Genomic DNA, 72089 nt, shown 5'->3' on the forward strand with positions numbered 1-72089 from the left:
AACCAGCAGCCCCAGTTACCCAACCTCCTAGACCTAGCTCAGCAAGTGGGAGCAAGGCCAAGATGACTGACTATATGAAGTTGGGTGCTCCCCAGTATGAAAAAGGGGATGACCCGTTTGTGTATCTGGAGAGGGTCAAAGTGATCGCAGATGAGATTGGGGCTGATGATAGTAGAGCCATTCAAATGGCTGGGTTCACACTTAAGTGCAAGAAGGCACGAGAGTGGTTCAAGAATTATGTGAACCCGAGGGTGGACAGCATGTCTTGGGAAGAATTTGCAAACGAGTTTGCAGGATGGGCTTTCCCAGATAGTTCAAGGGAGCTGAAGATGATTGAGTTTGTAATACCCGGCTCGAGTCCGGCATCGGCATTCCTGTCGTCCGGTGGAATCTCGGGTGTCGGAACCCTCGAGACGGGTAATGCATATGTTTTCCAAGGTTTTTTCCCTTGTTTTCATGTTTTGAAGTGTTAACAGACTTGAGTTTTGAAAGAAAAGCAACAAGGGAGAAATGCAAAGGTTCGGCCGCCGAAGGTCACTTTCGGCCGCCGAACATTGCATGGTTGCGGCTTCACGTTCGGCTGCCGAAGGTGGTCTGGCCAGCCACCTATAAAAGGGCCAAGGGTCGGTGGAAGGAGGTTATTTCTCCTCCACTTGCAGCCAGAGGTGAGTTTCAGCCTCTCCCACTTTGACTTTCATGTTTTCCATGATTTTCATCAAATCTTTCAAGAGTTTTAAGAGTTTTGGTGACTTATGAAGGTTTTGAGCAAAAGAACCAAGTTTTGAAGCTTGGAGCTTTGGAAGAGCTTTTCTTCATATCTCCACGTTAGGATCCTTCATCCTCAAGTTGTGTACGAGGTAAGTGAAGATCCTGAGCTTCTTTGATGATTTTGAAAGGTTTTATGAAGTTTGTCTGGGTAGTATGCATGTTTAGGTTTAGGTGAGGTTTTTGATGATTTGTGGTGTTCCAGCATGTTTCAGTGTTATGTGCTATGTTTGTTTGGGGTTTTAGAGTAGTTTTAGACCCCTTTGTGCAGATATATGTGTATATGCTAGTTGGGAGTCGTTGATATGCATGTTTGTAGGTTTTTGGGCAAAGTTTGCATGAAACAGAGCAGGGTTCTGTCCTTCGGGCAAAACCAGGTTCGGCCGCCGAAGGAAGGTTCGGCCGCCGAACCCCTTGTGGAGGCAGTTCGGCTGCCAAAGGTTGCCCCCGAAAGCTAGGCTTTCGGTTTAGAAAGAGACTTTCGGCCGCCGAAAGAGGGAATTCGGCCGCCGAAAGTGTGAGAGTTTCGTCTCTGGACGAGACCTTCGGCCGCCGAAGGTGCCGCCGAACATGCATGAGTTTCGTCTCTGGAGTGGGGTTTCGGCCGCCGAACCTGCCGCCGAAAGTGCCCTGTCCAGCTTTCTTTTGCATGGTTTATGTGATGGTTTTAGGATCGTTTAGAGGGGTTTTGGGGAGTTTCTTCGAGATGTTCTTGAGTGAGTTTAGTCCCTCATTTGAGTCCACCTGTGTAGGTACGGACCAGAGGAATCAGGGAAATCAGCAGTGAGTCCAGTGTCAGAACCTGCAGAGTCAGTTCAGAGATAACCAGAGGTGAGTGGAATTTAACTTAATGTTTTAATATGAGAACTGAATATTTTATCATGCTTCATGCATCATGAATATGCTATAGGGTGAGTGCATTAGTGTACACAAAGATGATGCATTGCATTTATCCTTGTACTTGGCATGGCTCCTTGTACATTGCTTATGTGAGACGGCACGGACTTCGTGAGGATTCATTAGCCCTCAGAGGAAAGACCTGGAACAGCCTTACGAGGACCAGGCACAAAGACCTGGAACAGCCCTACGGGGACCAGGCACATGGTACTTAGGTACCCCAGATGAGATAGAGGGAGTTTTGATCTGTCCGGCCGAGGTGATGTGATTATGTGTTGCATTCCAAGAGAGCATGTTTTATCACCTGTTATTTATTACTATTCTACTCACTGGGCTATAGTAGCTCATCCCTCTCCCCTAACTCCAGTTGTGCAGGTTCAGAGGTCAGAGAGAACTCAGCAGGGTACAGGAAGAATACAGAGTGATGTAATAGCTAGTGTGGACATGTAAATGTAAAGAGATAAGGTTATGTATAGTGTATAGAATGGTGCTTGACTATAAGAGTTGTAATCCCTTGTTCTTTTCACATGATCAGTTTATGTTTACATATATTGTTGTATGTTTATGAGCAAAACCAGGCTTAACATTATGAGTTTGATCCGCCTAGAGCCATGAGGAGCTCTAGTAGGGATTAGTAGAGCACAGAGAGAGTGCATGCACAGGTTAAGCCTTGGAATGAAGAAAAGTTTTATGTTTTTACAGAAATGTGTGATCATGTATGGGATTTCACAGGTATACAGACAGGATAGCAGGCTTACTACGGGTCCCGGCGACCTTAAGTCGATCTGGATCCTAGTGCCGGTGGCAGTTCGGTTTCCGGGCTGTTACAGAGTTTGAGCAATTGAGGCAGACTGATGAAATGGGTGTAGAGGAGTTCACAGACAGGTTCTTGGAGTTGTTGCCGTTTGCAGGGCAAAACCTTGATTCATATCAGAAAAGGTCAAGGAGGTATATCATGAAACTCCACTCCAGATATTCCTCCTTGATCCAGTCAGCAGATAGGGAGAGCTTCCATGCAATAGTAGATATGGCTCGGAAAATGGAGGCCAGTGCCATCGTTCAGGGGACAGTTAAACAGTCAGTGGCACAGCCTTCTGGTTCTAAGACCCCAGGCTCTTCTTCAATGAGTGCAGCAACTTCAGGTAGCAAGAAGTGGGACAGAGGTCCCAGGAAGTCTAAGAAGAACAAGTTTTGGAACAAGGTTAAGTCCAGTCTGGGACTAGGGAGTGGCCCAAGCTCTGGTGCTGATAATGCAGTTTGTGCAAGGTGTGGTAAGCCACACAGAGGAGTATGTCGGTTTGGGACGACGGCCTGTTACAGATGTGGTCAGGAGGGGCATATGTCTCGAGAATGTCCAAGAGCAGCCCCGATGGCACAGTCCCAGCAGACAGCTTCAGGTAGTGTAGCGCAACCAGCAGCTCCAGCCATGACTCAGGCCAGTGGCAGAGGCAGAGGGAGAGGGGCAGCCTCTTCTTCAGCGGGTTTCAGAGGTGAAGGTCCATCAGCTCCAGCACGGATCTTCACGATGACTCAGCAGGAGGCAGATACATCTAACACCGTGGTGGCAGGTAACTTAGTCAATGGTTGTTCAGATGTGTATGCCTTGATGGACCCTGGTGCATCTCATTCTTTTGTTACACCGAGAGCCGTCCAGAGGTTAGGGTTGATGATCTCTGAGTTAGAGTGTCCTCTCTGGGTCAGTGGACCCAAGTGTGATCCATCAGTGGCAGAGTCAGTCTGCCAGTGTAGTCCTGTGTTTGTTGAGGGAAGATGCTTGTCCACCGACCTTGTAGTTCTAGACTTGACAGATTTTGACGTCATTCTAGGGATGGACTGGTTATCTACCCATGGTGCTACCTTAGACTGCAGGGACAAGGTAGTCAGGTTCAGAGGTCAGGATGGGTCAGAGGTTGTCTTCAGAGGAGACAGGAGGGGTACACCTAGAGGTCTGATATCAGCTCTTCAGGCTCGTAGGTTGCTTAGGAGGGGATGTCAGGGGTATTTGGCTCATGTGAGAGAGCTTAGCAGTCAGGTTAGAAAGCCCGCCTCGGTGCCAGTGGTTAGAGAGTTTCTAGACGTCTTCCCAGACGAGTTGCCAGGTTTACCACCTGCTAGGGAGATAGAGTTCGAGATAGAATTGATGCCTGGAACCCGACCGATCTCTATCCCTCCCTACAGGATGGCTCCAGCCGAGTTGAAGGAATTGAAAGAACAGTTACAAGAGCTGGTAGACAAGGGCTTCATCCGACCGAGTACCTCACCCTGGGGTGCTCCAATTTTGTTTGTAAGAAAGAATGATGGATCCCTTAGACTTTGTATCGACTACAGACAGTTGAACAAAGTCACTACCAAGAACAAGTACCCTTTGCCAAGGATCGACGATCTATTCGACCAGCTAGCAGGAGCGGGTTGTTTCTCCAAAATAGATATGAGATCTGGGTACCATCAGCTGAGGATCAAAGATGAGGATGTGCCAAAGACGGCTTTCAGGACCAGATATGGGCATTTTGAGTTCCTTGTAATGCCGTTCGGGTTAACTAACGCCCCTGCAGCATTCATGGATCTCATGAACAGAGTGTTTAGCCAGTACCTGGATCACTTTGTTATTATCTTCATAGATGATATCTTGGTGTATTCCAGGAATGCAGAGGAGCATGCCCATCATCTGCGGTTGGTTTTGCAGACCTTGAGGGAACATGGCTTGTATGCCAAGTTCTCTAAGTGTGAGTTCTGGCTGAGGAGCATTTCGTTCTTGGGGCATGTAGTGTCAGAGAATGGGATAGAGGTGGACCCCAAGAAGACAGAAACTGTGGCTAACTGGCCTAGACCCACTTCAGTGACGGAGATCAGGAGTTTCTTGGGTTTGGCAGGTTACTACAGGAGGTTCGTTCAGGACTTCTCGAAAATAGCAGCTCCTCTGACCAGACTAACCAGGAAGAATCAAAAGTTTCTGTGGACCGACCAGTGCGAAGAGAGTTTTGAAGAGCTTAAGAAGAGGTTGACTTCAGCACCAGTTTTAGCTCTGCCATCTAGTGATGAGGACTTTACAGTCTTTTGTGATGCGTCCCTTGTGGGACTGGGTTGTGTGTTGATGCAGAATGAGAGGGTGATTGCTTATGCTTCTAGGCAGCTAAAGAAGCATGAGTTGAATTACCCCACACATGACCTTGAGATGGCAGCAGTAATCTTTGCACTCAAGATGTGGAGGCACTATCTCTATGGGGTAAAATGTGAGATCTTCACAGATCATAAAAGCCTGCAGTACATCCTGAGTCAAAGAGATTTGAACTTGAGACAGAGGAGATGGGTGGAACTGCTGAGTGACTATGATTGCAAGATTCAGTATCATCCGGGTAAGGCAAATGTCGTGGCAGACGCCCTAAGCCGGAAGTCACTAGGCAGTCTATCCCACATCACGGCAGAGAGGAGACCAGTGGTGAAGGAGTTTTACAAGCTCATTGATGAAGGTCTACAGTTGGAGTTGTCTGGTACCGGTGCTTTAGTGGCTCAGATGAGAGTGAAACCTGTGTTTCTGGAGCAAGTGGCTCAGAAACAGCATGAGGACCCAGAGTTAGTGAAGATTGCCAGGACTGTTCAGTCAGGCAAGGATAGTGAGTTCAGATTTAACAGTAAGGGGATCCTCCGCTATGGGAGTCGATTGTGTGTACCAGATGACATAGGGCTAAAAGGAGACATTATGAGGGAGGCTCATAATGCAAGATACAGCGTTCACCTCGGAGCCACCAAGATGTATCAAGATTTGAAGAAAGTTTATTGGTGGCCGGCGATGAAGAAAGAAATGGCACAGTTTGTGTCAGCCTGCGAAGTGTGTCAGAGGGTGAAGCTGGAACATCAGAAGCCGGCTGGAATGCTTAACCCGCTACCTATTCCAGAGTGGAAATGGAAGAATATAGCTATGGACTTCGTAGTGGGGTTACCGGCAGCGTCCAACAGATTGGACTCCATATGGGTGATTGTGGACAGACTCACCAAATCTGCTCACTTCATCCCTGTCAGGAGTGGCTACTCTGTGGACAAGTTGGCACAGATATATGTGGATGAGATCGTCAGGCTGCATGGGGTTCCGGTTTCGTTAGTGTCGGATAGAGGGCCCCAGTTCACCTCCAGGTTTTGGCGGAGTCTGTAGAATGCCATGGGTACTAGATTGGATTTCAGTACTGCCTTCCACCCCCAGACGGACGGACAGTCCGAAAGGACCATCCAGACTATCGAGGATATGCTTAGAATGTGTGTGCTGGACTTTGGCGGTTCTTGGAGGCAGCATCTACCTTTGGTGGAATTTGCCTACAATAACAGCCATCATGCTAGCATCGGGATGGCTCCATATGAAGCTTTATATGGGAGGAAGTGCAGGTCACCTGTTTGCTGGGAGGAAGTTGGAGAAAAGGCCTTGGCAGGGCCTGAGCTAGTAGAGATCACCAGCAGGGTGGTACCCATAATCAGAGAGAGAATTAAGACTGCTGCAAGCAGACAGAAGAGTTATGCAGACATCCGCAGAAGACAGGTAGAGTTTCAGGAGGGGGATCTGGTATTGCTCAAGGTGTCTCCAATGAAAGGAGTGGTTCGCTTTGGGAAGAAAGGTAAACTAGCCCCACGATACATCGGACCCTTTGAAATCTTGCAGAAGATTGGGAATGTGTCGTACAAGCTAGATTTGCCTGCTTCAATGGCAAGAATCCATCCGGTTTTCCATGTTTCAATGTTGAGAAAGTTTGTGTCAGATCCGGGCAAGGTTCTTAGTGAGCCTGATGTGGAGATCCAAGAGGATCTCACCTATGTTGAGCAACCAGTGCGGATCATAGACACCCAGATCAGAAAGCTGAGAAACAAGGAAATACCGATGGTGAAAGTCCTATGGAACCACCACAACATGGAAGAGTGCACCTGGGAGACACGGGAGTCCATGCTCCAGCAATACCCTTATCTTTTCTGAGGTTAGTTCCCTGTGAGTTTTATGTGCTTTACATGTATGTTATGTGTATGCCATGCTATGTGTTAGTTGAGGAACATTCGGGCACGAATGTTCTTAAGGGGGGGAGAATGTAATACCCGGCTAGACTCCGGTATCGGAATTCCTACCGTTCGGTGGAATCTCGGATGTCGGAGACCTCTAGAAGGGTAAAATCATGTTTTCACAAATGTTTTCATGTTTTAATGATTTTTAAGTAAGAATGAATTTGAGTTTTTAAATGAAAAAGACCATGGAACCTTTACCAGGTTCGGCCGCCGAAAGTCATGTTCGGCTGCCGAACGTGGATAGGTTTTGGGAGCACTTTTGGCCTCCGAAAGTTTTGTTTGAAAGAAACCAGGTTCGGCCGCCGAACCTTATGTTCGGCCGCCGAACATGCATGAGATGTGGGGGCACGTTCGGTCCCCGAACGTGAACTGGCCAGCCCCTATATAAGAGCTCCATGGCCGAAACGGGTGAGTTTTCTCTCCATTTTCGACCACGGTGAGTTCTTGCTCCTCCATGGTTCATTTTTGATGATTTTCCTTCAATCTTTCATGTTTTAACAAGGTTTATGTCGTTTTGAAGAGATTTGAGCAAGTTTTGGAGCTTTGAGGTTCAAGAACTCAAAATCTCCCACCTCCGAGTTTAGGACGTCTCCCTCTCGATCTTCAAGAGGTAAGAGCCGATCTTAAGCTCATTTTATGTTTAAAGTAAGTTTTATGCAAGATCTATGGGATAGAATGCATGTTTAGCTCATAGTTAGGTTTTTGAGTTAATGTTATGTTTTGAGCAATGTGGCTTGGATTGTGTTGTTGTTGTGTGTTGTAGTTGGGGTTTTAGGTAGTTTGAAACCCCTAGGAGCCAATGTATGTATATTTGCATGATTTGGTGAGTTATATGCATGTTGGATTGGATGGGAGAAGATTTTGTGCAAAGGGAGCCAAATTTCTGCCCTTTGGCAGAAACCAGGTTCGGCAGCCGAAGGAACTTTCGGCCGCCGAACATGGCTTGGGAGGCAGGCCTTTCGGCTGCCGAAGTTGCCCCCGAAAAGAGACTTTCGTCTCTGTCTGGGACTTTCGGCCGCCGAACCTGCCCTGTCCAGCCTTCCTTTGCATGTTCTTGCATGGATGTTTTGTGATGTTTTAGGGGGGTTTTGGGGGATGTTTTAGAGTTATGTTCTAGTATGTTGGTCCCTCATTTGAGTCCGGCTGTGTAGGTTCGGACCCGAGGAACCGAGGACCCCAGCAGTGAGTCAGCTGCTTCAGTCAGTGTCAGAGCTAGCCAGAGGTGAGTGGAATGACTCTTATGTTTTTAAATAAATAAATCATTTTTGAGCATGTTCATGCATCACGGATGCCATGTGATATTCTAGGATGCTTGCATTAGAAATCACGAATATGTTGCATTGCATAATATGTTGTTGATGTGGATGAATGTTGAATGATCCATTAGCCCTCATATGTTATGACATGATGATATGATATGGAAGTCCAGGTGTGGCCTGCACTACGCCCCTGGCACTATGTAAGAGAAAGACCGGATGTGGCCTGCACTATGCCCCCGGCATCATGGATTATGTATGTTATGATATGTTATGTATAAGAGAAAGACCAGGTGTGGCCTGCACTACGCCCCTGGCATGATTGGATTATGTAGAGGGCTAAATGGTGACAAGTTCATCCTTGATATGATTAGTTGTGATGTGATGCATTTCATATTTTCATATGTTTTAAATGCTTTACTATTCTGCTCACTGGGCTCTAGTAGCTCACCCCTCTCCCAAACTCCCTAGGTTTGCAGGCACGGGTTAGACAGAGAAGTCAAGAAGAATAATGAAGTCACATGTATGTAATAGTTAGAATGTGGACATGACAGATTGTATTATGATGTATAGATATGTAATGTAACGATATTGAGGTTAGAAGTGTGCTTGACCATAGATTAATGTAATCCCTTTTTGAAACATGATCTTAATGTTATTAATGTCTATGTCTAGCCAACTCAACATGCATATCGCCCATTGGGGGCATTGATGAGATCCCACAGAAGGGTCAAGTTTATGATTATGTATATGTTCAGTGCATGCACAGGTTGAGTTTGGTATATGATAGAATGTATGAAAGAAAAGTTTTAAATTTTTATGTATGTTGTTGATCATGTATGGGATTAAACAGGTTTACAGGTAACATGTCAGGCTTGCTACGGGTCCCGGCGGCCTTAAGCCGATCTGGATCCTAGCGCCGGTAGCGGTCCGATTTTCGGGTCGTTACAGCCTCCTTCGGCCGCCGAACCTCAACCTTCGGCCCCCGAACCTTCAGACCAGAACCGAAAGTCCAGCCTCCGAAACTCAACTTAGGCAGCCGAAAATGAGCTCTATTGCACTCTTTCCTTGTTCAAGAAGCCATATCCCAAGTTGCCATATTTGAGGAGCCAAATAAGGGAAATATCTTGAGATCCAAATCTTCAAGATTTACATTCAAATATTGGATTTCAAGATCAAGCTTATTAAGGAAGCCAAATCCAAAGATCACATGTTTCCCACTTCATTCAAGTTTCCAAAGAAGGCTCCACCTTCCTCATTAGTGCATGGGCAATCTCTTGGACTTAATGTACAACATCTTGAGGATCTTGGACAGCTATGAAAAGACCAAAGTGCCCTCACTTGCCTTCTATCACATGTGACTCGTTTTTGCCTTCACTCATGCACAAACAAGGCACATGCAACACCAAGGACACTTTGGACAGCCTCTAAAAGTCTCCTGGACTTCCATGAAACCCTAGGCAGCCTCTCAAGACATATTTAAAGGCTTCAAGAAGACAAGAAGACAGATTTTGATCCACCTCTTCTCTCCCAAATTTCGGCAAGGCTCCAAGCCCCTCTCTCCACCTTAGTTCTTCTTCTTTTGCTTTCTTTTCTTTTATTTTCTGTTTGGTTCAGCCATGAGTGGCTGAAACCTTCTTTCTAGTTGAAGTTTGGTTGAAACTAAGGTTGTTTAAAGGGTTGTGAGATCTGAACAGAAACTTTTGTCTTTGATTTTATTCAATATTCATGCAATTGTGCTTTGATTCCAAGATTGCTTTGTTGTTTTGATCAAATTGGCCACTTGATTCTTAATTGCAAAGATAATTAATTGTTGATTAGGATATTTGTTAGTCCGTAATTGCTGGAAATATTCTGATCTAAGAACACTTGGTGTAAAAATCCAAGGAATTGTATGATCTAGCAACATCTCATGCGTTTGAGTAGCTAGGGTTTGGATCTTTCTTGTTCTTCATGCAATTGGCAATTGTTTTGATGCCTATGGCCCAAGGACGTTCCTTGGCAATTTGTTGATTAGTAATTGGTTAGAGGACGTTCCCTAATCAGTTTGTTCATAAGGAAAGACATGGTGGTGAGAAGCGTCTTCCACCCCCATAACCAATTTCGGCCGCCGAACTTAGCCCACTTTCGGCCGCCGAACACCACTGCCATTCAGACACCACCTTCTGTCGCACCACTTGAGCAAGACATTGCGCAGAAAGAAGACATTCGTCGGCCGCCGAACATCTTTCGGCCACCGAACCTCACTGACTTGCGGAAGCCGAATCCATCGCCAAAGCTCATTCCGCAAATTGAAGAACTTCGGCCGCCGAACCCAGCACCTTTTCGGCCGCCGAATCTCCCCCAGCAGAATCCACCGCAAGCATGCCTTCCTGAATCTGAAGAAACCAAGGAAGACCTCCTTGAACAAATCTTCCTTGCTCAGTCCAATGAGCCATGGTACGCCGATATGGTAAACTACTTGGCCACAGGTAACTTACCTTCTGATATGCCCAAGCACACTAAAGATAAAATAAAAAAGGATGCCAAATACTATGTTTGGGATGAGCCATATTTGTGGAAACATTGTGCTGACCAAATGATAAGAAGATGCATTCCTGATCAAGAAATAGCCTCTGTACTTACTTTTTGTCATTCATATAGTTGTGGAGGACACTTTGGTCCAAGGAAAACTGCTCACAAGATACTTGAAAGTGGCCTATTTTGGCCCACCATGTTTCGAGATGCTTTTCTGTTTTGCAGGACATGTGCTAGGTGTCAACAAACTGGAAATTTGAGCAAAAGAAATCAAATGCCACAAAACCCCATCATGGTCTGCGAGGTATTTGATGTTTGGGGCATAGACTTCATGGGACCATTCCCACCATCCTTTGGATACACTTATATCATCCTTGCAGTGGATTATGTATCCAAGTGGGTGGAGGCTAGAGCAACTAAGACTGATGATGCCAAGGCAGTGGTGGACTTTGTAAAGACCCACATCTTTGCTAGACATGGAGTACCAAAAGCAATCATCAGTGATAGAGGGACCCATTTTTGCAATAGGGTAGTGGAAAGCCTTCTCAGAAAACACAATGTCATCCACAGAACATCCACAGCCTACCACCCTCAGACGAATGGACAAGCTGAAGTGTCCAATAAAGAAATCAAAGCTATCCTTGAAAAGACAGTTTCTCCCAACCGAAAGGATTGGAGCTTAAGATTAGAGGATGCCTTATGGGCCTACAGAACAGCCTACAAGACCCCCATAGGTATGTCTCCTTATAGACTTGTCTATGGGAAAGCTTGTCACCTCCCAGTTGAGCTTGTGCACAAGGCATATTGGGCTGTAAAGAATTGCAACATGGACCTCAAAGAAGCCGGACACCATCGCAAGTTACAACTGCAAGAACTTGAGGAAATAAGACGAGATGCATATGAGAACTCTTGGAACTACAAAACAAAGACCAAAGCCTCCCATGACAGTTATCTTTCAAGAAAACAATTTGAGGTTGGTGATAAAGTCTTACTCTTTGACTCTCGTCTGAAACTGTTCCCAGGGAAGCTACGATCTAGGTGGATTGGACCATTCACTGTAGAACATGCATACCCACATGGAGCTGTAGACATCCGAAGCATAGAAACTGGAAAAATCTTCAAGGTGAATGGACATCGTCTGAAACCATACTTTGAAGGGTTCGCAGTACAAATGGTGGGAGAAATTCCACTACAACATCCTTCTGCCTAGAGGATCATGTCATGCACACCACACCCCAGGGAAGTACTCAGTTTCTTTTGTTCTCTTCTCTCTTCTTCTCTTCTCCTCTTCTCTCTTCTTTTACATTGAGGACAATGCATGATTTAAATGTGGGGTGCATATCTCTTCTCCTTTCTTCTTCTTCTCCCTTTTCCTTCTTCTTCTCCCCTTCTTTTCTGCGATTTCTCATGCTTTCAGATTGCAAAATTTTTTCTTTTTCCTTTCAGTCTTAAGTTAATTAGCCACAGTTAAATTTTAATTTGTTTATACTTTCAATAAAACACACACAACCACAATCTTCTTCTTCTTCTTTTTGTTTTGCTCTACTCAAACTAATGAACTATGTTGAATAAGTCTTTCTTTCCATGACCCCATTAATGTGAAAACTCTTTAAACTTGTGTTGAATCAATTGCAGTGAGTTGTATTCATGTTTGAGAATTGCCTTTTGAATTGAATCTTTGAGTTTGCCATGGTGAAAAATATATTGATGACCCTCAATTGATTGAGAATAAATTAAAATTGTGTGAATGAACTTAATGTGACTTGATTTAGCAATTGGTGTTGATTTGCCCAAATCATTGAGAGAAAGAAGATTCAGCAAAGGCAAAGACCTCAAAAGCACAAATTGAAAATTGTTCCAATGGTCAAAAGACTATGAACAAGGGTAGTAGCCACTTGGATAGGTGACCCACTGAAAAACATAAACCTTCAAATCAAAAATAGGTTGGTGACCTTTCCAAGCAAGATCTAAAGTGCAAAAGCCTGAATAAAGTACTTCAAGGTAAGGGCAAGTCAATCCAAAAGCTAGAAAAAGTCTTAACAAATTAATGTGCATGTCTCTCTTGAGGAAAACAAATCCTAGCCATGGTAAGCAAAGGGAAACAAGGAAAGGAGGTAAGTAATCTTCATGCATATATTCTTCACTGCAATGATTCAAAATAGGTGTCTTGAGTATGAGCTTAAGTGGAAATAAGGATCTAAAGCAAGGGAAGCTTATTTGACTATGTTTGTTTGTTTGAGGACAAGCAAAAGCTTAAGTGTGGGGGTATTTGATAGAGCATAAATTAGCCCATATTATCATGATATTCTTGATGTCTATTTACATCTTTTCTACCTAATTTTGTGGTTTTAATCATGTTTTGCAGATATTAGGTGAAAAGGGACATTCAAGAGAAAATGCTCTTAAAAACGCTCAAAAGTGCAAAATCTGGAAAAGCCACCTTCGGCAGCATCTTCGGCGGCCGAAAGCCCAATCCAGAGACGAAACTGCCCCACCTTCGGCGGCACCTTTGGCCGCCGAACATTGGCTCCAGAGACGAAAGTCGGCCTCCTTCGGCCGCCGAACCTCAACCTTCGGCCCCCGAACCTTCAGACCAGAACCGAAAGTCCAGCCTCCGAAACTCAACTTAGGCAGCCGAAAATGCGCTCTATTGCACTCTTTCCTTGTTCAAGAAGCCATATCCCAAGTTGCCATATTTGAGGAGCCAAGTAAGGGAAATATCTTGAGATCCAAATCTTCAAGATTCACATTCAAATATTGGATTTCAAGATCAAGCTTATTAAGGAAGCCAAATCCAAAGATCACATGTTTTCCACTTCGTTCAAGTTTCCAAAGAAGGCTCCACCTTTCTCATTAGTGCATGGGCAATCTCTTGGACTTAATGTACAACATCTTGAGGATCTTGAACAGCTATGAAAAGACCAAAGTGCCCTCACTTGCCTTCTATCACATGTGACTCGTTTTTGCCTTCACTCATGCACAAACAAGGCACATGCAACACCAAGGACACTTTGGACAGCCTCTAAAAGTCTCCTGGACTTCCATGAAACCCTAGGCAGCCTCTCAAGATATATTTAAAGGCTTCAAGAAGACAAGAAGACAGATTTTGATCCACCTCTTCTCTCCCAAATTTCAGCAAGGCTCCAAGCCCCTCTCTCTACCTTAGTTCTTCTTCTTTTGCTTTCTTTTCTTTTATTTTCTGTTTGGTTCAGCCATGAGTGGCTGAAACCTTCTTTCTAGTTGAAGTTTGGTTGAAGCTAAGGTTGTTTAAAGGGTTGTGAGATCTGAACAGAAACTTTTGTCTTTGATTTTATTCAATATTCATGCAATTGTGCTTTGATTCCAAGATTGCTTTGTTGTTTTGATCAAATTGGCCACTTGATTCTTAATTGCAAAGATAATTAATTGTTGATTAGGATATTTGTTAGTCCGTAATTGCTGGAAATATTCTGATCTAAGAACACTTGGTGTAAAAACCCAAGGAATTGTATGATATAGCAACATCTCATGCGTTTGAGTAGCTAGGATTTGGATATTTCTTGTTCTTCATGCAATTGGCAATTGTTTTGATGCCTATGGCCCAAGGACGTTCCTTGGCAATTTGTTGATTAGTAATTGGTTAGAGGACGTTCCCTAATCAGTTTGTTCATAAGGAAAGACATGGTGGTGAGAAGCGTCTTCCACCCCCATAACCAACTTATTGAATCAATCAAGATAACCATGTTTCAATGATCAACCCAAACAACCAAAGTGGATCCATATCTTCAACTAGACTTTTCTCTTATTGATTTCTCTCTTATTTTAATTACTTGCTGTTTTAATTGCTTTCAATAGTTATTAATCAAATCATCTCAAAACCCCCCTTTTACTTTCCTTGCACTTTACTTCTTGTTCTGTTTGCAATTACTCGCTTTCTATTGTGTTTTCAATTGGTTTTATTGGTCTTGATTGAGATAAATAAATAGGTAATCAATTCTCTGTGGATACGATCCTTCACCACTATCTGCAGTTGTAATTGTAGGTGACCTAGAAGGTTATTTTTGATCGGTTTCGACAACCGCTCCTGTCAAGTACTCAAGTTGAACCTTCCAAAAGAAAACCTACCAAGGTCAGACTTTCCAAGAAGAAGACCACCAAGATCAGACCTCTCAAAAGAAAAATTATTAAGATATAAAATTTATTCTCTTTGTTTGGTCTATGTTAAGTTGACCAATTCAATTGATCGTACTTTCTTTCGAAATTCAGAAGTGTCTACTAAACGAACAGGTGGCACTGAATTACAGATCGGGTTTCCTTCTCCGATGGTCATAAATAATCTTCGGAGAAGTGAAAGGGCAATTAATAATATATAAAAAATAGGACCCATTAAGATCATGACATGTGTAAACGTGATTCAAAATGGGCATGCAAACCTTTCCATCTAGTAGGGTCGGGTAGTAGGAAGCCCCAGCCTATTGAGTATAAAAAATCAGACCACCGACACCACTAAGTTTACCAAAGCTCGGAGCAGACAGACCGACCACCTCAAAGCTCGGAGAGGACGAGCATACCTCTTCAAAGCTTGGACTACAATGAGGCTTTGAACATAGACATGGCCGACCTCAGTGGTCGGAAGGAACTAATCTCTATATGGGTCGGATGAACTACGCGTGACCTAACGAAGTCAGGATAAGGATGCTGACCTCCCATGCACTAGTCGTCTCCTTAGTATATCATAGGGATCATCAATGCACGTGTAGAAGGTAGGAATTAGCCAGCTCCACATTTGTTATCCTATCGCCCATCATTAATGTGTCGCCTAACACACCTGCACAAAAGTATCCCTGCCCAATATGATGGGAATACAACACTAGGAGCGTCAGTAATTAGAGGTGTATATATCACCAAATTAGTCCAAAAGAGGGGGCTTCTTCTTCTTCTCCAAGGGAAAAACCCTCTCTCTCTCTCTCTCCCTCTCAGCGTCACACAGAGGGAAACATAAAAACCCATCCTCCCTCTCTCGGGCATGGGCTATTCTCTTCTCCTTTCTGTCTTATTTCTCTTGACAACACTAAGTTTTTAGATCTGACTTGAGCGTAAGAGGTCTTCACCAGGACACTCCCGGTGGATCCCTGACTTTTTCCATATTTTGCAGGTCATTTCTTCAAAATCAGCAATAAAGAAATCCATATGAGATCTCCCATGCATCCACCCCTCATCGATCTAGTCATAGGTCAATGAATGACCCATTGAATTGAGTCTCTGTCCAAGTGTCCGTATTTGAACATCCAGCTGGATCTCGCCTCATCAATTGATAGCTACTGCAAATAGCTAATAATTGATAGCAAGTGTTTGGTAAATTATATGTAGTTTGCAACATGACTAATAAAGATATATCAATTTATTATATTCATGATATAAATATAAAAGTATTAATTTATCACGCAATATATAAAATAATTTAGAACAAGATTTTAAAATATGTTATTTTTATACATATACATAATTATTATAATATATTGATAGATATTATAAGTTTGTTTAAAAACATGTTATAACTAATTTAATTATCATTTATTATATTTTTAAATAATTCTTTGATATATTTTAATTTAAAATTATAATTAATAAATTTAAAAATATAATATAGTCTAAATAAAAAATAAAATCAAAATAGTTAACCGATGGGAAACAACACTAATCGTAGAGTTGATCCGCAAAGCAAGAAATAAGCTTTATATTAATAGCTTATGAGCTATCAGTTAGCTTTTATTTTTTTTTTTTAAATTAACCAAACACCTCATAATAAAAATACTAAAAAAAATTGATTTCTATTATTCAGAAAATTAACTATTCATTATTAGTTATATTTAACATTAAACTAAATACCTATAGTTTATTTTTCAATTGAGTTTACTAATATTTTCTATGATTAGATAAATAGTAAAAATTACTAAATATTTAACCATATTCAAAAGGCATTCAACACAATAATATATGATCCTTAGTATTTTATAAAACTTATAACTTAATCTATAATTTTTAAATACTAAATAATCTATATTTATAGCAGTCTTATATTAAATCGTTTTCTTTATTATTTAAATTTTTAAACACTAAAATTTTTTAATTTTTAATTTATACCAAAATATTTATAGTAATTTTGTATTAACTATTTTTTCCATTATATAAATCTGAATCTTTAACCTGTAAATTTATTAATTTTCAGTTTATATCAAAATATTTTATTGTAATTTTGTATTAATTTTTTTAAAAATCTTTTAAGGTAAGAAATTATTTTTATAAAATTTATATACTTTTAAAAATATATTACAACCAGTAGATGTATAAAATAAAAAAATAAAATACAAATATTTAAATTAAATTATCTATATATATTAATATGATAGAAAAAATATTAATGCAATATTGCTATAATATGTGAAATAATTTAATTTTTAAAATTTTACTAAAATTTTATTTATCAAAATTCATTGTTGGGCTATAATAATTTATTTATTTGAATTTCATTTTTTTTTAACAATTTAGTCATAATATTTTTTAAAAAATTATATATATTTTATAACAATAATTTTTCACCTTAATAGAGTCAGAAAAATATTTAATATAAAACTGCAATAAAATATTTTGATATAAATTGAAAAATAATAAAATTAAAGATTAAAGGTTTGGATCTATACAGTAAATAAAATATTTAATAAAAAATTATTATAAGTATCTTGATATAAATTAGAAATTAGAAAATGTAGAGTTTAAAGATTTAAAGATTTAAAGATTTATATAGTAGAGAAAATATTTAATATAAAATTGCTGTAAAATTTTTTGATATATATTAAAAATTAAAAAAATGGAATTAAGGATTCAGAGTTTACTTAATTTTTCATGAGTAAAAGTAAATTTAAGCAAATAAATATTTTATTAATTAAATAAAATTTGAAAAACTAAATTATTTATTATTAAAAAAAAAATTTAAATTGATTTGGCCTTAAAAAAGTTTAAATCAAGAATTGCGCTGTTCCAAATAAATACTAAAATCTAAAACCATCGCATTTAATATTATATATATATATATATACATATACTTTTTTAATTTAATTTTTTTTCACATACTATATTTTATAAATGTGGTATATATTTTTTATTTTTTAAAAAAAATTTATTATATTTTATAAGTACCATAAACTTTACCGCTTTCATAAACTTTAAATTTACTGTTTGATATGGTAAATAATTCTTTTCATATTAGAATTTAGAAATTTTTTTTACACTTATCGAACAAAAGGCCAAATAAAATATTTAGTTCAAGATCAATATAAATTTCTTATTTTGACAAAATATATCATTTTAACAATAAAAATTAATAATTGAAATAAAAGCAATTAAAGTAATTGAAGAAAACTCTAATCGGTTATTATCCTTGAAGAAGTCCTTCCCTTGATTTCCACACTACAGCACTAGACCCTACGAATTTGCTAAACGATTCCCAACTGCGATCAAAATAGACATAAAAGGAACTGCAAAAGCGTTCGAATATTTTTAATCTTTTTATATAAAAGTTTGACTAAAATGGAAAAAGGGAAATTAAAATTAAAATTAAATTTAAAATTGACAAAAGAATCAAAATTTAATTAAATTTATATTTTTTTAGAAATTCCAAAATAAAATAATATGGTCTACGACGTCGTCCACCTTCAGGATACTTTCACAGGGAAAGTATCTCCAAACAGCTTTCAATTACATAATTACTGAATTTTTCTGTTTACTTTTTAAACAATTTCCTTCTCCTAATCCCAGTCGGAATTGGACAAGAAACCACAGTCCCACTGCTCCTCGGAGACTCCTGTATAAATACTTCCCCCTCAAAGTTTTCTGGATTCACCAATCTGAAGCCTCACCTCATCAGGGGGACAATTTCAGGACGCGCAGATTCTGAAACTCGTTCCCTCAAGGCAGAATCAATCCCTTCAGGCGTCTCTGCAACCGATCATTGGAATTCAGATCAGTAGCCATGGATAAATATCTGAGAGCTGCTTTTTTCTCTTGTGTTCTGCTAATCTCCTTGTGGGTTCCATCATCTTTGGCTCAAACTTGCGGAGGCCATACGTTCTCTAGCAATCAAGTATTCAGCACTTGCAGTGATCTTCCTGTTTTGAGTTCTTTCATCTACTGGAATTACCATCCATCAAATCTCACAGCTGATATTGCGTATCGCAAAACTGGAGCTTCCACCGGCAATTGGTATGTGTGGTCTCTTAATCCAAGCGGCCAACAGATGGTTGGGTCACAGGCTCTTCTGGCTTTTCATAACTCCAGTGGTGTCCCTGTTGCTTATACGACCAAAATAGACAGCTTGTCCCCGTCGATGCAACAGGGCGACTTGGATTTTCAGGTCTCCAACATCAAAGCAGAGTATTCAAACGGCGATATGATAATATTTGCTACTCTGCACCTTACGAGTAGCTTGTTATCCAACAATCAAGTGTGGCAGGAAGGTACCGTGAGTGGAACTTCTTTCAATCCCCATTCCATGGATTCAGCTAACAAAGCTTCAGTAGGGACTATAAACTTTGAGACTGGAGCAACAGTTGCCGGAACAGCCAGAACAAGCAGCAAGAAGAATGTAAGTGATTCACACAATTTCACTATAAATAGATAGTCAAGCAATAAACAACTGAAGAATGGATTTTAACGGTGATTCTTTTATTGAATTTTTCAGGTTCATGGGGTATTGAATGCACTGAGCTGGGGAGTTTTGATGCCTGTGGGAATCATGATTGCTAGGTATTTGAAGGTGTTCAAAGTTGCAAACCCAGCTTGGTTTTACCTACACGTTGCTTGCCAATCCTCTGCCTATATCATTGGAGTTGCCGGATGGGGAACTGGTCTTAAACTCGGCAGCGATTCTCCTGGAGTCAAGTACTCCAAGCACAGGAATATCGGGATAACCCTTTTCTGCTTTGCAACCCTTCAGGTAATTCAATATTCTTTTTTTCCTTCCATTTGGAAAATTTTCTCAGCAATTCATCCCACCCTTTCTTTCTTTTTCATCGAAGAGCCATCTAAATTTCTTGTTTTGCCTCAAAAGTCAATCTTCATGTCCAATTCAGTGCTGTTGTACCTTCATTAGTTATCGGCTGCATTCTTTTCAAAGAAGCAGCCTTCCTGGGAAGGTCCCCAGCATGTTAAAAATTACATAAATTAGTCTTTATTATTTCTTAGCTAAATTCCAACTGTTTTTTACCTTGAAGTTTAATGAAAAAATTGAAATGCTGTGTAGGTATTTGCCTTGTTGTTGAGGCCAAAGCCAGATCACAAGTACAGATTGTATTGGAACATATACCACCATTCTATTGGATATGCAACCATTGCTTTGAGCATCGTCAACATCTACGAAGGTTTTGATATTTTGGATCCTGAAAAGAAATGGAAGAGGATTTATACTGGAATTATCATATTCTTGGGCGCCCTCGCAACTATTCTAGAAATTTTTACATGGATCATAGTTATCAAAAGAAAGAAAACTACGAGTTTTGATAAACCCGCCAATGGAACAAATGGGGTTAATGGATATAGTGCTTAGAGCACAACAAACAGATGTTACGTATGACCTATTTATCACTTTAGGCTCCTTTCTTTCTTTTTTTTTTCTTTTTTTTTGGAGTATTTTATAATACAGTAGCATTTTGTATATGAGATTAATATTACATTTCAATTTTTTAACCTTTATTTCTATTGATTTGCACTTGTTTTTTAAATAATGAGGCTTTTGATTAAATTGTCTGCTACTCTATTAAATGGAGATTAATAATAAGGTGCCTTTTAATAAGGCTTTTGCTGTGTATTCTGCTACAATGAATTGAGACCTTTTGAAATTCATGTGTAAGTCTATGAATTGCTGCAACTGTTGCATTGATTTCCCATAAAGTCACAGATTTTGAGTCTGTAATTGCTTTAGTGAGCGTGCTGGAATCAGATTCTATTTCAATGGAAAGGGCACCAATATATTGTCTGCAGCCTCACCTGCTACCTGAACAAGCTTTGCAAGTCCATCAATAATATAATCCCTGTGCTTTTGAGCAATAACAGCAATAGTTGCTTTGTTTAAACTCTCAATCCAATTTGTATCACAATTGAGCTTTATTGTGCTTTCTTGAGGTGGGCACCATGACATCTGGGTATGGTCCTAAAACTTCTTTCCCTTTCCAAAAGGAGCCTCCAACTCCTGAAAACTAATACATATGCGTTCTGCAGTAACAACCTTATTTATGGTTTTCCATAACTGGCAGCATATGATAGAAATAATAGACAGAGCTTTCCAGTCTTTTTTGAAAATATTGATCTCATTTTTGAAAATAAGAGTCTATCTCATTTTTTATCGCTGGTTCATTCTCTACCCAGCATCCACTACTTCAAATGCATTTCCTGACGACTGTTCAGCTCCTGGATTCGATTCAAGTTTAGCTTACCATGCACTTCGTTGTTCTCCTCACAAGTATTGTTACACAGCTCCTCAAGCTGCTGTTTCAAGTCTAGAATTTCAGTATATGGTTCATTACATGAGTGATTCCAAGCTGCTGACATCACAGAAGAGAAATCCCTATGTTGAACCCATTTTGCTTCAAATTTGGAGAGAAAATTCTTTCCAGGATTATGCATTTCCGGCAGTAGGATCAGTTGTCTCTTTATGATCAGAACCCAAAAGTGCTTCAGAAATCACACGAGCTTTTGGAATAGATAAACCTTTTTGTTGTTTCCCACTAAACACCTGCTTACCAATATGTTCTGTTGGTTACCTGATTTATTATAATATCAATGTTTGTGAATTATGAGAATTGCAATTTTAGTATTTTATTATTTTCCGTTAAATTAAGCTTGAAAAAAAGATATTTAAGTGTGATATTGTAAAAGGTAGGGCTTATTTAAAATTTTTACTTACGAATGAATTTACTTACGAATGAATTGTTGCAAACGAATGGCAAAGGGACCAATATCTATATATATATATATATATATATATAAAGCTGGGTCTAAAACAGAATATAGAAATATTGATAAGTGGCATACTTAAATTCATGCACTTATGCCAAGTGACACATTTAAAATAGAATTTGGAGAGATTCTTTCAAAGACTACCTTATTTCTTGTTTTCCATGATTGTCAGCACGTGCTAGAAATAAGAGACAGATGAATGAAACCCTGTAGTATTTGGTCTGTAATCAACCAAGATTACACATGAATAGCAAATGTTCTGTGGTTTCAGGTTCAGTCTCACAGATTTGGCATATAGAGCTGGTTGGAATTCATTTCTTCCGCACATTTTCTCTAGTGGGAAGAATATTTTTGATAGCGCTCCATAGAAAGAACTTTAATTTTCTATTGTATAGGCAAATTCCAAAGCATTTTCCATCCTTTCAGAGATATTGCAGGAAGACTGAGGAGAGAAATTTTCTTGTGCAAAAATTTCCTGCACTAGTAATCTGTAACCAGAGTTGACAGAATAATTGCCAGTTTTGACTGAGGAGAGAACGGATTTTATTATGACTTCCCTTCAGCTTGAGATAGTAGAGCTTGTTTCCAGTAGGATTCATCTCTTGCATAGAAAAGATGTCTAGAGTTGCCTTTTTAAGAGAGGGAGCAATGTAGTTGCTAAATCTGATGCTGAATTTGTTGAAATTAACCCTTTGCCCCATAGCTCTTGAATAATTTAAAATAGCAGAGAGAATTGCTTGAGCTTCAAATTTGGTAGCCTTTCCAAGGAGAAGAGTGTCATCCGCAAATAAAATACTGGTAATGACTAAGGAAGTTCGAGCCATTTTCATTCCCACAATTATGCCAGCTTCCTTCTCTTTATCAATAATACTTGAGAGTGAAATCCTCCAAGAAAAACAAGTTAGAAGAATTATTGAAGAAGGGGTGTATTTGGGAGAGCATTAGCCCCTGTGGAATCATTGTCTTATTAGTTCCAAAGAAAGATGGAACTTGGAGGATGTGCATGAATAGCAGGGCCATCAACAAAATTATAGTTCAATATCGATTTCCTATTCCGCAGCTGGATGACATGTTGGATCAGCTATTAGGATCTAAAGTCTTTTCTAAAATCGTCCTTAAAAGCGGCTATCACCAAGTTCAGATTAAGGAGGGAGATAAATGGAAGACAGCCTTCAAGACTAAGGAAGGCTTGTACGAGTGGTTGGTTATACCCTTTGGTTTGACGAATGCACCTAGCACATCCATGCAACTTATGAACCAGGTTTGCGTCCTTTCTTATGTAAATTTGTGGTTATTTATTTTGATGATATCTTGATTTTTAATTGCAGTAAAGAATAACATTTACAGCACATTCGTCAAGTCATGACAGCCTTGAAAGAAAGTGAGCTGATTATTAATCTAAAAAAGTGCATCTATATGACAGAGTGCGTTCTGTTCCTAGAATTTGTTGTTATTGCAGAAGGAATATATGTTGATGAGAAGAAGGTAGAGCAATACGGAATTGGCTCATTCTCAAAACTATTTCTAAAGTTCGCAGCTTTCATGGCCTTGTTACTTTCTATCGACGGTTTATCAGAAATTTCAGCAACATCGTTGCCCCTATCACATATTGTTTGAAGAAAGAGAGAGTGTAGAAATTTATTTTGACTGACATTGCCAACAAGAGCTTTGAAGAGATTAAAAATAAGTTTACTTCTGCCCCTATTCTTAATCTACCCGATTTTGATAAACTGTTTGAGGTTGAATGTGATGCTTATAGAGTTGAGATTGGCGGAGTGTTGTCACAGTCTAAAAGGCATATTACCTTTTTTAGTGAGAAATTGAATGAAGTTAGGAAGAAGTGGTGTACTTATGAGCAGGGGTTATATGCAGTATTCCGGACTTTTAAAACTTGGGAGCAATATCTGATGGGGCGAGAGTTTATTATTCATACAGATCATCAATCTTTGATTCACTTTAAAACTCAAAAACATATGAATAAGATGCATGCTCGATGGACAGCCTATTTTGGAACCTTTCATTATGTCATAAAACATAAGGCTGGCCATAATAATAAGGTGGCAGACGCTTTGAGTAAGATGGCTGTTTTGTTGATTACAGTTAATAAGGAGGTTGTGGTTTTTGAATTTCTGAAGGATTTGTATACTACAAATGATGATTTTACTAATATATAGGCTAAAGTCTAGGCTCACCAATCTGCTGATGGATTCTTGATACATGATGACTTTCTTTTTAATGAGAATAGGTTATGTATTCCTCGATCTTCTCTACGAAAAAAACTAATTCGAAAGGTTAATGGAGGAGGTTTGAGTGGTTATTTGGGGCATGATAAGACTATTGTTGAGTTAGAGGAGCGTTTTTACTGGCCACAATTGAAAAGAGATACATGCTGGATGGTCCAGAAGTGCCCAATTTGTCAAACTCAAAAGGGTCATTCGTAGAATATAACTTATACACTCCTCTGCCTATTCCAGAATATCCTTGGGAGGACTTGTCTATGGATTTTGTTTTTAGTCTTCCACATACTCAATGTGGATCTGATTCCATTTTTATTGTTATTGACAGGTTCTCCAAAATGGCGCATTTCATTCTTTGTAAGAAAACTAATGATACTTCTCATGTTGTAAAACTGTTTTTTTAGGAGGTTGTTCGCTTACATGGCATTCCTAAAACCATTACTTCTGACAGAGATGTGAAGTTTCTAGCTCACTTTTGGGTGATTTTTATGGAATGTTTTGGAACTGACCTTCGATACAGCAGTGTTGCCCATCCCCAAACTGATGGTCAAACTGAAGTGGTGAACCGCACTCTTGGCAATCTTCTACGCTGCATCTGCAGTAATAAGAAAACTGCTTGGGATGTTACTCTTGTCCAAGTAGAATTTGCTTACAACAGTATTGTCTACAGTTCCACAAAGATATCACCCTTTGCAGTTGTGTACAGAAAAATCCCAGCGCATCACAACACATACAATTCACATCACGGATGGACTTGTCACCAATAACCCTCTACATCCAATGTGCCCGGCCCTCGACGGAGCTCCGCAGGACTTCCTCTTAATCATCACACAATGCCAAGACGCGTGGACATGGGCAGCCCTGGACTTCATTAATCATCATATCATACATAACAAATGCCAGGACGCGTGGACATGGGCAGCCTTGGACTTTCATTAATCATCATATCATATTAGGGCTAATGGATCATCCAACATCCATCCACATCAACAACATAGAATGCAATGCATCATATTCATGAGATTCTAATGCAACAACCTAAAATATATCATGGCATTCATGATGCATAAACATGCTCAAAACTTTATTATTTTAAAACATAGTTCAGTTCTACTCACCTCTGGCTGACTCTGATCTAACTCTGAAGCAACTAATACTGAGGGCCTCATCGGTTTCTTGGGTCCAATCCTACATAGGTGGACTCGAATGAGGTGTCAAACAAACTCAACATAACTATAAACATCTACCCCAAAAGCCCCCTAAAACATCACAAAACATTCATAGAAAAACATGCAAAGGAAGGCTGAATATGGCACTTTCGGCGGCAGGTTCGGCGGCCAAAAGTCCCTCCAGAGCCGAAAGTCATGCACCTTCAGCGGCACCTTCGGCGGCCGAAGGTCCTTCCAGATCTGAAACTCATGCATGTTCGGCGGCACCTTCAGCGGCCGAAACTGCCCTCCAGAGCCGAAAGTTCAAACTTTCGGGGGCAAGCTTAGGCGGCCAAACATGCCACCACAGGCAGGTTCGGCGGCTGAAAGTGCCTTCGGCTGCCGAACCTGAGTTCTTCCAAAGTGGCAGAACTCAGCCTCCTCATGCACATTTTTCCTCCCAAACTTTCCAAACATGCATTTAGCTATTCTACAACATGCACACACATGCAAACAAGCATATAGGGGTCTCAAACTATCCTAAACCCCAACAACACAAAGCATAAACACATTTTACATATTTTCAACATTATACCAACCTAACCCTACATTTTTACAACTAACTTAAACTTGCATTCCTACCCTATAACCCTTCATAAAACTTGTTTAAAACATAGAATAAGCTGAAGATCTACCCTTACCTCTTGAAGATCGAGAGGGGAGGCGACCTAAACTTGGAGAAGTGGAGGAAGAGAGCTCTGGGGTCTCCAAGCTTCAAATCTTGATCTTAGCTCCAAAAACCTTCAATACAAGGTTAAAACTAGTTAAAAACTTGAAGGGATTGAAGGAAACCTCAAAACCAACCATGGAAGGGCATGAACTCACCTTTGCCCGAAAATGGGGAGAAAACTCGCCCATTTTCGGACATGTGGCCTCTTATAGGTGGCTGACCAGACCACCTTCAGAAGCCAAAGGTGACTCCAAAACTCCACCAAGTTCGGCGGCCGAACATGAGGTTCAGTGGTCGAACATGAGGTTCGGCGGCCGAACCTGCATTTTTCTTCCTTGGTGTTTTTCTTTCAAAACTCAATTCTTTTGTTCATTAAATCATAAAAACATGTGAAAATATTTTAGAAAAACATATTCTTACCCTTCTAGAGCGTCCCGACATCCGAGATTCAGCCGGACGATAGGAATTCTGATGCCGAAGTCTAGCCGGGTATTACATTCTTCCCCCCTTAAGAACATTCGTCCCCGAATGTTCAACAAACAAACAAACATAAGCAAGGCATAACATACATAACATCAAGGAAGCACAAAACAGAGCACTAACCTCAAAAGAGATAAGGGTATTGCTGGAGCATGGACTCCCGTGTCTCCCAGGTACATTCTTCTATGTTGTGGTGATTCCAAAGGACTTTCACCATCGGGATTTTTCCTTGTTTCTCAACCTTCTGATCTGCGTGTCAAGGATCTGCACTGGCTGCTCAACATAGGTGAGATCTCCTAGGATCTCTACATCAGGCTCACTAAGAACCTTGCCCGGATCTGACACGAACTTTCGTAATATGAAAACATGGAAAAACAGATGGATTCTTTCCATAGATGCAGGCAAGTCTAACTTGTACGATACATTCCCAATATTTTGCAAGATCTCAAAGGGTCTGATGTACCGTGGAGCTAGCTTACCTTTCTTCCCAAAACGAACCACCCCTTTCATAGGAGACACCTTGAGCAACACCATATCTCCCTCCTGGAACTCTAATGCCTCCTACGGACATCTGCATAGCTTTTCTGCCGACTCATAGCAGTTCTGATTCTCTCTCTAATTATGGGCACCACCCTGCTGGTGATTTCTACTAACTCAGGCTCTGCTAAGGCCCTCTCTCCCACTTCTTCCCAGCATACAGGTGACCTGCACTTCCTTCCATACAAAGCTTCATATGGAGCCATCCTTATGCTAGCATGATAGCTGTTATTGTAGGCAAACTCCACTAAGGGTAGATGCTGCCTCTAAGAACCGCCAAAATCTAGCACACACATTCTGAGCATATCCTCTATTGTCTGGATGGTCCTCTCTGACTGTTCGTCCGTCTGAGGATGGAAAGCAGTGCTGAAGTCTAGCCTAGTACCCATCGCATTTTGCAGACTCCGCCAAAACCTGAAGGTGAACTAGGGTCCCCTATCTGACACAATTGATACTGGAGCCCCATGCAGCCTTACTACCTCTTCCACATACACTTGTGCCAATTTATCCACAGAATAGTTGCTTCTGACAGGGATGAAGTGAGCAGATTTGGTGAGTCTATCCACAATCACCCATGTGGAGTCTAGTCTGTTGGACGCTGTCGGTAACCCCACCACGAAGTCCATAGCTATATTCTCCCATTTCCACTCTGGAATCTGCAGTGGGTTAAGTATTCCAGCCGGCTTCTGATGTTCCAGCTTCACCCTCTGACATACCTCACAGGCGAACACGAACTGTGCCATCTCTCTTTTCATAACTGGCCACCAATAGACTCTTTTTAGATCTTGGTACATTTTAGTGGTTCCAGGGTGAACACTGTACCTGACATTATAAGCTTCCCTCATAATGTCTCCCTTCAAACTCATGTCGTCTGGCACACACAACCTGTTCCTATAGCGGAGGATCCCTTTGCTGTCAAATCTGAATTCTTCATTCTTGCCTGCCTGAACTGTTCTTGCTATTTTTATCAACTCTGGGTCCTCATGCTATTTCTGGGCCACTTGTTCCAGAAACACGAGTGTCACCTTCATCTAAGCTATCAAAGCACCTGTACCAGACAACTCCAGCTGCAACCCTTCATTAATAAGCTTGTAGAACTCTCTCACCACCGGTCTCCTCTCTACTGTAATATGGGACAAACTGCCAAGTGATTTTCGGCTTAGGGCATCTGCCACAATATTTGCCTTACCCGGATGGTACTGGATTTTGCAATCATAGTCACTAAGCAGTTCTACCCACCTTCTCTGCCTCAGATTCAACTCTCTCTAACTCAAGATGTATTGCAGGCTTTTATGATCTATGAAGATCTCACATTTAACACCATATAGGTAATGCCTCCACATCTTAAGTGCAAAGATCACTGCTGCCATCTCTAGGTCATGTGTAGGATAATTCAACTCATGCTTCTTCAACTGCCTAGAAGCATAAGCAATTACCCTATCGTTCTGCATCAACACACAACCTAGTCCCACACGGGACGCATCACAGAACGCTGTGAAGTCTTCATCACTCGTCGGCAGAGCTAACACCGGTGCTGACGTTAACCTTTTCTTCAGCTCTTCAAAACTCTCTTCACACTGATTCGACCACACGAACCTCTAGTTCTTCTTGGTCAATCTGGTCATAGGAGCGGCAATTCTAGAGAAGTTCTGAACGAACCTCCTGTAGTAACCCGCCAAACCTAGAAAGCTTTTTATCTCTGTTACTGTAGTGGGTCTAGGCCAGTTTGCTACAGCTTCTACCTTCTTGGGGTCCACTTCTATTCCCTGTTCCGACACAATATGCCCTAAGAATGAGATGCTCCTCAACCAGAACTCATACTTGGAGAACTTGGCATACAAGCCATGTTCCCTCAGGGTCTATAAGACAATCCTCAGATGATGGGCATGCTCCTCTGCGTTTCTGGAATACACCAAGATATCATCAATGAAGACAATAACAAAGTGATCCAAATACTGATTGAAAACTCTGTTCATGAGGTCTATGAATGCTGCAGGGGCATTGGTTAGCCCGAACGGCATTACAAGGAACTCATAGTGCCCATATCTGGTCCTAAACGCCGTCTTCGACACATCCTTTTCTCTTATTCTCAGCTGATGGTACCCAGATCTCAGATCTATCTTGGAGAAATAACCTGCTCCTGCTAGCTGGTCAAATAGATCATCGATCCTGGGCAACAGATACTTGTTCTTGGTAGTGACCTTGTTCAACTGCCTGTAGTTGATACAAAGTCTCAAGGATCCATCCTTCTTCCTCACAAAAAGCACTGGAGCACCCCAAGGTGAGGTACTCGATCGGATGAAACCCTTATCTACCAACTCTTGCAACTGCTTTTTAAGCTCCTTCAACTCGGCTGGTGCCATCCTGTAGGGAGGGATAGAGATTGGTCTGGTTCCAGGCATCAATTCTATTTCAAACTCTATCTCCCTAGCAGGTGGTAGTCCTGAAAGCTCGTCTGGGAAGACATCTGGAAATTCTCTGACAATGGGCACTGAGGCAGGCTCCCTAACCTGACTGCTAAGCTCTCTCACATGAGCCAAATACCCCTGACATCCCCTCCTGAGCAACCTACGAGCCTGTAGGGCTAAGATCAGACCTCTAAACGTACCCTTCCTATCTCCTCTGAAGACGACCTCTGACCCATCCTGACCTCTGAACCTGACTACCTTGTCTCTGCAGTCCAAGGTAGCACCATGGGTAGATAGCCAATCCATCCCTAGAATGACGTCAAAATCTGTCAAATCTAGAACCACAAGGTCGGCTGGAAGACATCTATCCTCAACAAACACTGGACTAAACCGGCAGACTGACTCTGCCACTGATGGATCACACTTGGGTCCACTAACCCAGAGGGGACACTCTAACCCAGAGACCATCAAACCCAACCTCTCAACTGCTCTCGGAGCAACAAAAGAATGAGATGCACCAGGGTCCATTAATGCATACACATCAGAACAACCAATGATGAGATTACCTGACACCATGGTGTTGGACGTGTTTTCCTCCTGCTGTGTCACTGTGAAGATCCGTGCTGGAGCTGATGGACCTTCACCCTGGGAACCTGCTGAAGAAGAGGCTGCCCCTCTCCCTCTGCCTCTGCCACCGCCCTGAGTCGTGGCTGGAGCTACTGCTTGGGCCACACTACCAGAACCCGTCTGCTGGGACTGTGCCATAAAAGCTGCTCTAGGACACTCCCGAGCCATGTGCCCCTCTTGCCCACATCTGAAACATGTAGTCATCCCAGCCCGGCAGATTCCTTTGTGTGGCTTACCACACTTCATACAAGCAGGACCGTCCGAGCCAGAGCTTGAGCCACCTCTCATTCCCAGACTGAACTTTATCTTGTTCCAGAACTTGCTCTTCTTGGACTTGGATCTATCCATCTTTACACTGCTTGGTGCCTTAGAAGTTGAAGTCTGAGCCATTGACTGTTTAACCTTCCCTTCAATGATTGCACTAGCCTCCATTTTCCGAGCCATATCCACTATGGCATGGAAGCTCTCCCTTTCTGCTGATTGGATCAAAGAGGAATACCTGCAATGAAGTTTCATGATATACCTCCTAGCCTTCTTCCGGTCGGTATCATAGGCTTGCCCTGCAAACGGCAACAGCTCCAGGAATCTATCAGTGTACTCATCTACACTCATCTCCTCCGTCTGCCTTAATTGCTCGAACTCAATCATCTTCAACTCCCTGGAGCTTTCAGGAAAAGCCCATCCTGCAAATTCATTTGCAAACTCCTCCTAGGATAGACCATCCAACCTCGGATCCACATAGTTCTTGAACCAATCTTTGGCTTTCTTACATTTCAGCGTGAAACCCGCCATCTGAATGGCCCTACTATCACTTGCTCCCAACTCATCAGTTATCATTTTTACCGTTTTGAGGTACTCAAACGGATCATCACCAGTCTCATATTTGGGAGCACCCAGCTTAAGGTAATAAGTCATCTTCACCTTGTCCTCCCCAGATGAGCTAGGTTTGGGTATTTGGACATTTTGGGTAGCTGGCTCTGCTGGTGGAGGAGGAGGTGCAACATTCCCTGAGGTAGGGTTTGCTGGATTTGGATAGAAGGGTGGGGCTGGATACATAGGGTACTGAGGGTATGGTGGGTAAAAGGGAGGGTATGGCATGTAGGAAGGGTATGGGTTAAAGCTAGAGAAATCTGATGTACCCCCCATCGGATATCCTGAGCCCTGAGGAAAGGGTGGATATTGGGGTGGATAACCAAACCCCGAGGCCTGAGCGCCTCCTTGTGACTCCCCTGAACCTTTCTCAGACATGCTTACACCCAAGCTTCCATCTCTCCTCTGATCAATATCCATATCTTCCCTCACATCAGCTGAACTCCCACCCTGATCTGTACCCCTTCTACTAGCATCAAAAGACCTTCTAAGGTCCCTTGCTGTTCTCTCTCTACCAGATCTGCATAACATTGCCCTTGGCAATGCAGAAAGACGGGCATCCATGCCCTCGTTCTCTGGTGGTACTCCAGTCAATCGTGCAGATCGACGAGTACCTCTCATTCTGATTCTGAAAGCAACACAACATACACATAAACATTAGCATCAAGTGGTTCATGTGGAAACACATGAACCCACACATACATACCATATCATTAATGCACATGTATGAACACATGGCATTTCATATCATCATCAAGACAGGACTCTACATCCTATCCTAGTGGACATGATTTTTCCTATTGTGCTTGCCCTTCTATAATCTCTATGAGCCCGACACTTTCTAGGTCCGACCATATGAACCTAGGGCTGTAATACCAATCTGTAACGACCCGAAAACCGGACCGCTACTGGCGCTAGGATCCAGATCGACATAAGGTCGCCGGGACCCGTAGCAAGCCTAACATACAACCTGTGTACCTGATAACATCCCATACATGATCATACATTTTCATAAAAATTTAAAACTTTCCTTTTACCAAGCTTGACCTGTGCATGCACTAACACCATATACATAAAACCCCTACTAGAGCCCTCATCAAATGTTCTAGTGGGTCAACATAACATATGTCAAGCTAGGTTCATATCTCATAAAAACATCATTAAACCATTTCATTAAAAGGATCATATACAAAAGGGATAACCATACATTAGGGCCAAGCACAATTCTAAACCTCAATACATTACTTTGCATTACATAACATCCTTAAACTATTTTTACAATACATGTCCACTACTAACACTATTACATAGGCATAACATACTTCAACCTTGAAGACTCGGTCTATCCTGAACCTGCAAGCCTGGGGGTTAAGAGAAAGGGGGTGAGCTAAAAAGCCCAGTGAGCAGAACAATAAAACATTATCATAATTCATGCTTTCATGAAATGCATCACAACACATACAATTCACATCACGGATGGACTTGTCACCAATAACCCTCTACATCCAATGTGCCCGGCCCTCGACGGAGCACCGTAGGACTTCCTCTTAATCATCAAACAATGCCAAGACGCGTGGACATAGGCAGCCCTGGACTTTATTAATCATCATATCATACATAACAAATGCCAGAATGCGTGGACATAGGCAGCCTTGGACTTTCATTAATCATCATATCATATTGAGGGCTAATGGATCATCCAACATCCATCATCCAACATCCATCATCCATCCACACCAACAACATAGAATGCAATGCATCATATTCGTGAGATTCTAATGCAACAACCTAAAATATATCATGGCATTCATAATGCATGAACATGCTCAAAACTTTATTATTTTAAAACATAGTTCAGTTCTACTCACCTCTGGCTGACTCTGATCTAACTCTGAAGCAACTAACACTGAGAGCCTCCTCGGTTTCTCGGGTCCAATCCTACACAGGTGGACTCGAATGAGGTGCCAAAAAAACTCAACATAACTCTAAACATCTACCCCAAAAGCCCCCTAAAACATCACAAAATATTCATAGAAAAACATGCAAAGGAAGGCTGAATAGGGCACTTTCAGCGGTAGGTTCGGCGGCCGAAAGTCCCTTCAGAGCCGAAAGTCATGCACCTTCGGCGACCGAAGGTCCTTCCAGATCCGAAACTCATGCATGTTTGGCGGTACCTTCGGCGGCCGAAACTGCCCTCCAGAGCCGAAAGTTCAAACTTTCGGGGGCAAGCTTAGGCGGCCAAACATGCCACCACAGGCAGGTTCGGCGGCTGAAAGTGCCTTCGGCTGCCGAACTTGAGTTCTTCCAAAGTGGCAGAACTCAGCCTCCTCATGCACATTTTTCCTCCCAAACTTTCCAAACATGCATTTAGCTATTCTACAACATGCACACACATGCAAACAAGCATATAGGGGTCTCAAACTATTCTAAACCCCAACAACACAAAGCATAAATACATTTTACATATTTTCAACAATATACCAACCTAACCCTACATTTTTACAACTAACTTAAACTTGCATTCCTACCCCATAACCCTTCATAAAACTTGTTTAAAACATAGAATAAGCTGAAGATCTACCCTTACCTCTTGAAGATCGAGAGGGGAGGCGACCTAAACTTGGAGAAGTGGAGGAAGAGAGCTTCGGGGTCTTCAAGCTTCAAATCTTGATCTTAGCTCCAAAAACCTTCAATACAAGGTTAAAACTAGTTAAGAACTTGAAAGGATTGAAGGAAAACCTCAAAACCAACCATGGAAGGGCATGAACTCACCTTTGCCCGAAAATGGGGAGAAAACTCGCCCATTTTCGGACATGGGGCCTCTTATAGGTGGCTGGCCAGACCACCTTCGGAAGCCAAAGGTGACTCCAAAACTCCACCAAGTTCGGCGGCCGAACTTGGATTTTTCTTCCTTCGTGTTTTTCTTTCAAAACTCAATTCTTTTGTTCATTAAACCATAAAAACATGTGAAAATATTTTAGAAAAACATATTCTTACCCTTCTAGAGCGTCCCGACATCCGAGATTCCACCGGACGGTAGGAATTCCGATGCCGGAGTCTAGTCGGGTATTATATTGACAACTCGAGGTCGAGTTCTTTACACGTGGAAGGGAATGTTACAAAGCAATTAGTCTTAGCCTTTACAGCAGATTTGGGTCGGCCCTAACTTTTACTGCCGACGTTTGATGGAGACCCACGATAACTTTTCAAAAAGGAAATTTGAGACGCACGACTTTCAAAATGTGAAAAAAGCCAAAAGTCTGTCACAACATTCGATGTGAAAATTCTACCGTTTGAATAGTCAATTTTGCATTTTAATTATTTTTTTAGATATTTTTATAATTTTGCATATTAAGATTTTTTCTATTATAAATAGTCTTTCCTTTGCTATTTGAGACACTTTTCAATTTTTTAAAAATTTTAATAAGATTTTTCGGCTTCTAGTCTATCGTTTCTATTATTTTGTTTTAGTCAAACGTTATTGGTTAAAAATCTTACCGAAGTCTAATCAGTTCTATATCATTAAATTTCACCTTTTAGCCAATTTTATAGTATGTGGCATAATTACATAGTATTTTTATTAATGACATAACATAAAATTATTGGATTTTTTAATGATTCAGTGTAATTGATGAAAATTTTAAAAGTACAGGATTAAATTATTTACTTTTAAAGTATCGGATAGAATTATAAAAGATTGTAAAATATATGATTTTTTTAGCAATTATTTTATATTATATTGTGATGATGTGATGAAAATTTGATGGTGACATAGTAATAATGTGAAATTTTTATTGGTGGATTAACAAAAATTTGAACGGTTAGATACAAGTTTTGAAAAGTCGAAAGTATAGATTTAAACTGATTATTTTTGAATTATGGAGTAGAATTGTAAAAAATTATAAAATATAAGACTTTTTTTACAATTAATCCTAATTTTTATGCTTAAACGTTATCATATAAGTTATGTGTATGGGTCCCATAGGGAACATTAGGTATTATATTTCAAAAGTTTCATATTTTATACTAAAATTCAGTATATTTATGTTTACCCTCAAGATTCTACCAGTTAAATTCATGAACTATGGTTAACTTAGGCTTGCTATAGGTACTAGAGATCTTAAAACTACTCTATTTCTTAAGGCGGATAGAGATTTCGTTCTAGAACCGTAATAATCATTTCATTATTATAAAAATAAGTCTAAAATAACAGTTATAAATTATTATTTTATATATTTTAATTGTAATCATAGGTTAATAGTAATGGTTTGATAATCGTTATATTTATCTCCGCAACTAAGTATATGTCAATGTTTTAATTATTTTTTCACAGCAAAAATTATAATTTTATTAAATAAAAAATATGTCTTTTATTAAAATATATTATTATATATATAATAAAAAATAAATTTTTTTATACATATTTAAACTGCCATTAAAATGTTGATTTAATAGTATTAAGATAATAATTTTATGGCTGTTATTATAATATCGTTATCAATTGCTATCCAGGTTACTTCTCATCCAAAGATAATATATTTGTGACTTGATGGCTAAATCAAACATGTCGTCATGGGATGACATATCTATTTGTGCCTGCATAAAAGAAACTACATCTTCATGTTGGTGAACTAATAGCTGATGCAGAGATAGAATTTCTTTTCAACCTTTTACACCATATAGGGAAATTACCATCCTGAATATAGTTTCGTGAAAATACCTTACCTAATAAAATTTTTCATTATTTTATTTCTCACTTATCTTCTTTTATCACATTTTTACAGTGTTTTGAAATAATAAACAATATATTGACCACGTAAAAGTTTTGTCCTTTCTAACCGATGTCCAAGGACCGAATACCATAATTACTAAACGATGTTTCTAGGACAAGGCACAACGTTATCCGTAAACCTTTGACAATGCAACCTATCCTGGTTCGAAATGAGAGGAAGATAAGGCTAATCTACTGTCCCCGAGTTAAGAGATAGCGTTGTTTATATCTTTAATTTTGTGTATCATTATCTACTGGCCCACGTTGACAGCAAGACAAAAAGCCTTCTCTATTAGACATATGAAAGAAAGAAGACCAGACTTCTGGGTCTTAATCAATCTTCAAAGCCTATCTAAAATAGCCTCGGCTAATATTGAAATGATCTGAGAAATTTCATCAAGTATTATCCAGAAATTATAATTTCCTTTTGTAGGTTTTGAAGAAGCAAAGTTGAGTTGCAAAGAAACGTTGTAAAAGTAATTAATTTTTATTGATTTTCTGTTAAGGATGTTATCCAATTTTAAATATATTTTATTAAATTTTTCTGAAACTAAAAAATTTATAAATAATTTTATAAAATTATTAATAGTTTAAATTTTCATAATACTCCCAATAACTTAAAATAACCTTTACTAATTATCTTTCTCATTCACCTCAAATTGCTAATCTATCACTATGTTAAGTATTTAAAATTAAAATTTTCTAATTTTAAAAATAATTTAACAGACGTGTTATTTTAATTTTTAATAAAATATACATTAAAATATATTAAAAATTAAATTAACCATATTAATAATATACTTTTTATCTAAACCATATAATATTCAAATTTACAAATTATATTAATTCGAATTCATATTAAATAAATTCATTAAAAAATAAAATACTTCTTATTAAATTTTCAAAAATACTTGATACCAAGTATTTAAATTCGAGATAAAGAAAAAAATATCTGTCATTCCATTTCATCTACCGAAAATACATTAATAATATATTTTTTAAAAAAATAATTATTTATTCTCACAAATTTAATGAAATTTATTAGTTAATCCATTAATTAAAAAAATTCATTAAAATGTTTCTAAAATATTAAAAAATCTACTAATTAATCTTTTATTAATTTTAGATATTAAATATTCTACTATTTAATATCTATAATATAAATAAAATTTATTAATTAATCTCTTAATTTTATAAAAATTAAACTAATTAGTCTTTCTTTTAAAACTTTTCAGGACACTTAATTGTTAAAATTATCAGAGACATTAATTACTAAATTTTTAATACTTCATAAATATTTTAATATATTTTTTAAAATTAAAAAAATTAACTAGTAAATTTTAAAAAAATTAAATAATAATTTTTTATTTTTAATTTAGAAAAGAAAACTTTTAAAAATATTTTGACTAAATAGTGATTATTGATACATTGAAGAAGAGAATCATAAAAAAAATAAGTATAGATTAGATTGTATATATGGATGGCACTCACCACCACCACTAGTGCTCTAAATATGATAAGCTTTACAAATAAAGATGGAGAAATTGACTCTATTTTTTTTTAATGTCCCACTAAATATGGACATCAACCCAACCACATCTCATTTCTTCTTTTCTAAGCCTCATTCTTTCATTTCAACGTTCCAACCATTGCATTACAAATAGATTCCCTTCATCATTATACCAATAACACTCATTAATATTTGTTTTTCAAGTTGTTGCAATATCCATTTTATTAAATTAATATTTAATTACTTCTTATGTATCAAATATCACTATTCCTATAATTTTTATTATTTATTATTAATAATTATTTATATTATTATTGATAACTTCTAAGTTCACCTCACCCCAGTCTAGGGCCAAACCCAAGAAAATAGCCCATTACTTAAAGATTCTCAAGCCACTCACGCCAATTGGGTCCAGTCCGCTCATCCTCACGATCGGGTTTCATCTGGCTTTCTCCACCAGGCCGGCCTCGTCTTCATTACACTTCGGACCGATCCCATTTGGGCCCTGCTTTGTTCCTATTCTCCGGTCCAGCCCGGAACCCGAAGGAGGATTCATCCATCCGCCTTGCAGACCCGCCTACCCGCGCACAGAGAGAATCAGAGACCGTTGCGCATGGGACAGAGATCTGATTCCCTCGTACGTCCGTATCAGCGTAGCAGGAACATGTGGTCTAATGATACTCGTTCTGTTGGCACGTCACTAGCAGACAAAAGGAAACCTATAAAAGGAGAAATACTCGCCTCTAGGTTTAAGCTTTTTCTAAGTTTTACAGAGCCCATTGTAAAAACCCTATTTCTCTGGATCTCAGATCATCAATTGGCGCCGTCTGTGGGAAAAAACATAACCTGGTCCTCATGAGTACGGTGCGCTGAGCGAGCACGCTCAGACCTGTATGGGGGAGAAAGAACCCTACACAGGTGGATCATAGGTATCCCACATCGGAAAGAAGTTGAAAAGGAGAAGGTCTTATAAGTTTCTGCCCTTGAAACCCCAGTGGACGCGTTTTAAGCAAAACCGTGCGGCCTTGAGCCAAAGCGGACAATATTCACTGGTGTGAACTCAGGACCCAGATGACTCAACGTTATCAATTATTATATATTAATCGATATAATTGTAAAATTAATATTGCTGTAAAATTTTTTACTATTAATTTTAATGTTTATTATAGGATATTAATGCATGTCTTTTTATCACTTATCATATACTTCCTGTCATAGAATGAATATATAATTTGGTACACCTTTTGGCTAGTAAAGTAGAGGCTAGTAAGCTGTATCATATGGAATTTATTCCCATATCTTGAGGGGAAAAAAAGGTTTTGCCAAAGAATCATGCTTTTCCTTTGAAAAAAAATATTACTTGCATTTATAAACCCAAACAGTTAAAATTCAGAAAATCATATTTGGTAATGAATCCTAATGTATTTTGTAATAAAATTATTATTATTTTAGTGATATGTTTATTATTATTATTAGATAAGATAAGAATCAATATTTTTTTTAACGATAATAACAAAATAAAAGTGTTAAAGTAAGATGAGTTTAAAATTTAAATTACTTTATATTATATTTTTAAGAATAGAATGTTGTATAATAATTTTTTTAATGTGATTAATTTTAATTTAAACTCGAGATTTTTTAATTTTAAAAATAATTTTAATATTAATGAGTTAAAGTTTAATGATAAATTATTTTATTTTTATTTTCTTTTAATCTGTAACTTTACCGTAATAGGACCTTTCTCCTCATTCTGATAAATTGTTCTCCACTAGTTTTTGTCTTTTTATTTTGGTCTTATATGATTTCTGCCTGTCTTACATCAGTCAGGAATAGAAAGTTGACGAGATTTATATTCAGAAATTATTGAATAATTTGAGATAATTATTTAAAAAAACCTTAAATTACAATGAAATTGCAGGTGATAAGAATTATGAATTTAATTATCAAATTTCTCTTATGAAGAATTGGAAAACCAAAAAGAGAAGAAGAAAGGAAGGGAAAGAAAAACCCCATCTGCTGGCGGATACATGGATATTATACTCGGGACATAATTGATACACATATGTACATGAGAGGAAGAGAAAGAAAGGAAAATAAAAGAAAATCAAAGAAAAGAAACAATTTACACGGGCGCCGGGCGATCTGTAGAAGGCCATTAATTTTCTGTAATTTAAACAAAAAACTTTCACCTAAAACCAACAAAAGCTGTATCATATTGAAATTATATTTGTTGCTACATCAAGATTGCATAGCGCATACTATCATTTACCATAAGATGATTCATCTCAGACAATTGAGCAAAATCAGCACCGGAAACCCACATCCGATCACCACCACTGTTCGTATGCGGCGGCGAGAAGCAAGAAATAATCGATAATGGTGCAAGAACAACCCTAAACACGGCAGAGAACCCACGGCTCCATCTCTGCGGTACTCTCTCCATATCACGAACAAAGATTGGATACTCAGCTCCATGATTGATATTCATACCTCCAAACATGCTTTCGTCTGCTACTCTTGGGCTTTTTCTTATGTTCTGCATGTTTCGCCTGAGTCTTGCCAAGCTACGCCACATCGTATGGTGTTGTTTGGATACTGGGAAAATGATCCTCGTCTGAATATAGCAAGTTTTTTTAAGGCAAAGGAAGCTTTTTGAAGAAAGCTTTTGGATATGCAACTTGGTTGGTGGTGGTGTTGTTAGTGCTAGTGTTTATCACAAGGGCTGTTGTTGCCTTTTTAAGGGCCTTCTTTTTTTTTTTTTTTTTCTTTTTGTCCCAATATTTGTGGGGTCTGTCCTAACCCAACTTGCCCCTAATCATGTACAAAACTTCTCTTTGAATTTTTGAGTTATGAAAATCCACTACATTTACCAAATTTTGTTTCCATTGGAGAATGAATAGTTGAATACATAGTTAAACAGAAAGTCATAAGAGAATTGCTCCACTTGATGTGCTTCCAACTTGTCATCAACTTTGCACATGCATTGCACTCATAGGATTGGTTCAGTGGCAATTGCATATTGAATCTTGGAGGTCCCAGGTTTAATCCTCCAATCCCTTTATCTTTTTATATATATAAAAAACCTATGAACAACAAACACAAGAACATTAATTTTGAGATGAGATTAGAGAAGCAACAAGAACTTACAAATTGAAACTTTAAATTAGTGGTTTGCTTATTTGTATATATTATCTTTGAATTATTTAATTTTTAAATAATGTGTTGTGGTTTATAGGATTAAAGCAGAGCCATAAGTGCAGCAGTGGACATGATTGGTGTATCATAAATGTTTCATTATCTCCATAATTGCTATTATTATACTTGCAAAATAGTCCTTAGTGCTATTGCTTGACAACCCAATTTAAGTCAAACCGCATGGTTTTTTCACAAGTCAAGTCCCATTATAATAGCTTTTTATTTATTTAAAAATATTTTTTGCAATATTATCAAATCCTCAAATGATTACTTCAGTATTCCGACGCCTCAGTTTAATAATAAATTAAATTAAAAAAATTAAAATTTAATATTTAATATTTATAAAAATTAAATTGAATTAATTTTAAATATAAATTGAATCGAATAGAATCGAATTAATTCAATTTAATAATTTTTTAAATAGTTTTTAATAATTTTTTAAACTGTTAAATTTTTTAATAGTTTTTTTTGCACTTTATTTTTAATATTATAAAATTTACTTAAAATATTTTAATTTTATTATAATTTAATTTTTTTATATTATAAAAATAATATATTATTATTATTAATCCGTTTAGTTTTTTTTTCTGATTAAAATTAAATCGAACTGAAATAATCATAATTTTTAAAATTAAAAATTAAATTAAATTAAAATAAATAAAAAATTAAATTAAAATTTTAAATTAATTTAATTTAATTAATTTTTTTCATTTAAACTAAATATCGATAACTCTAATTAACATTGAATAAAGGTGTGAGACATTATTGGTCAGCCCACTAAGTTATGTTTTTTTTTTAAAAAAAAAAAAAAAAAACTCCCTTCACGTAGATAAAATCTAAAAAAGAGAATTAAAAAAAGTTAAATCTAAAAGTCTGCTAGTCCAGTTATTATAATTTGAATATGAATTATATTTGATCATTTGAGATCCAGAAAATATGATTTTACAATGGTTGTGTAAACTTTTTTTTCTCCTTATTTTATTCTTTTCCTTTGTCTATCAGTGACATGTGTATAAAGCATTTATATTGTGTGTATAAATTAATTTTGCGGCAGTAGCCCATAAATTAGATAAAATGAGTGAAGAAATAGAGTTAGAATATTTTTGTGTGTATAAAGCATAATAAAAACAACATAGCTTTAAAAATTAATTTGGTTTGGTTATTTTGGCTTTAATTGAAAAAATAAAATTGAATTAAAAATTGATCAGTTTTGTTTTAAAAAAGACAGGTGGAAAGTACAAAAATTTGATAAAATATCTTCAAAATTTAGAAATATAATCAATCGTGCCAAAATTAAAACTAGTAAATTAAAATAAAAAATTTGAAAAAACTTAAATTTTATGTACCATCAAGCCTATTTAGAATGTCTACTATTTGTTTATTTATAAAAAAAATTATTGTTAATTAGATTAGATTCTCCGATATATTTTAAAAAAAAGAGATTAAAAGTAATTGATATTGTTCTAATCACCTCTTCAAGTTGCAAAGCCGCATATGGGCCTTCAACAACAAAATAACATTAGTAATGTCTAGTAATAAAATTTATACATTCACATTAATTATTTAATCAATAATATATAATAAATATTAAATTGCTTAAAAGTAACTTAAATCCCTCCGAACTCATTTAGTTCAGCTATTGTACGTAATAATAGTTGTTAATAGCTGATAGCTTGTAGTCGATGGAAATCGTAACTAATAGCTTATGCCAGGTGTTTAATAATCTATATGCATTTATTGTTGTTTTTTTAAAAAACGTATATATCAATTTATTTATTTTTATGAAATACATATAAAATTATAAATTTATTATATAGCATATATAATAATTAAAATATAATTTTGGAAATGTATGTTTTGTATAAATATAGATATTATTTATCTTATTAGATGAATATTATGATTAATTTAATCATGTTTATAATAATTATATATACATTTAGTAGGTTTTATAATTTTAAATAATTTTTTTGATAAAAAATTTTAATTTAAAAGAAAATTTTTTATAATTAATAAAATTTTAAAGAGAGTAATATAGTCTAAATAAAAATAAAATAAAATCAGATTAGTTACCGAAATAATTTTAATCGTAGAGATGATATAAAATACAACTAAACATTCTTAAATTAGATATAAACTATTAGCTACTGTTTTTCATATTTACCATAACATTTAAGTTCAGCTCTTAGGATGTCTATTGCTCTCAGAACCAAATGTTCCTTTAATGAAATACCATTAACTACCTAATTGTTATTTTTCATTTGATGAAATAAACAAAGCATAGTTATAAATATTAAATAAAATATAAAAATAAACAAAAATATGTAGATCTTTCTAAATAGTTTGCTATAATCAATGTAACTACATAAAGTAATGTTCTATATATTTTTTTTCTAAATATTCTTAACAAAACCTAGATATTCCTACTAAAACTTATTCATTACTGACATATTACCAATTCTAGTTGTGATATAATTGGAAGGTTATTCATGCCACATGAATATCAATTTTTTAAATAATGTATTACTATTCATATTAGGTAAGAAAAGGATGTACATCCCAATATGATGCTAGATATGAAAATTAATTCATATCACGTATATTTTCGAGTCAATATTTATATCCTTATTTTAGAAATCAGATAATTTGACTAATAAATACTTATATATAGCATGATTCTTACGAGGCTTAATACATACTTCTCCTTTTCAACATAAAATATCATATGGCATCTAATTTTTCAGTCATGAAGCTGCTTGCTTTCTTGGTTGCTCTGATGCTCATCATCCTTCCATGTTCTAAATATTATTTTACTACTTTCTCTAATAATAATAATAATCTTTATTTTACTAAATTGTGAAAAAAAAATGCATATGCAGATGATTTCTATCTACAGGTTGCTGCTCAACTATGCTATAAAGATAAAGATTGTATTTGGGGTAAAAATTGCCACTGTCCCAATCCTTGTTTCTGTGGTGGTAATCATACTTGTGAATGCCTTTGGAAAGCTTCATCTTTGATTGAAGAAAAATTAGGTCGCTTGAAATATTAGAGACTTCATATATACGAATATGATGGGTAGATCCTTATAAAATATGACTATAGAGATAATGCACTAAGCTGCATATGTTGAACTTGAGAAGCTCGATCCTCCCTTTTTCTGTTTCTATAATAAAAGTAATAATTAAAAAAAAAGCATGTGCATTATTATACTTTTTTTATGAGAGAACTAATAAATTAATTTAATTAAAATTATGAAAGCCAATTCATCATTTAACTGACTTGATCTGACTGGTTTGATTCGATTGGTCTAATAAAATTTTTTCCAACACAAAATTTTATTTGTAGCCTTTTTGCTTTGTCTTAACACAATAAATAAGTTCGGAAAAATATTTAAAACTTAAAAATGATTTAAAACTTACCACTGGATCTTTAAATAGCTTAAACTAATTTGTTAAAATTGTATATAGTAAAATTTTAAAAACCCAAAACTAAAATTCTAGAAAATTCTAAAAAAATTTCATAATGAGTTTACATTTAAATACTAAAGTTTTTACGCTAATAAATAAAATAAAATAAATAAAAATTTAGACATTACAATAATACATTCACTCAACAAGTTTCACTCAAGTAGATTGTAATACCCGGCTAGACTCAGGTATCGGAATTCCTACCGTCCGGTGGAATCTCGGATGTCGGAGACCTCTAGAAGGGTAGAATCATGTTTTATAAAAATGTTTTCATGTTTTAATGGTTTTAAAGTATGAAACTAAATGAGTTTTTGCATGAAAATAGCATTGGAGGAAAACCCAGGTTCGGCCGCCGAAAGTCAAGTTCGGCCGCCGAACATGCATGCGTTTTGGAGGCACGTTAGGCCCCCGAAAGCATGAGTTAGGGAAGTTCAGGTTCGGCCGCCGAAAGTCAAGTTCGGCCGCCGAACATTGCATGGATGCGGAGGCACATTCGGCCCCCGAACGTGGCCTGGCCAGCCACCTATAAATGGGGCACTTAGCCGAAATGGGCGAGCTTTCTCCCATTTTCGGCCACAGCAAGCTTCCGACCTTCCCTTTGCAACTCTTGTGTTCTTCTTCCAAATCTCTTCCATTTTTCTTAAGTTTTAAACTCACATTGCAAGTTTTGAGCATTTAAACCAAGTTTTGGAGCTTTGGGAACTCAGGAGCTCATTTTCGTGAATCTCCAAGTTTAGGTCGTCTCCCTCTCGATCTTCAAGAGGTAAGGGCCGATCTTAAGCTCCTTATATGTTTTAAGTAAGTTTTATGCTAGATCTATGAGTAGAAATGCATGTTAGGTTATATTTTGAGTTATGGGTTAATATTGATGTTTTGGTCAATGTGTGTTGATTGTGGGTGTTTGAAGTGTTGTAGTTGGGGTATTTGATATTTTGAGGCCCTTAGGAACTTGTATGCATGATTTGGTTGAGATATATGCATGATTGGTGAGTTTGGAGGCGAAAATGCACAAAGGAGCCAAGTTTCTGCCCTTTGGCAGAAACCAGGTTCGGCAGCCGAAGGCACTTTCGGCCGCCGAACATGGCTGGGGAGGCAGGCCTTTCGGCTGCCGAAGTTGCCCCCGAAAAGAGACTTTCGTCTCTGTCTGGCACTTTCGGCCGCCGAAGGTGCCGCCGAACCTACCTGAGTTTCATCTCTGTCCAGGACTTTCGGCCGCCGAAGGTGCCGCCGAAAGTGCCCTGTTCAGCCACTTCATGCATATCTCTATGTGATATTTTCAGGATGTTTTAGGGGGTTTTTGGGGAATATATTAGAGTTATGTTTATGTATGTTTGGTCCCTCATTGGAGTCCACCTGTGTAGGTTCGGACTCGAGGAACCAAGGACCCCAGCAGTGAGCCAGCTGCTACAGAGGTTGTCAGAGTCAGCCAGAGGTGAGTGGGACTAAACTTAACCTTTTTAAATTAAGAAATGAAATGCTTTTATCATGCTTCATGCATCATGATCATATTATAGGTTGTTTGCATTAGAATTCACGACTATGCCGCATTGTATTGTTGTGATAGATGATAGTGGATGGACATTAGGATGATTCACTAGCCTTCTAAATACGAAGTCCTGTGGTGCCCATAATAGGGCCGGGCAATACGAAGTCCTGTGGTGCCCATAATAGGGCCGGGCAATAACTCCGAGTACGAAGTCCTGTGGTGCCCATAATAGGGCCGGGCAATACGAAGTCCTGTGGTGCCCATAATAGGGCCGGGCATGGAGTTGAGGGATTTTTGAATCAGTCCATCCGTGGTGTGATTTGTTTGTGCAGTGACGCATTTCATGATAACATGTTTTAAATATTCTTTTTATAGTTCTACTCACTGGGCATCTAGCTCACCCCTCTCCCCTAACCCCCAGGTTTGCAGGTACGGGATAGATAGAGAAGGCAAGAAGAGAAAAAGTCATATGTATGTAATAGTTAGTTTGTGGACATGACAATTGTATTATGATGAAATGTAAAAATATTCAGGATGTTATGTAATGAGGTCATTGAGGATAGAGTTGTGCTTGACCATAATATATTGTTAATCCCTTTTGTATATACATGATCTTATGTTATGATGTTTATGTAAACTAACTCAACACAGGTTGTTTTGCCTTTAAGGCTTGATGAGATCCCACAGAGGGACTATGTTATGTATACTTTCAGAGTGTGCACAGGTTGAGTTAGTTGATGACAGTATGTATGAAGAAAAGTTTTAATTTTTATGCATGTTGTTGATCATGTATGGGATTATACAGGTTTACAGGTTATATGTCAGGCTTGCTACGGGTCCCGGCGGCCTTAAGTCAACCCGGATCCTAGCGCCGGTAGCGGTCCGGATTTCCGGGGCGTTACAGAATGGTATCAAAGCCCTAGGTTCATAGGATCGGACCTAGAGTGTCGGGCTCATAGATGTTATAGAAGGTCAAGCACAATAGGAAGGTCATGTCCACTAGGATAGGATGTTGAATCCTGTCTTGTATGATGATGTGAAATGCCATGACTTTATGCATGTGCATTAATGATATGCTATGATATGAATGATGTATATGTGATGAGGGTTCATGTGTGCCCACATGAACCATATGATGCTAATGTTTGCTTGTTATGAGCTGTTTTTCAGAGAATAGGATGAGAGGAACTCGTCGATCTGCGCGATTGACTGGAGTGCCACCTGAGGATGAGGGCACGAGCGCCCGTCCTCCTACATTGCCTAGGGCAATGTCTTGTAGAGCCAACAGAGAGAGAATGTCAAGGGACCCTAGAAGGTCTTTTGATGCTAGCAGAAGGGGGACAAATAGAGGAGGAAGTTCTTCAGATGTGAGGGAGGTTATGGAAGAGGATCAGAGGAGGGATGGGAACCTGGATGTGAGCATGCAGGAAGAAGGGACAGGGGAGTCTCAGGGAGGCGTTCAGGCCTCGGGGTATGGTTTTCCACCCCATTATCCACCCTTCCCACAGGGTTCAGGGTATCCGATGGGAGGCACATCGGATTACTCCAGCTTTAACCCCTACCCTACCTACATGCCTTATCCACCTTTCTATCCACCCTATACACAGTATCTAGCTTATCCACCCTCACCCTTCTATCCAAACCTGGCAAACCCCATCTCGGGGAATGCTGCACCTCCACCTCCACCACCTACAGAACCAGCAGCCCCAGTTACTCAACCTCCTAGACCTAGCTCAGTCGATGGGAGCAAGGTAAAGATGACAGATTACCTCAAGCTAGATGCTCCCAAATACAAGTCAGGGGATGACCCCTTTGAGTATCTGAGAGTAGTGAAGACAATAACTGATGAGCTAGGGGCAAGTGACAGCAGGGCCATTCAGATGGCAGGGTTCACTTTAAAGTGCAAGAAGGCACGGGAATGGTTCAAGTGTTATGTGGACCCGAGACTAGACGGTATGACATGGGAGGAATTTGCGAATGAGTTCGCTGGATGGGCTTTTCCAGACAGTTCTAGAGAACTGAAGATGATTGAGTTTGAGCAACTGAGGCAGTCAGAGCACATGAGTGTAGAGGAGTTCACGGATAAATTCTTGGAGCTATTGCCTTTTTCAGGGCAAGCTCTAGATTCAGATACGAAGAAAGCCAAGAAATATGTTATGAAGCTGCATTCCAGGTACTCCTCGTTGGTTCAGTCAGCTGAGAGAGAAAGTTTCCACACTGTGGTGGATATGGCTCGAAGAATGGAGGCAAGTGCTATAGTTGAGGGGTCAGTGAAGCAGTCAGTGACCCAGTCTTCAGGGGTTAAGACCCCAAGCAGAGGAGGACCAGGTTTCTCTTCTCAGAGCTCAGGTAAGAAGAGATGGGATAACACCATCAGGAAGCCGAAGAAGAATAAGTTTTGGAACAAGTTGAAATCCGGTCTGGGATTCAGCGGTGGCTCGAGCTCAGGCTCAGATGGTACAGAATGCCAGAGATGTGGAAGACCGCACAGGGGAGTGTGTCGAGCTGGGACTAATGCATGTTTCAGATGTGGACAGGAGGGACACATAGCTCGGGATTGTCCTAGAGCGCCTTTTATGGGCCAGCCCCAGCAGACAGCTTCTGGTAGTGTGGCACAGCCAGCAGTTCCAGCCACAACTCAGGGCAGTGGCAGAGGTAGAGGGAGAGGGGCAGCCTCTTCTTCTGGTTCCCGAGGTGAAGGTCCATCAGCTCCAGCCAGGATCTTCACCATGACACAGCAGGAGGCTAACACATCCAACACCGTGGTGTCAGGTAATCTCGTCATTGGGTGTTCTGATGTGTATGCATTAATGGACCCGGGTGCATCTCATTCATTTATTGCTCCGAGAGCCGTTGAGAGGTTAGGTCTGATAGTCTCTGGGTTAGAGTGTCCCCTATGGGTCAGTGGACCCAAGTGTGACCCGTCAGTGGCAGTGTCAGTCTGCCAGTACAGTCCAGTTTTCATTGAGGGAAGATGCCTCTCCGCCGACCTTGTGGTTCTAGATTTGACAGACTTTGACGTCATTCTAGGGATGGATTGGCTATCTACCCATGGTGCTACCTTGGACTGCAGGGACAAGGTAGTCAGGTTCAGAGATCAGGACGGGTCAGAGGTCGTCTTCAGAGGAGACAAAAGGGGCACACCTAGAGGTCTGATATCAGCTCTTCAGGCTCGTAGGTTGCTTAGGAAGGGATGTCAGGGGTACTTAGCTCATGTGAGAGAGCTAGACAGTCAGGTCAGGGAGCCGGCCTCGGTGCCAGTTGTCAGAGAATTTCAGGATGTCTTTCCTGATGAGCTTCCAGGTTTACCACCTGCTAGGGAGATAGAGTTCAAGATAGAGTTGGTGCCTGGAACTAGACCGATCTCTATCCCTCCCTACAGGATGGCTCCGGCCGAGTTAAAGGAGTTGAAGGAGCAATTGCAAGAGCTGGTAGAAAAGGGTTTCATCCGACAGAGTACCTCACCTTGGGGTGCTCCGGTCTTGTTTGTGAGGAAGAAGGATGGATCCCTTAGACTTTGTATCGACTACAGGCAGTTGAACAAAGTCACTACCAAGAATAGGTACCCATTGCCTAGGATCGATGATCTATTCGACCAGCTAGCCGGAGCAGGTTATTTCTCCAAAATAGATCTGAGATCGGGGTACCATCAGCTAAGGATCAGGGATGAGGATGTGCCGAAGACAGCCTTCAGGACCAGATATGGGCATTTTGAGTTCCTTGTAATGCCGTTCGGGTTAACCAACGCCCCTGCAGCATTCATGGATCTCATGAACAGGGTGTTTAGCCAGTACCTGGATCACTTTGTTATTGTCTTCATAGATGATATCTTGGTGTATTCTAGGAATGCAGAGGAGCATGCCCATCATCTGCGGTTGGTCTTGCAGACTTTGAGGGAACATGGCTTGTGTAATACCCGGCTAGACTCCGGTATCGGAATTCCTACCGTCCGGTGGAATCTCGGATGTCGGAGACCTCTAGAAGGGTAGAAACATGTTTTATAAAGTGTTTTCATGTATTTTAATGGTTTTAAGTATGAAATTAAATGAGTTTTTGCATGAAAAGTCCTTGGAGGAAAACCCAGGTTCGGCCGCCGAAAGTCAAGTTCGGCCGCCGAACATGCATGCGTTTTGGAGGCACGTTAGGCCCCCGAAAGCATGAGTGAGGGAAGTCCAGGTTCGGCCGCCGAACCTCATGTTCGGCCGCCGAACATGGCATGCATGCGGAGGCACATTCGGCCCCCGAACGTGGTCTGGCCAGCCACTATAAAAGGGTCCCTTAGCCGAAAACGGGCGAGTTTTTCCCCATTTTCGGCCAAGGTGAGCTTTCCGCCGCCCCTCACCCATTTTTGATGTTCTTCCTCTAAATCTTTCAAGATTTTCATTTGTTTTTCCCTTGGTTTTGAAGATTTAAGCTTTTGAAACAAGTTTTGGAGCTTGGAAGTCTTGGAGCTAAATCCCTCCATTTTCCGAGCTAGGGTCGTTCTTCCTCTCGATCTTCAAGAGGTAAGCTTCGATCTATGCTTCTTTTATGTTTTATGAAAGTTTTATGCAAGTTGATGGGGTAGAATGCATGTTTAGGCTTGTTGTTAGGTTTATGGGTTTATGTTGTGATTTGAGCAATGTATGTTGGAAATGTGTTGTTTGAAGTGTTGTAGTTGGGGTATATTATAATTTGAGACCCCTAGGTGTGATGTATGATGTATATGCATGTGTAGAAACAAGTTTATGCATGTTTTGAGGCGTTTTGGAGGCTGTGGACACAAGGGAACCAAGTTTCTGCCCTTCGGCAGAAACTCAGGTTCGGCCGCCGAAGTGACTTTCGGCCGCCGAACCCCCTTATGGAGGCAGTTTCGGCTGCCGAAGCCTGCCCCCGAAACTCAAGTTTCGTCTCTGTCTGGGAGGTTCGGCCGCCGAAAGTGCCGCCGAACCTGCATGACTTTCGGCTGCAGAGGGACTTTCGGCCGCCGAACCTGCCGCCGAAAGTGCCCTGTTCAGCCATTTCTTGCATGTTTTCATGTGATGTTTTCAGGATGTTTTAGGGGGTTTTTGGGGAGTATTTTAGAGTCATATTCAGGTATGTTTGGTCCCTCATTTGAGTCCACCTGTGTAGGTTCGGACCCGAGGAACCGAGACCCCCAGCAGTGAGCCAGCTGCTTCAGAGTCTCTTCAGAGCTAGCCAGAGGTGAGTGGAATAAACTTTAAGTTTTAAAGCAAATTAATGAAATGTTTTAGCATGATTCACGCATCATGAATGCCATGAGATATATCAGGTTGTTTGCATTAGAATTCACGAATATGTTGCATTGCATACTTTGTTGTTGATGTGGATGAATGTTGAATGATCCATTAGCCCTTGTATGTCATGATAGCCTATGTGAGTCCAGGTGTGCCTGCTACGGCTCTACGCCCCTGGCACTATGACAGATTATGGAAGTCCGGGTGTGCCTGCTACGGCTCTACGCCCCCGGCATGTCTAAGTAAGAAAGATAGGGGCTAAATGGTGACAAGTTCATCCTTGTTGTGAAATGTTTGTGTTATGGCGCATACATGAAAGCATGATTTAAATTGATGTTTTATTATTCTGCTCACTGGGCTCTAGTAGCTCACCCCACTCCCTTTATCCCCAGAGTTGCAGGTACAGGATAGATCAGGAAGTCGGCTAGAGTGAAGTTCAGTCATGTATGTTGTAATAGATAGTAGTGGACATGAATATGATGTAATGAGTAACTATGACCATGTAACGTAATGAATGATTTGATGATGTATTGAGGATTATAGTAGTGCTTGACCTAGAGGTGTGTGAATCCCCATTATGTACAGAGTGTTTAATGAGTAATGATGTTAATGACCATGATTATCCAAGCTGATATGTATGATGATGATACCCCATTGGAGTATTTGATGAGGACTCCAGTGTGGGGTTTATGTATGATTTTGTGCATGCACAGGTTTTGCTTGGATAAGAGAAAAGAAAAATTTTTACAGATCATGTATATGTTGTTATGTATGGGATTCCACAGGTTTACAGGAGGTATGTAGGCTTGCTACGGGTCCCGGCGGCCTTAAGCCGATCTGGATCCTAGCGCCGGTAACGGGTCGGATTTCCAGGTCGTTACAGAGTGGTATCAGAGCCCTAGGTTCATATGGTCGGACCTAGAGTGTCGGGCTCATAGATGTTCTAGAAGGTCAAGCGCACTAGGAAAATCATGTCCACTAGGATAGGATGTAGAGTCCTGTCTATATGATGATATGATATGCCATGATGATATGCATGTGCATAAATGCTATGATGTGATGCTATGTACGTGATGAGGGTTCATGTGTTTCCACATGAACCATATGATGCTAATGATTGTTTATACTGTGTGCTGTTTTTCAGAAGATAGAATGAGAGGAACTCGTCGATCTGCACGATTGACTGGAGTGCCACCTCAGGACGAGGGCGCTGATGCTCGTCCTTCAGCTTTGCCTAGGGCAATGTCCAGTAGGTCCAACAGAGACAGAGTAGCTAGAAACCCTAGAAGGTCTTTGGATCTGGGTAGAAGCAGATCAGTAAGGGGAACAGTGCAGGGAGGAATGTCTGAGGATATGGAAGTAGATCAGAGGAGGGATGGCAGTCTCGGTGTGAGCATGCCGGAAGAGGGCATGGGAGAATCAGAAGGAGGCGCTCAGGCCTCGAGTTATGTCCAGCCACATTACTACCCACCCTATTCACACCATCCAGGGTATTCGATGGGAGGTACATCGGATAACCCCAGTTTTAGCCCTTATCCTCCACATATGCCATACCCACCTTACTACCCACCATACTCTCAGTACCCCATGTACCCACCTCCACCTCCCTATACCAGTACAGCGAACCCTACCCCAGGGGATGTTGCACCTCCACCACCACCAGTACCTACTGTCCCGGAAACACAAGTACCCAAACCTACCTCATCTGGAGGGAGCAAGGTCAAGATGACCGATTACATGAAGTTGGGTGCTCCTCAGTACCGAGCAGGCGATGACCCATTTGAGTATCTGAACAGGGTCAAGACTATTACAGATGAGATAGGGGCTGATGACAGTAGAGCCATTCAGATGGCTGGGTTCACATTGGAGTGCAAGAAGGCACGTGATTGGTTTAAGAACTATGTGAACCCGAGAGCGAACAGTATGTCCTGGGGGGAGTTCGCAAATGAGTTTGCAGGATGGGCTTTCCCTGAGAGCTCTAGAGAGCAGAAGATGATAGAATTCGAACAGTTGAGGCAGATTGAACAGATGAGTGTGGAGGAGTACACAGACAGGTTCCTGGAGTTGTTGCCATATGCTGGGCAGAATTTGGACACAGATCAAAAGAAGTCAAGGAGATATATTATGAGGCTACACTCCAGGTATTCCTCTTTGATACAGTCAGCAGAGAGGGAGAGTTTCCATGCCATAGTGGATATGGCTAGGAGAATGGAGGCTAGTGCTATCGTTGAGGGGAAGGTAAAACAGTCAGTGGCACAGTCTTCTGGTTCCAAGACCCCAGGTGGGGAAAGGTTAGACTCTTCTTCTCTGAGTGCAGCAGTTGCAGGCAGTAAGAAGTGGGACAGAGGCCACAGAAAATCTAAGAAGAATAAGTTCTGGAACAAGATCAAGTCAGGTCTGGGTTTAGGCAGTGGCTCAAGCTCTGGTGCAGAGGTTACAGCATGTATGAGATGTGGGAGACCACACAAGGGAGTATGTCTGGCAGGGACAAACACATGTTTCAGATGCGGACAGGCGGGTCATTTGGCTCGAGATTGTCCTAGAGCCGCCTTTGCCGCACCGTCTCAGCAGACAGCCTCCGGCAGTGTGGTGCAGCCAGTAGCTCCAGCCGCAACACAGGCCAGTGGCAGAGGCAGAGGGAGAGGGTCAGCCTCTTCATCAGCAGGATACAGAGGTGAAGGTCCATCAGCTCCGGCACGGATCTTCACTATGACTCAGCAGGAGGCCAACACATCCAACACTGTGGTGGCAGGTAATCTCATCATTGGTTGTTCTGATGTGTATGCCTTAATGGACCCGGGTGCATCTCATTCTTTTATTGCTCCGAGAGTCGTGGAGAGGGTAGGATTGATGGTCTCTGGGTTAGAGTGTCCCCTATGGGTCAGTGGACCCAAGTGTGACCCGTCAGTGGCAGAGGCAGTCTGCCAATGTAGTCCAGTTTTCATAGAGGGAAGATGCCTTTCCGCCGACCTCGTGGTTCTAGATTTGACAGATTTTGACGTCATTCTAGGGATGGATTGGTTATCGACCCATGGTGCTACCTTGGACTGTAGAGACAAGGTAGTCAGATTCAGAGATCAGGATGGGTCAGAGGTCGTCTTCAGAGGAGACAAGAGGGGTACACCTAGAGGTCTGATCTCAGCTCTTCAGGCTCGTAGGTTGCTTAGGAGGGGATGTCAGGGGTTTCTAGCTCATGTGAGGGAGTTAGATAGTCATGTCAGAGAGCCCGCCTCAGTGCCTGTGGTGAGTGAGTTCTTAGATGTTTTCCCAGACGAGCTACCAGGGTTACCACCTGCTAGGGAGATAGAGTTCGAGATTGAGTTAATGCCTGGTACCAGACCGATCTCTATTCCTCCCTACAGGATGGCACCAGCTGAATTGAAAGAACTAAAGGAACAGTTGCAAGAGCTGGTAGATAAGGGTTTCATCCGACCGAGTACTTCACCTTGGGGTTCTCCGGTTTTGTTTGTGAGGAAGAAGGATGGATCCCTCAGACTTTGTATCGACTACAGACAGTTGAACAAGGTCACTACCAAGAACAAGTACCCTTTGCCGAGGATCGACGATCTATTCGACCAGCTAGCAGGAGCAGGTTGTTTCTCCAAAATAGATCTGAGATCAGGGTACCATCAGTTGAGGATAAGGAATGAAGATGTACCGAAGACAGCTTTCAGGACCAGGTATGGGCACTATGAGTTCCTTGTGATGCCGTTTGGGTTGACCAACGCCCCTGCAGCATTCATGGACCTCATGAACAGAGTATTCAGTCAGTATCTGGATCACTTCGTTATTGTCTTCATAGACGATATCTTAGTGTATTCCAGAAATGCGGAGGAGCATGCCCATCACCTGAGGACAGTTTTGCAGACCTTGAGAGAGCATGGCTTGTATGCCAAGTTCTCCAAGTGCGAGTTTTGGCTTAGGAGCATTTCATTCTTGGGGCACATTGTGTCAGAACAGGGTATTGAAGTAGACCCCAAGAAGGTAGAGGCTGTAGCTAACTGGCCTAGACCCACCACAGTGACCGAGATCAAGAGTTTTCTGGGTTTAGCAGGTTACTACAGGAGGTTCGTCCAGGACTTCTCAAAGATTGCTGCTCCTATGACCAAATTGACAAAGAAGAATCAGAGGTTCATATGGACCGATCAGTGTGAGGAAAGCTTTGAGGAGCTTAAGAGGAGGTTGACTTCAGCACCGGTGTTAGCCCTGCCAAAAAGTGATGATGACTTCTCAGTATATTGTGATGCGTCCCGTGTGGGACTGAGTTGTGTGCTAATGCAAAATGAGAGGGTGATCGCTTATGCTTCTAGGCAGCTGAAGAAGCATGAGCTGAATTACCCCACACATGACCTAGAGATGGCAGCAGTGATCTTTGCACTCAAGATGTGGAGGCATTACCTTTATGGGGTAAAGTGTGAGATCTTCACAGATCATAAGAGCCTGCAATACATCCTGAGTCAGAGAGAACTGAACTTGAGGCAGAGGAGATGGGTAGAGCTGTTGAGTGACTATGATTGCAAGATTCAGTACCATCCGGGTAAGGCGAATGTTGTGGCAGACGCCCTAAGCCGGAAATCACTCGGCAGTCTATCCCACATTTCAGCAGAGAGGAGGCCGGTGGTGAAGGAGTTCCACAGACTTATGAGTGAGGGATTACAGTTGGAGTTGTCTGGCACAGGTGCCTTAGTGGCTCAGATGAGAGTGACACCCGTGTTTCTGGAGCAGGTAGCTCAGAAACAGCATGAGGACCCAGAGTTGGTCAGGATAGCCAGAACGGTTCAGTCAGGCCAGAGTAATGAGTTCAAGTTTGATGATAAGGGGATCCTCCGTTACGGGAACAGATTATGTGTGCCAGATGACATTGGTCTGAAGGGAGATATTATGGGGGAAGCCCATAATACCAGGTATAGTGTTCACCCTGGAGCCACCAAGATGTATCAGGATCTGAAGAGAGTGTATTGGTGGCCAGCTATGAAGAAGGACGTGGCACTGTTCGTGTCAGCCTGCGATGTGTGTCAGAGGGTGAAACTAGAGCATCAGAAGCCGGCTGGAATGTTGAATCCACTACCGATTCCAGAGTGGAAATGGGAGAATATAGCTATGGACTTCGTAGTGGGGTTACCGGCGACGTCCAACAGATTGGACTCCATATGGGTGATTGTGGACAGACTCACCAAATCTGCTCACTTCATCCCTGTCAGGAGTGGTTACTCTGTGGACAAGTTGGCGCAGGTGTACGTAGATGAGATTGTCAGACTGCATGGGGTCCCGGTATCCATAGTGTCAGATAGAGGGCCCCAGTTCACCTCCAGGTTTCGGCGGAGTCTGCAGAATGCTATGGGTACCAGATTAGACTTCAGTACTGCCTTCCACCCACAGACAGACGGACAGTCAGAGAGGACCATCCAGACAATAGAGGATATGCTCAGAATGTGTGTGCTAGATTTTGGCGGTTCTTGGAGGCAGCATCTACCTTTGGTGGAGTTTGCCTACAATAACAGCTATCATGCTAGCATAGGGATGGCTCCATATGAAGCTTTGTATGGGAGGAAATGCAGATCACCTATCTGCTGGGAGGAAGTAGGAGAGAGGACTCTTGCGGGTCCGGAATTAGTAGAGCTTACCAGCAGGGTGGTACCCATAATCAGAGAGAGGATCAAGACTGCTGCTAGTCGGCAGAAGAGTTATGCAGATATCCGCAGAAGACAGCTAGAGTTTCAGGAGGGGGATTTGGTTTTGCTCAAGGTGTCTCCTATGAAAGGAGTGGTTCGGTTCGGGAAGAAGGGTAAGTTAGCTCCACGGTACATCGGTCCTTTCGAGGTGCTTCAGAGGGTCGGTAATGTGTCGTACAAGCTAGACTTGCCTGCTTCGATGGAGAGAATCCATCCGGTTTTCCATGTTTCTCTGTTACGGAAGTACGTGTCAGATCCGAGCAAGGTTCTTAGTGAGCCTGATATGGAGATCCATGAGGATCTCACCTATGTAGAACAGCCAGTGCGGATCCTAGACACTCAGATCAGAAAGCTGAGGAACAAGGAAATCCCGATGGTGAAAGTCCTTTGGAACCACCACAATATTGAAGAATGCACCTGGGAGACACGGGAGTCCATGCTCCAGCAATACCCCCATCTGTTTTGAGGTGAGTGTTAGTTGTTCTATGTGTTGCATGTATGATATATTGTATGCTATGTTGTATGTTATGATTGATGCCATGCTTTGTATTAGTTGAGGAACATTCGGGGACGAATGTTCTTAAGGGGGGGAGAATGTAATACCCGGCTAGACTCCGGTATCGGAATTCCTACCGTCCGGTGGAATCTCGGATGTCGGAGACCTCTAGAAGGGTAGAAACATGTTTTATAAAGTGTTTTCATGTATTTTAATGGTTTTAAGTATGAAATTAAATGAGTTTTTGCATGAAAAGTCCTTGGAGGAAAACCCAGGTTCGGCCGCCGAAAGTCAAGTTCGGCCGCCGAACATGCATGCGTTTTGGAGGCACGTTAGGCCCCCGAAAGCATGAGTGAGGGAAGTCCAGGTTCGGCCGCCGAACCTCATGTTCGGCCGCCGAACATGGCATGCATGCGGAGGCACATTCGGCCCCCGAACGTGGTCTGGCCAGCCACTATAAAAGGGTCCCTTAGCCGAAAACGGGCGAGTTTTTCCCCATTTTCGGCCAAGGTGAGCTTTCCGCCGCCCCTCACCCATTTTTGATGTTCTTCCTCTAAATCTTTCAAGATTTTCATTTGTTTTTCCCTTGGTTTTGAAGATTTAAGCTTTTGAAACAAGTTTTGGAGCTTGGAAGTCTTGGAGCTAAATCCCTCCATTTTCCGAGCTAGGGTCGTTCTTCCTCTCGATCTTCAAGAGGTAAGCTTCGATCTATGCTTCTTTTATGTTTTATGAAAGTTTTATGCAAGTTGATGGGGTAGAATGCATGTTTAGGCTTTTTGTTAGGTTTATGGGTTTATGTTGTGATTTGAGCAATGTATGTTGGAAATGTGTTGTTTGAAGTGTTGTAGTTGGGGTATATTATAATTTGAGACCCCTAGGTGTGATGTATGATGTATATGCATGTGTAGAAACAAGTTTATGCATGTTTTGAGGCGTTTTGGAGGCTGTGGACACAAGGGAGCCAAGTTTCTGCCCTTCGGCAGAAACTCAGGTTCGGCCGCCGAAGTGACTTTCGGCCGTCGAACCCCCTTGTGGAGGCAGTTTCGGCTGCCGAAGCCTGCCCCCGAAACTCAAGTTTCGTCTCTGTCTGGGAGGTTCGGCCGCCGAAAGTGCCGCCGAACCTGCATGACTTTCGGCTGCAGAGGGACTTTCGGCCGCCGAACCTGCCGCCGAAAGTGCCCTGTTCAGCCATTTCTTGCATGTTTTCATGTGATGTTTTCAGGATGTTTTAGGGGGTTTTTGGGGAGTATTTTAGAGTCATATTCAGGTATGTTTGGTCCCTCATTTGAGTCCACCTGTGTAGGTTCGGACCCGAGGAACCGAGACCCCCAGCAGTGAGCCAGCTGCTTCAGAGTCTCTTCAGAGCTAGCCAGAGGTGAGTGGAATAAACTTTAAGTTTTAAAGCAAATTAATGAAATGTTTTAGCATGATTCACGCATCATGAATGCCATGAGATATATCAGGTTGTTTGCATTAGAATTCACGAATATGTTGCATTGCATACTTTGTTGTTGATGTGGATGAATGTTGAATGATCCATTAGCCCTTGTATGTCATGATAGCCTATGTGAGTCCAGGTGTGCCTGCTACGGCTCTACGCCCCTGGCACTATGACAGATTATGGAAGTCCGGGTGTGCCTGCTACGGCTCTACGCCCCCGGCATGTCTAAGTAAGAAAGATAGGGGCTAAATGGTGACAAGTTCATCCTTGTTGTGAAATGTTTGTGTTATGGCGCATACATGAAAGCATGATTTAAATTGATGTTTTATTATTCTGCTCACTGGGCTCTAGTAGCTCACCCCACTCCCTTTATCCCCAGAGTTGCAGGTACAGGATAGATCAGGAAGTCGGCTAGAGTGAAGTTCAGTCATGTATGTTGTAATAGATAGTAGTGGACATGAATATGATGTAATGAGTAACTATGACCATGTAACGTAATGAATGATTTGATGATGTATTGAGGATTATAGTAGTGCTTGACCTAGAGGTGTGTGAATCCCCATTATGTACAGAGTGTTTAATGAGTAATGATGTTAATGACCATGATTATCCAAGCTGATATGTATGATGATGATACCCCATTGGAGTATTTGATGAGGACTCCAGTGTGGGGTTTATGTATGATTTTGTGCATGCACAGGTTTTGCTTGGATAAGAGAAAAGAAAAATTTTTACAGATCATGTATATGTTGTTATGTATGGGATTCCACAGGTTTACAGGAGGTATGTAGGCTTGCTACGGGTCCCGGCGGCCTTAAGCCGATCTGGATCCTAGCGCCGGTAACGGGTCGGATTTCCGGGTCGTTACAGCTTGTATGCCAAGTTCTCTAAATGTGAGTTCTGGCTGAGGAGCATTTCGTTCTTGGGGCATGTAGTGTCAGAGAATGGGATTGAGGTAGACCCCAAGAAGACAGAAACTGTGGCTAACTGGCCTAGACCCACTTCAGTGACAGAGATTAGAAGTTTCTTGGGTTTGGCAGGTTACTACAGGAGGTTCGTTCAGGACTTCTCAAAGATATCAGCTCCTCTGACTAGACTAACCAGGAAGAATCAGAAGTTTCTGTGGATCGACCAGTGCGAGGAGAGTTTCGAAGAGCTTAAGAAGAGGTTGACTTCAGCACCAGTGTTAGCTCTGCCATCTAGTGATGAGGACTTTACAGTCTTTTGTGATGCGTCCCGTGTGGGACTGGGTTGTGTACTGATGCAGAATGAGAGGGTGATCGCTTATGCTTCTAGGCAGCTGAAGAAGCATGAGTTGAATTACCCCACACATGACCTTGAGATGGCAGCAGTAATCTTTGCACTCAAGATGTGGAGGCATTACCTCTATGGGGTGAAATGTGAGATCTTTACAGATCATAAGAGCCTGCAGTACATCTTGAGTCAGAGGGATTTGAATTTGAGACAGAGGAGATGGGTAGAGTTGCTGAGTGACTATGATTGCAAGATTCAGTATCATCCGGGTAAGGCGAATGTCGTGGCAGACGCCCTAAGCCGGAAGTCACTAGGCAGTCTATCCCACATCGCGGCAGAAAGGAGACCAGTGGTGAAGGAGTTCTACAAGCTTATTGAGGAAGGTCTACAGTTGGAGTTGTCTGGTACAGGTGCCTTAGTGGCCCAGATGAGAGTAGCACCCGTGTTTCTGGAGCAGGTGGCTCAGAAACAGCATGAGGACCCGGAGTTAGTGAAGGTTGCCAGGACTGTTCAGTCAGGCAATGATAGCGAGTACAGATTCGACAGTAAGGGGATCCTCCGCTATGGGAGCAGACTATGTGTACCAGATGACATTGGGCTGAAAGGAGACATTATGAGAGAGGCTCATAATGCAAGATACAGCATTCACCCCAGAGCCACCAAGATGTATCAAGATTTGAAGAAAGTTTATTGGTGGCCAGCGATGAAGAAAGAAGTGGCACAGTTTGTGTCCGCCTGCGAAGTGTGTCAGAGGGTGAAGCTGGAACATCAGAAGCCGGCTGGAATGCTTAACCCGCTACCTATTCCAGAATGGAAATGGGAAAATATAGCTATGGACTTCGTAGTGGGGTTACCGGCGACGTCCAACAGATTGGACTCCATATGGGTGATTGTGGACAGACTCACCAAATCTGCTCACTTCATTCCTGTCAGGAGTGGCTACTCTGTGGACAAATTGGCGCAGGTGTATGTGGATGAGATCGTCAGGCTGCATGGGGTTCCTGTTTCTATAGTGTCAGATAGAGGGCCCCAGTTCACCTCCAGGTTTTGGCGGAGTCTGCAGAACGCCATGGGTACTAGGTTGGATTTCAGTACTGCCTTCCACCCCCAGACTGATGGACAGTCAGAAAGGACCATCCAGACTATCGAGGATATGCTCAGAATGTGTGTGCTAGACTTTGGCGGTTCTTGGAAGCAGCATCTACCTTTGGTGGAGTTTGCCTACAACAACAGCCATCATGCTAGCATCGGGATGGCTCCATATGAAGCTTTGTATGGAAGGAAGTGCAGATCACCTGTTTGCTGGGAGGAAGTTGGAGAAAAGGCCTTGGCAGGGCTTGAGTTAGTAGAGATCACCAGCAGGGTGGTACCCATAATCAGAGAAAGAATCAAGACGGCTGCAAGCAGACAGAAGAGCTATGCAGACGTCCGCAGAAGACAGTTAGAGTTTCAGGAGGGGGATCTGGTATTGCTCAAAGTGTCTCCAATGAAGGGAGTGGTTCTCTTCGGGAAGAAAGGTAAACTAGCCCCACGATACATCGGACCCTTTGAAATCTTGCAAAAGATTGGGAATGTGTCGTACAAGCTGGATTTACCTGCTTCGATGGAAAGAATCCATCCGGTTTTCCATGTTTCAATGTTGAGGAAGTTTGTGTCAGATCCGGGCAAGGTTCTTAATGAGCCTGATGTGGAGGTCCAAGAGGATCTCACCTATGTTGAACAGCCAGTGCGGATCATAGACACCCAGATCAGAAAGTTAAGAAACAAGGAAATCCCAATGGTGAAAGTCCTGTGGAATCACCACGACTTGGAAGAATGTACTTGGGAGACACGGGGGTCTATGCTCCAGCAATACCCTCATCTCTTTTAAGGTTAGATCCCTATGTGTTTATGTGTTTTGTATGTATGTTATGTTCTATGCCATGCTTGTGCTAGTTGAGGTACATTCGGGGACGAATGTTCTTAAGGGGGGGAGAATGTAATACCCGGCTAGACTCAGGTATCGGAATTCCTACCGTCCGGTGGAATCTCGGATGTCGGAGACCTCTAGAAGGGTAGAATCATGTTTTATAAAAATGTTTTCATGTTTTAATGGTTTTAAAGTATGAAACTAAATGAGTTTTTGCATGAAAATAGCATTGGAGGAAAACCCAGGTTCGGCCGCCGAAAGTCAAGTTCGGCCGCCGAACATGCATGCGTTTTGGAGGCACGTTAGGCCCCCGAAAGCATGAGTTAGGGAAGTTCAGGTTCGGCCGCCGAAAGTCAAGTTCGGCCGCCGAACATTGCATGGATGCGGAGGCACATTCGGCCCCTGAACGTGGCCTGGCCAGCCACCTATAAATGGGGCACTTAGCCGAAATGGGCGAGCTTTCTCCCATTTTCGGCCACAGCAAGCTTCCGACCTTCCCTTTGCAACTCTTGTGTTCTTCTTCCAAATCTCTTCCATTTTTCTTAAGTTTTAAACTCACATTGCAAGTTTTGAGCATTTAAACCAAGTTTTGGAGCTTTGGGAACTCAGGAGCTCATTTTCGTGAATCTCCAAGTTTAGGTCGTCTCCCTAAGTTCAGGTCGTCTCCCTCTCGATCTTCAAGAGGTAAGGGCCGATCTTAAGCTCCTTATATGTTTTAAGTAAGTTTTATGCTAGATCTATGAGTAGAAATGCATGTTAGGTTATATTTTGAGTTATGGGTTAATATTGATGTTTTTGTCAATGTGTGTTGATTGTGGGTGTTTGAAGTGTTGTAGTTGGGGTATTTGATATTTTGAGGCCCCTAGGAACTTGTATGCATGATTTGGTTGAGATATATGCATGATTGGTGAGTTTGGAGGCGAAAATGCACAAAGGAGCCAAGTTTCTGCCCTTTGGCAGAAACCAGGTTCGGCAGCCGAAGGCACTTTCGGCCGCCGAACATGGCTGGGGAGGCAGGCCTTTCGGCTGCCGAAGTTGCCCCCGAAAAGAGACTTTCGTCTCTGTCTGGCACTTTCGGCCGCCGAAGGTGCCGCCGAACCTACCTGAGTTTCGTCTCTGTCCAGGACTTTCGGCCGCCGAAGGTGCCGCCGAAAGTGCCCTGTTCAGCCACTTCATGCATATCTCTATGTGATATTTTCAGGATGTTTTAGGGGGTTTTTGGGGAATATATTAGAGTTATGTTTATGTATGTTTGGTCCCTCATTGGAGTCCACCTGTGTAGGTTCGGACCCGAGGAACCAAGGACCCCAGCAGTGAGCCAGCTGCTACAGAGGTTGTCAGAGTCAGCCAGAGGTGAGTGGGACTAAACTTAACCTTTTTAAATTAAGAAATGAAATGCTTTTATCATGCTTCATGCATCATGATCATATTATAGGTTGTTTGCATTAGAATTCACGACTATGCCACATTGTATTGTTGTGATAGATGATAGTGGATGGACATTAGGATGATTCATTAGCCTTCTAAATACGAAGTCCTGTGGTGCCCATAATAGGGCCGGGCAATACGAAGTCCTGTGGTGCCCATAATAGGGCCGGGCAATAACTCCGAGTACGAAGTCCTGTGGTGCCCATAATAGGGCCGGGCAATACGAAGTCCTGTGGTGCCCATAATAGGGCCGGGCATGGAGTTGAGGGATTTTTGAATCAGTCCATCCGTGGTGTGATTTGTTTGTGCAGTGACGCATTTCATGATAACATGTTTTAAATATTCTTTTTATAGTTCTACTCACTGGGCATCTAGCTCACCCCTCTCCCCTAACCCCCAGGTTTGCAGGTACGGGATAGATAGAGAAGGCAAGAAGAGAAAAAGTCATATGTATGTAATAGTTAGTTTGTGGACATGACAATTGTATTATGATGAAATGTAAAAATATTCAGGATGTTATGTAATGAGGTCATTGAGGATAGAGTTGTGCTTGACCATAATATATTGTTAATCCCTTTTGTATATACATGATCTTATGTTATGATGTTTATGTAAACTAACTCAACACAGGTTGTTTTGCCTTTAAGGCTTGATGAGATCCCACAGAGGGACTATGTTATGTATACTTTCAGAGTGTGCACAGGTTGAGTTAGTTGATGACAGTATGTATGAAGAAAAGTTTTAATTTTTATGCATGTTGTTGATCATGTATGGGATTATACAGGTTTACAGGTTATATGTCAGGCTTGCTACGGGTCCCGGCGGCCTTAAGTCGACCCGGATCCTAGCGCTGGTAGCGGTCCGGATTTCTGGGGCGTTACATAGATTCTATTCTCTCAATCCCTGATCCCCATTTCAAAAAAAAAAAACCGATTTTCAAGAAATTAACACTACGGCTCTAGGTTTAAGGAGAGAAAGAGTGTGAAAAATTTGAATATCAATAAATGTGTATTTAAATAGTTATTGTAATTTTTTTTCAGATGAAAAACACCTTATATTTATAGTTCTCATATAAATACAGTTGTTATGGTTGTATTTATTTTATGTTTGGGATGGCAAATAGCTACGTTTTATTGTTAAATTATCAATATATAAGTTTATGTCTTGTGATGGTAAATAAAATATTATAGTCTATTTTCTTTAAATATATTTTTCAAATTGCTTATTCTTTAATCATAAAATATCAAATAAGTAACATAAATTGTAAATGACTATTAATTATAATTAATATATTAAAAATAATTAATGGTCCTTATATAAAAATATATTTTTTATAATAATATGAAAAAAGTAAAAATAATTTACTGAATATTTTTATTTTATATTTTTTTAAATTATAAAAAAAATAATTTATAATCAAATATTTGATAGTCATATAAAAATTTATCATACTAATTAGTGTTAGCTTTCAAAATTGGTTAGATATAATTACCTGTAAAATAGTTAATAATAAATTTTACAATTTATCATAAAAAAATACGTTAAGTAATAAATCTAATATTTTGTTATTAATAGTATTCATGTTGTTATGTTATATATGATAATAAAATTAAAATAATTTGTTACAATGAATTTATGCTATAAAAATTTGATAAAAATTTATCTTTAAATATTTTTTAATGGTGATTATTATAATCTCATTTGAATAATTTTTTATGACAGTACTATACATGCCACAATAAAATTTTCTTCTATTATAACATTTTTCATAATAAAATAATATCTTTTGTCAACAAAGAATTTGGTACTAAAATTATAGAGAGAAATATAACATCAAATATATAATATGATAAATATTTATAACTTATCATTAAATGTACATATTAGGTGACGAATTTAATATTTTGTCACTAATAATGTTCATACTACCACGTTATATGTTGTCATAAAATTAAAATACTTTATCACAATAAAATTTATGTAGTAAAAGATTGGTAGAAATTTATATTTAAAATTTTCACTATGACAATTATTAAATATAATTTATATTTAATATCATGTACATCAGAATCAATTTTTCTTTTATTACGAATTTTTTCGTAATAAAATAAAATTTTTTGTCAATAAAGAATTTGGTGCCAAAATTTTGGAGAAAAATATAACATCAAGCATATAATATGACAAATATTTATAATTTGTCATCAAATATACATAGTACATGATAAATCTAATATTTTATCGCTAGTTTATCATAAAATTAAAATAATTTATCACAATACAATTTTTATTTTAAAAGATTGATAGAAATTTATTTTTAATTTTTTTTTTCATAAAAATTATTATAACTTATTGTTGAATAATTTTTTTTGTGACAATATCATATACATCACAATTTTCTTTTATTATAATTTTTTTCATAATAAAATAAATTTTTTATTATCACAAAATAAAAATATTTTGTTACAATACAATGTCTACTATAAAATATTGATAGAAATTTATCTTCAAATTTTTTTATGACAATTATTAAAACTCATCTTGAAATAATTTTTTTCGTGACAGTACCATGTACGTCACAATAATTTTTTTTATTATTATAATTTTTTCATAATAAAGTAAACTTTTTTATCAAAAAATAATTTCAAACATATAATGTGATAAATTAGAGTTAGAATACTTTTGTATGTATAAAACATAACAAAACAACATAGCTTTAAAAATTAGTTTGGTTTGGTTATTTTGGCTTTTAATTAAAAAAGCAAAATCGAATAGAAAATCAAATTAAAAATTAATCACTTTAGTTTTTAAAAAAACAGGTGAAAAGTACAAAAGCTCGATAAGATATTTTCAAAATTTGAAAATATAGTCAATCATGCCAAAATCAAAATTAGTGGATTAAAATACAAAAGCTCGAAAAAGATTAAATTTTATGCCATATTAAGTCTCTTTAGGATGTCTACTATTTGTTTATTAATAAAAAAAAATATTATTTATTAGATTGAGTTCTCCAATATATTTAAAAAAAGACAAAAAGTAATTGATACTGTTCGAGTCAACTCTTTAAGTTGGAAAGCCAGATATGGACCTTTAACATCAAAACAACATTAGTAATGTCTAGTAATAAAATTTGTATATTCACATTAATTATTCAACCAATATATAATATATCAAATATAAATTACTTAAAAGTAACTTAAATCTCTCATGACCCATTCAATTTAGCTATTGTAAGATTAGTAAAATGATACTTACAGAATGGAAGAATGATGAGCATCAGAGCAACCAAGAAAGCAAGCAGCTTCATGACTGAAGAATTAGATGTCATATGTTATTTTAGGTTGAAAAGAAGGAGTATGTATTAAGCCTCATAAGAGTCCTGTTATATATAAATATTTATTAGTCAAATTATTTGATTTCTAAAATAAGGATATAAATATTGAATTGAAAATACACGTGACATGAATTAATTTTATATGTCAGCATCTTATCTAGAGTTACAGACTTTCTTTACCTAATATGGATAGTAATAAATTATTTAAAAAATTGATATTCATATGGCATGAATAACCTTCCAATTATATCACAATCAGAATTGGTAATATATCAGGAATGAATAAGCTTTGGCAGGAATATCTAGATTTTGTTAAGAATATTTAGAAAAAAATAACATTATGCAGTTACATTGATTATAGTAAATTATTTAGAAAATTTTACATATTTTTTTTATTTTTATATTTTATTTAATATTTATAACTATACTGTGTTTATTTCACCAAATGAAAAATAACAATTAGATAGCTAATGGTATTTTATTAAAGGGACATTTGGTTCAGCGTTTGAATGCAATAGATAGTGTTATGGTAAATATGTAAAACAGTAGCTAAAAGTTTATATTTAATTTAAGGATGTCTATTAGTTGTATTTTATATCATCTCTATAATTAGAGCTGTTTCGGTAACTAATATGATATTTTTTTTTATTTAGACTATATTTCTCTTTTTTTAAATTTTATTAATTATAAATTTTTTTAAATTAAATTTTTTATAAAATAAATATTTACAACTATAAAACCTACTAAATAAATATAAAATTATTATAAACATAATTAAATTAATCATAATATTCCTCTAATAAGATAAATAATATCTATATTCATACAAAACATACATTTTCAAAATTATATTTTAATTATTATATATGTTATACAATAAATTTATAATTTTATATGTATTTCATAAAAAAAATAAATTGATATATACTTTTTTTACAAAACAATAATAAGTGTTACATATAGATTACCAAACACTTAGTATAAGCTATCAGTTATGATCTCCATCAGCTACAAGCTATCAGCTATTAACAATTATGATGAGTTCTCATAATAGTAATAATAATCCTTATTTTATTGAATTGTGAAAGAAATTATTTGTATATGCAGATGATTTCTATATACAGGTTGCTGCTCAACCATACAATAAAGATAAAGATTATATTTCGAGTATAAGTTGCCGTTGTCCCATCCTTGTTTCTGTGATGAAAATCATACTTGTCAATGTCGTTGGAAAATTTCATCCTTTATTGAAGAAAAATTAAATCGTTTGAAATATTAGGGATTTCATATATATGAATATGATGGGTAAATCCTTATAAAATATGACTATAGTGCACTAAGCTATATATGTTGAACTTGAGAAGACTAAGCTGGATCCTCTCTTTTCTATTTTTATAATAAAGCAATAATTAAAATCAAAGTATGTACATTATTATGCTTCGTTTTTTAGAGCACTAATAAATTCATTTAATTAAAATTATGAAAGTCAAAAAAAAAAAAAGGCCCTAGAATAAAATCTAACGTTAGAAATTATGAAAGTTTTAAACCATTTTTATACATAAATAGAAAACGCAAGATTGGTAGAAGACTGAAAATTGAGTGTGCACCATATGATTTGATCACTACCTAATAAATAATAGAGATTTAATTGTCTAGTTCATTTGTCAACTTCATTAAGGGTAAATTTAACACTAATAACTATAAATGAAAATTTTAAAATTATAAAATATTTAGTCTTGATAAAATAATTAAAATTTTTCTAGTATATATATTAAAATTCCGAAGGAGGGAAATATTAAAATTGTCCAAAATACTCTAATAACTTACTAAAATTACAACAAAAAGACTAAAATTAATTGGTTAGTTTATTTTCATAAAATCACAATAATAAATTATTAGTTTTGAAATTTTATTGTACAAGGACTCTAAATGAAATATGATAATTTGTATTAAAAATTATTAATTTGAAAAAAAAAAGGCATATATGCTTTATTATTAATCATATTAAAAAGTTATAAGCTCAAAATTTAACAAACTAAAATAGAAAAAAGAATAATAAGTTAAAAAATTCAAAGAAAAATATATTATAAATAGAATGAAAAAAATTATTGTCACACTGAAAATTTACATAGAACTTATATCTACTTAAATTTTTATTATATACTTTAGTTTTTATATATTATATATTTATAATTAAAACTTTTAAATGTTAAAATTTATATCTACTCATTTATAATAATTATTTGCAGATTATTACAAGGCACAAAAACTATAGGTTCCTATATGTACTAAAGTATTGATTTTTCTATTATAATAAACCTTTCCGATTTTTATTTAGCACAGCTTTTGCATGGTAGGTGAGGATTGGTAGTGGACTAATGGTGCCACCTAAATTTTAGATTTGATATGTTTTATTTTATTTCTAGTTAGTGATGAATAAGTCGTTTTAAATAATATAATGATTGATATCGTCTCTTCATAAATTAAAATAAAATATTAAAAGTTTATATTAATTTTAGTAATATTGAGATTATTAAAGTAGGATGGTGATTTAGTTTATTATAATAATTTTAATTCTAAGTAAATTAAACTCATATTATATCCAAAAGGTGCAATGCACAATAGAATTAAAAGCTCAATTCAATAAATGTATTTGGCATATATTAATTTTTACATTTTTTTTTTAAATAGGGATCGAGAATTGGATGAGTAGAACCTAAGATCTTTCAGATTTACTCAAATATTAATGTTATAATCTAACTTTTTCAAGTTACATTAAAAAACCAAATAATTAACTTCTATTTCTCAATAGTGGAATAAATATTAATTAGTTCATTAAATATAATTTATAACTTCATAATCTAAAATGCTTAAATATATTGCTCCACTCAAATAAATTTTTTTAAAAAGCCTATTATTAGGGACAAATCCCATTTTTCTTATAAAAAATTGATTATACAAAATCCTAGTCAAAATCAAATCAAAACTAGAGAAGAACCAAATCAAACCTAATAGAATTATTTGGTTCAGTTTATAAAAATCAGAGATGATGTTAAAGAACAATGCTTTATTGAAATTCTGTATTTTCAATTCATCCCCTCCTAGACTTCTTAAATTTTAGTTCTTAAACAACGACAACAACACTCTAAATCCACTTTCAATTCAATAATTTTATCAAACTTCCTTCAAAATAGGTGTGAAATAACTCAATTACAAATAGAACAAAGAAAGAACAGAATTACAAAAGAACATTGATAATGAGGGCTACAAGGTAACACCGTCATGCTTGAAGATTTGATACTTCTTTGATAATCTTGGGAAGGAAGCCATGCTCGCCCAACAATTATCTTCTTTTAAATATTGTTAGCAGCCATCGTGGAGTTTTGATATTCCTCCTTTGAAGTTATCATTCATGAATAGAGTTTGCCCTCACTGTTGCTCCTCCTCCTTCACCTTCTCACCAACACATCTTCTCCTTTGATTGTCTGTTGAAGGAGGCATGCATGGAGAAGAGAAATTATATTTGTACCCAAGAAGGGGGAAGAAGAAAAAGAGAAGAGGCGGTGATAGTAGGGGCAAATTAGATGCGGTGAGTGATGAATTTGAGTGATGAAGCAGGGTTATGATACTTTTGTGTGTATAACACATAACAAATGGCATAGGTTTAAAAATTAGTTTGGTTTGGGTTTTTCGGTTTTTATGAAAAAAATCAAATTAAATGGAAAATTGAATCCAAAATTAATCACCTTAGTATTTAAATTGATAGGTGGAAAGTGAGACCTGCCTTTAATGATAAAAAAAAAAAAAAAAGGTAACATGCTACTTATGATGGAGGACACTTCAACTAAATTGAATTCTTAATCCGGATAAAAATTCATTCAAATTTTGAAATATGCTTTCTACTAAAATTAAAGGAAATATTAATTTTTAGTCCTTGAGGTATAGCGTAATTAACAGATTCGTCCCTCTATTTTTAGAACTCAACACTTTCATCCTTGAGGTTTAATTCCGTCAAAATTAGAGATCTCTCTGTCAAAAAGTTGTTAGTGATAGGAAAAATGACTGAATTTTCCTTTCTAGAACCCAACACTTTTAGTACCTAAAATTTAATTTTTACAAATTTATAAGTCCCTCTCTCAAAGAATGGAAGAAAAAAAATACGTTTTTATTCCTAAGATATTATATAATTAATATATTTGTCCCTCTATTTTTTTAATTCAACACTTTAGTCCCTGAAGTTTAATTTCATCAAAATTCAAGAAAGAAAATCTCAACTCAATCTCCATAAACAAATAAAAATTTTAATAAATTTAAGATTCAAATTCAGCGAAGATAATAAAAATCGAAATATATAAAATTTAAATTATTAAAAATAAAAAATTAAAACTCAATAAAAATTACTTTTGTGATGTCGTTCGTTGTTGATCATTGCTCGCCATTTGAAAAATTCATTAAAACGTCTTTGACATTTTAAAAAATCTATTAGTTAGTTTTTCTGTTAATTTTAATCGTTAAGTATTATAAAAAAAATCTAAAATACCCCTGATATAGAAGGACTAATTAGTAAACTTTTTAATAATATGAGGGACCAACTAATAATTTTTTCTAAACTATAGGGACTAAATAGTAAAATATTTAGTGATAAAATTAATAGAAAAATTAATTAATAGACTTTTTAAAATTTTATGAATATTTTAACAAATTTTTCAAAATTAAGGAATTAAGTAGTGAGTTTTTCTATAGTATATAATAATTTTTTCATTTTATTATTGAGAATGGTATTTTTGGGATTAATTTTATTCTCTTTCCTTTGACTAATTAAAAATCATTGACTTAGCATAAATTTTTGACGGAGAGACCTTGGATTTTAACGGAATTAAATCTCAAAGACGAAAATATTAGGTTCTAAAAGTAGAAGGATAAATTCATTAATTATATTATATCTTAGGAATTAAAAAATAATTTTTTCAAAATTAAAACCAATGGATTAAAATGCAAAAAGTCGAAAAGACTTGAATTTTATGTACTTTATTAGGTCTATTTAGAATGTATGCTACTTGTTTATTAGTAAAAAATTTATTGTCAATTGATTTGAGTTCCTTAATATATTAAAAAAAATGACATAAAAAGTAATTGATGTTGTTATAATCTCCTGTCTAGGTTGTGAAGCTGGATATGGACCTTCAATAACCCAAGGAGGTGACTAGAACAACATCAGTAATGTTTAATAATAGAATTTGTACATTCAAATTAAATAGTCAACCAATAATAAATAATATATCAAATGTTAGCTTATTTAAAGGTAACTTAAATTCTTAGGGCTATTTGGTTTAATTATTGTATGTAATTGATAGCCATTGTTAATATCTAATAGTTGGTAGCTAATGCCGATTGTAACGGATAGTTGATAGGATCCGTTATTATTGATTTGTAAAATGACTAATAAGAGTAAATATTAATTCGTTTTTTTTTATAAAAAATATATAAAACTATAAATTTATTATACAATATGTATAATAATTAAAATATAATTTTGAAAATGCATGTTTTGCATGAAAATAAATATTATTTATCCTATTGGATGAATGTTATAATTAATTTAATTATTATTTATAATAATTTTATATTCATTTAGTACTTTTTATAATTTCAAATAATTTTTGATGAAAAAATTTAATTGAAAAGAAAAATTTTATAATTAATAAAATTTTAAAAAAAAGTAATATAGTTTAAATAAAAAATAAAATCAATTAAGTTACCAACTATTGGGAAATAGCTCTAATTGTAGAAATAATAAAAAATACAGCTAATAGATACCAACTATCGGCTCCTGATTTAAATATTTACTAAAATTAAAATAATTTACTATAATCAATGTAACTATATCACATAATTTTCTATATTTATTTTTTTCCAAATATTTTTAACAAAATCTAGATATTCTTGATAGGCGGTTGTCGAAGCCGTCAAAAATAAACATATTAAACAATCAACAATAAACTTGTAGATAGTGGCAATAGGGTCGAACCACAGGGAATTGACACTAAAGATCTTCCTAATAATAACCAAGATAAGTAAATAACAAATAATTAAAAGAGGGGGGTTTTGAGTTGATGGATTAACACTAAATAACAAAAGAAAGCAATAATTTAAAGATGAGTAAATCAATAAGAGAAAAGCTTCTAGTTGAAGTATGGATCTTATTTCAGATTGTTTAGAATTGATCATTGATTCTTTAACTCTCCTATTTATTCCAATAAATTAGTTTTGGATGTGGAAGACGCTTCTCACAATCCAAATTCCTCCTTAGTTCTAGTTTGATTAGGAAACGTTCGCTAATCAAACACTAATCAACAAGTTGCCAAGGAACGTCCTTGGGGCATTGTAGCAT

The 72089-nt window shown here is 38.5% G+C and overlaps 2 protein-coding genes across 2 annotated transcripts; one reads left to right on the plus strand and one right to left on the minus strand.

Moving 5' to 3' along the window:
* The first annotated feature begins 18231 nt into the window (after nt 1-18231).
* LOC110607967 (cytochrome b561 and DOMON domain-containing protein At5g47530) lies at nt 18232-20123 on the plus strand. The gene is made up of 3 exons (XM_021747148.2): nt 18232-19092; nt 19189-19443; nt 19750-20123. Exons 1-3 carry the CDS (start codon nt 18481-18483, stop codon nt 20050-20052), a joined length of 1170 nt encoding a protein of 389 aa, XP_021602840.2. The 5' UTR covers nt 18232-18480; the 3' UTR covers nt 20053-20123.
* Nucleotides 20124-38776: 18653 nt separating this feature from the next.
* On the minus strand, nt 38777-39497 carry LOC110607968. The gene has a single exon (XM_021747149.2). The coding sequence runs from the start codon at nt 39352-39354 to the stop codon at nt 39013-39015; it is 342 nt and encodes a 113-aa protein (XP_021602841.1). The 5' UTR covers nt 39355-39497; the 3' UTR covers nt 38777-39012.
* Between the last annotated feature and the right edge of the window lie 32592 nt (nt 39498-72089).

The sequence above is a fragment of the Manihot esculenta genome, chromosome 13, assembly GCF_001659605.2.
Source record: "Manihot esculenta cultivar AM560-2 chromosome 13, M.esculenta_v8, whole genome shotgun sequence".
Classification (NCBI taxonomy): Eukaryota; Viridiplantae; Streptophyta; class Magnoliopsida; order Malpighiales; family Euphorbiaceae; genus Manihot; species Manihot esculenta.

Coding starts and splice junctions, on each gene's coding strand:
- LOC110607967 (XM_021747148.2), top strand. CDS start 18,481: ATGGATAAATATCTGAGAGCTGCTTTTTTCTCTTGTGTTCTGCTAATC. Junction 19,093..19,188: donor GAACAAGCAGCAAGAAGAAT/GTAAGTGATTCA, acceptor TGAATTTTTCAG/GTTCATGGGGTATTGAATGC. Junction 19,444..19,749: donor TCTGCTTTGCAACCCTTCAG/GTAATTCAATAT, acceptor AATGCTGTGTAG/GTATTTGCCTTGTTGTTGAG.
- LOC110607968 (XM_021747149.2), bottom strand. CDS start 39,354: ATGTGGCGTAGCTTGGCAAGACTCAGGCGAAACATGCAGAACATAAGA.